Genomic DNA, 72,089 nt, shown 5'->3' on the forward strand with positions numbered 1-72,089 from the left:
GAAGGAGTTAACTACAGGTGATGACTCAAGCAGAATAGGAAGATAGGCAAAAATGAGGACGGCAGAATCACATGGCTAACACTTGGCTAGTGCAAATTGATGCCGTAAACAAAATGGCTTCAGCTCATGCTAACAGTAATTCCTGCAATTTCCACAGACGGTCCTTTTAGCATTAGCTAAAGAAATCGCTATGCAAAAGAGGATACATGAAAATTATCTTCCATATTAATTAGCAACTGGCTAATCTCTTGATCAGTTACTAGTTGGGCATTTATTTTTTGGCACATTACGTTTAACTGATGTACAATGAATGCAAGTAGAAATACATAGGGAACAAAGCATTGGGCCACATTAGATACACAGGCAGCAGGAAAACAGAATCGCAATAAATATACATAAGGCAGATAATAACTTCCAGCCCCAAACAGAGAATAGTGTCCAGATCCATCCAATCCAAGTCAATGTCCCTGAATCCGGGTGGATTTCAGTGGCTATCTTGTGTAATATAGAAATTGCCCAAAAAACTAAAGGGGCGTGGTCAGGCATATACACGCAGCAACTGCTCCCAATGATGCGGCATGCTCCACCACGGTCTGCTAGAACGACATCGAGGACCATTCTGTTTTGGATCGCCACAATTCTCGCAATTTGTAATTCTTCCGTGAGGTTTCAAAAGTGCCATAGCTGTCTGATTGGTTACATCCTCTACTACACGTTTCAAGTGCCTGATTTTTCTGCTGTTTAAGGCCGCACCAACAAAGAAGAATAGCCCTAAATTAAAGTCAACATTCTGCTGCAGTGCAGTATCAGTTTGATCCACCTCAACATGATTTAATGTTTTCTTATATCGGTTCTTAGAAATGTCATTATACAGTTTGTAGTCTTTGTGGTAGGATGCAGGAGCCAAAAACACCGGTGGTAGTAAAAAGGACATGTAGCAGCTACCTGACCACCCAATAGGTAGGTGGTAATACCCTTTACTTCCACAAATAAAATACGTGTTGGGTGATGACAAAAAACAACTATTGTTTATTCCAGTAATGTATAGTGTTTTAGTGCAATCTCTTTTCCCCACAAGAATGCTACCAATTCTGCTCACACATAGGTCTGCTTGAGCTCTAGTAACAGCTATAACAGGAGATCCATTTCCTTTAGTTGTTTGAGTGTTGGAGAAAATATAGCGTGTGGTGGAGTTTCCTTGGCGATACTCCTCCATTTCCCATACAGTTCCTTTAGCATGTGGATCTCCTTCCTCATCAGGGTAACACACCTTATTTAGCTGAATGTTTTTTTTTGATAATCAAGTTTATTGATATCAGAGCATATTAAACAAGTCAGCAAAAGCACAGATAACAATAATTCTGGTACATCTGCAAGAACTAAGCATCCCACGGTTTACACCACAACAGGTACACATCAATGAAGTGATCTAGGCAATCATTCAATATCTCCACAGTGCCCAGCCATTTATCCCACACATTGCGATGTTTCTTCGGGCATCCACGTGCCACGTATAGGGCCCTTTCTTGGGCTGCACACCAGTCCACTCCCTTGAGCCACTTCCCCAGGGTCGGTGAGTCGGGGCATTTCCATGCTGCCGCTATGTCCCGTTTGACTACAATAATGGCAGTGTTAAGAAATATCTTGTTGTGTCTGGACCCGTCCAATCCCTCCGTGATACCTAATAGTGAGTGTTATGGGTTGTGTGGAACCCCCCATCCTAAGACTTCTGTGAGTTCTTCCTCAATGGCCCCCCAAAAACCTTCCAACTTAGGACAGGTCCAGACCAAATGGAAGAAATCTCCCGGGATCAGGCCACATTTTGGACATGAAGCTTCGTGATGCAGGCCCGCACGATGGAGGTGCAGTGGAATGAGGTAGGCAGCATGCAGATAGTATAGTTGGATCAACCTAATTCTGGCGGAGGCAGTGATTGTCTTGGATGACATAAGGGCATCACACCAGTTCGCCTCGTCCAGGGGTTCCACCGATTTTACCCATTGATCCCTTAACTTGTCCAGCAGGTGGGGGTATTGTTGACTAGGGTGCAGTAAATGCGGGAGATTCCCCCCCTTACCCAGATTACCCAACAGCGGCTGCGCCTCAGTAAGGCTGTACTCTGGGAACCGGGTGTCGGCGGAGATGTGTGTCCGGAGAGCGTGCCTTAGTTGTAAATGTAATTGGGAGGGGTGTAGTGAGTAACAGGTTCACATTTCTTGGAAGTAGAGCATGTGGTCACCTGCCCAAATGTCCCCGAGTTGCATAATACTGATAACGTCCCAGGTGCCGAACCCCCACAGACCACTTACCTCCAGAAGCCAGGTCCCATGCCACAGGGGTGTGCATTGCGTCAGTTTACCCGACCAGCCAGTGTGACGTAACAATGCCCGCCAGGCCAACAGCACGGACCATGTCACGTCCGGTAGTTGGGATGAGATGGTTCTCCCATACATCATTGCTTGGATTTTGGACAGTCCCAGTTCGTTTCAATCCAGCTGGTAGGCCGGATCCGACCAGCCCCCATTGAACCAGTTGTGGACCACTAAGAAACGCGTTGCTAGGAAATATAAATACAGATGCATCAATCCCATACCCCCGTCAAAAGAGGAGACCCGGCACGTGGACAGGGCCATGCGAGCCCCTCCTCCGCCCCACAGAACTCTGGTTAACATGCTATCTAGTTCCCTAAACCAGGACCTAGAGACGCAGAAGGGAGTATTCTGGAGGACATAGAGACACCTGGGAAGGATCATCATTTTAAACAGGGCGACCCTGCCCAGGGGGTTAAGGGGTAACGTTTTCCATTTCTGGAGGTCGTCTTTGGCCTTTTTAACCAGTGGGGCAACATTTAGGGACCAGCGCAGCTCCGGAAGCAGGGTAATCCAGCTCCCCAAATATTTAAATTAATTGCGCCGAATCGGTATGTTGGACTTCCAATCATAACAGTCTCTCGATAAGTGGAGTGGGACTAGCACCGATTTTCCTGGGTTCAGTCGAAGACCTGAGGCTTGCCCAAAAACCTGCAGAGTCCGGAGGCATTGCGGTCCAGAGGTGACTGGTTCGGCCAGAGAGAGCAGGACATTGTCTGCATATAACGCAATTTTGTCCGGTTTGGTACGTGGCCATTCCCAACTTTTGATTTGTTCCTCGGCCCGCACCAGGGACCCCAAGGGTTCCATCGCCAAAGCGAATAGTAGGGGGGAAGAGGGCAGCCCTGCCGTGTACCCCTCACCCCAGAAAATACACCGTTAACTAAGGTCCAAACCCCATCTCGTCCAATCCCGCCTGTAGATAAACCCAGTCCACTGAGTAGAAAGCTTTTTTGAAGTCTATAAGGAGAAGGGCTAAGTAAGGGGAAAGCATGTTTCGGTGGGCCAGAGCTAGCTGGACCCTCCGAAGGCAGTGGCGGGTCGCACGGTTTGGCGTAAAGCCGCATTGATCCGGGTGGACCAACAAGAGCAAGTAGGGCTTCAGGCACGGGGCCAGGATGGTAGCGTACAACCTAATTTCCATCTTAACGAGGGATATAGGAGGTAGTCTGCACAATTACGGGAGGGAGGCTGGGATTTCGGGATAACCACAATAGTCGCAATGTCCTTCTCTGCCGGGAAGGAGCCTTATTCCAGGGCTTCTCGGAATAGACCGTCCAGGTGGAGCACAAGCATGTCATGGAACGACGACCCAGTATTCTTGGGGGAGACCGTCTGGCCCTGGAGTCTTGCCCGATAACGTGATGGAAATTGCCTCCTCGATTTCTTTCCGGGATATAGGGCGATCCAGGTCTTTCTAAACAGCCATCCCCAACCACGGAAGACACACGTTAACGCTGTCAAGGAGACTGCGAATCGGTAGGTCGGGGGAATGCCCTGTGTACAAGTGCCGGTAATAAACAACGAATGTGCAGGCCATCGCCTATGGGGCACTGTGCATCAAGCCCTGGTCATCTAGCACCTCTGGAATTATACGGTTCGCCCCGGGGTAAGTGGCCAGCCTGTGCAAAATTGTACCGTTATTGTCTCCCCACCCATATACCTTCGCCACCGACAACCTCCATAGGAGTTTGCCCGTGTCTAGGGATCACTGCCTAATGTCGGCCCGGAGGTGAGCAAGTTACCGGCTGTGGGTGGCATCCGCGGATAGGAATAGTGGCTCTTCCAATCGAAGCACCTGCGCCTCCCTTGAGGTAATTTCAAGCAGCTGCGCCAATCTCTGCTTCTTAAGCTGCCCCTTCACGATGCCTCTTATGGTCGCCTTCCCGGCGTCCCAAAGGGTGCCCGGGGAGGACACTGAACCCACCTTGGTAAGAAAATATTGTTCGAGCTCCTTCCCTTTTACCTTCTTGAAATCTTTGCCTTGGAGGAACCATGCGTTCATTCTCCATGTTTGGCGGGCCGAGGAAGGGGGAGCACCTGTACTCAGGAGTACCGGAGAGTGGTCTGAAATCCCTCTGGGTAGAATGTGAGTGTCAACGATTACCGAGCAGTCAGTGGCCGGGACGAAAATTGTGTCTATGAGGGCCTGTTTGAGGTGGGCTGCGGAGGTGTGAGTGAAGTGGCTTGTGCACGGGTGGCACATGCGCCATGCATCGATAAGACCTAATGACTCAGACCAGGTCCTTAGCTTTTTCCCTTGCGCCGTGCGGGATGCCAAAGTGGGGCCCGTAGTGTCTATGACCGGGAAGGAGACTGTGTTGAAGTTGCCACCAATGACAGTAGTGCCTAGAGGGTAAGTGGTCAAGAGGGCCGCAGTTTGTGTAAGTGTGGGGGTCAGCATCGAAGGAGGGGAATACATGGACAGGAGATTGAGGGGGAAGCCAGCCAAGGAGCCACAAATCGCTACAAAAGAGCCCTGAGGGTTATGTGTCACCTGGGAAAGGACAAAAGGCAGAGTACGTTTCATAAGGATAGTTACCCTGCGGGAGACTCTGTAGAAGCCGGAATGCCATACTCTGTGGTACCCGTAGCGAGCAAAGAAAGGGCAGCAATTACCCATGAGGTATGTTTCTTGGAGCAGGAGGATGTCTATGTGGAGGCGTTGTGCATAGCGCAGGACTGCTGTACGCCTGTGCCGGTCCAGAAGACCATTAACATTCCATGAAAGGACATGAAGAGATGTCCCGAAGGTGGTGTCCTCGGTCATGGCGGGTGTTTTCTGGATTCAGGGACTGGCAAGTCATAGGGGTGTGTGGATGTGCGTGGGAGGCCGTGGGTGTGTGAGTGACTGCCCGTGTTCAGAGAGGGTGCGGTTTGCTGGGAGGATGCAATTGTTTTGGTCCATGGGAGCTGAAACCACAAAACAAGAGGAACAACAACCTAAAAAGAGAACAATCCCGACCCCTCTCACCCCCCTCCCCCACCCCCCCCGTTGAACAAAACCAAAGCTCATGTTGGTTGCGTGGAGGAACCCTCCAGAAGAACGGATCAGTAGTGGAACAGCAGTAGGACAATGTCAATGAACACAGGAGTCTACCAAGTTCAGTGGACCCTGCTGATGAGATGCCCCATCCAGACGGTGGACATGCAGCAATCTTGATCCTGGAGGCAGCTAGAGAGTATGAGTGTGATAAAGGTCCGAGGCCGTCCTGGGCGAGCCCACCTGGGCCAGTGGTGGGGACGATCAGTAGATCGGATCCTGTTGGGGGGTGGAGAGACGGATTGGCTAGAGGAGTCTTGAGGACCCGGAGTTGCCAGGCTTGAGGATCTGAATGGTGTTTCTTGTGACCGGCGCCCTCTATGAGACTTCGTCTGGTGCTGGCATTGTCGTCCCGGCGAACTCAGCCCCTCAGGATGGGAGCCCACCCGCTCCGAGGAAGGGTTGCGGTGGTGGCGGAGGTGCCTGGGGTGAGTCAAAGAAGTGAGTTTTGCCATGGAAGATGACTCTGAGGCGGGCAGGAAATTGGAGCTGGTACTGTTGGCCCAGGGCTCGTAGTTTCTTCTTAACGTCGGTGTATGAGAGCCGGAGGTTCTGTAGTTCCCTGGTGTAGTCCAGGAATATCATGATGACATGGTTTTGGAATTTGAGGGGGCCCGTGCAGCATGGAGAATAGCGTCACGGTCCTTGAAGTTGAGGATTTTTAAGATGATAGGGCGAGGCGGAGCCCCGATAGGAGGCCTGGGCGCCAGGGAACTTTGGGCTCTCTCAACCACAAACCAAGTCGAAAGGGTGTCTTTCAGCATCCATGACGTAAACCAGTCTTCAACAAAGGTGGCGGCCTGATTCGTCTCGACCCCTTCTGGAAACCCCACCAAGCGTAGGTTGTTACGACGTGCGCGGTTTTCCGCATCTTCAGCCCGCTTATGAAGTCCCTGGTGTGCATGCGAAGGTGGGCCACCTGTTCTTTCAGTTGGGAAATATTGTCCTTGGCCGTGGAGATGTGGGATTCAGCGTTTGACAGCCGTGTAGTGGCATTCCAGAGATCCTGTCTGAGGAGGGACACATCCACTTTAATCTCTCCAAATCTTCCCTTCCACTGAGGCCTACGAGGCGCTAATGGCCTGAAGGATGGTGTCATGGTCTCTGTCTTGGGGGGTGGACCCCCTGCCACTTATCCAGGGGGTTCCTGCTCAGAAGTGGTGAACTGGTCCATCTTGGTCTGTGTGTGAGCCGGCGTAGACTTGGGGCCCCTGTCTCTCCCCATGGCTGAGGGTGAAACCCAAGGTCTCCCTGGGGACGAGGGCTCGGAGCATGGTAGACCAATGCCCACAGGGATTCTATACAGTGGTAAGGGATTCACAGGAGCACGTAATGACTGTTCATGGTCCTTGGGTCACACAAAGCATAGGTCGCCGGGAGGCGTCGTCCACTGGGGAAGTGCGGCGCCAGCAGCGCCAACTGTAGGTCCAAGGGGAGGCGGGAGATCAGCCAGGCCCCAGAGTCTGAGTGGGCCCAGTGCCGGCAGACCTAGTCCTAGAACATCAGTCGGCACCCCCGGGGACCCAACGCCACCAGTGCAACATCCAGGGGACAGAATGGCTGTCGACTCAGGGGCCACCGCTAATGGACGGCCCAGAGGATGCCCAGGACAGTGTTCCACACCGCCACCCGATGTGGTGGCCGAGACTGCCCTTAACCGGATCAGTCTCCCCTGGAGCCCCAGCGACATGGGCCCAGGTTCAAGAGCAAGGGCGGCCAAGGGGCCGCAAAGAAGTGTCGGCCCCCGGCCCATAGAGGGACAGAGTGTTAGGGACCTGTGCTGGTCCAGAGTTCTTTGTCACATGGCAAGATGGCCGAGCCTTCTCACCGCAGATTTCGCTCCACCTATACCTCGGGCCACAGTTCAGGGCCCTCAGTCCTCTAAACTACTGATGAAGAGAAAGATCTGGCCAAATAGGGGAAGGGGGGCCCGCGCAACTCGTCACGCATCCTGCTGCACGGCAATGCAGCCGATCCTCCACCCCAGGCTCCGGAGTGAATTGGAGTGTCATGTAACCCATCCAGAGGTGCAGCCAAATGGGGGAAGCGGCCCAGTTCAGCCCCGCTATCACCACAGGCTCGCTGCAGGCCTCACCGGCCCAGACACCTCAGGTCAGGAGGGAGGGAGTCCCTCGAGGTGCCGGATTGCGCCCGCTCCCAGCCCGCCACGCCGCAGGGGGGACCCATGGAGCGTCCCACAAGACCAGGCCCATCAGGGGGAAATGGGGGCCCGGAAAGCATCCCACGCCCCCTCCGATGCCCGAGCCGACAGCCGATCCGCCTTCACTCACTGGTGGAATCAGCAGGGTCACTCAAGCTCCAGGCCAGTCCGCGATGCACAGGCCTCCTTTGCCGCTGTTCCCGCTGCCCATCAGGTACCGGCGGCCATGCTGGCCGATCTCCCGTTCTCACTTGCTGGGCCACGCACAGGGTAGTGGTCGCAGGTGCAGCTCGGGCCGCTCCGGATGCCGCCAGACACTCAACCGCTCTTTTCACTGACACTCTGGAGGCGCCTAGGCCCCGCCGGACAAAGGGGTTGCCCGCGCGGGGACAAGCAGACCACAACGGGCCGCAGGTGCCGGATGACTACAGGGGGGCCCGCACCGGCCGGGACGACACGGCGGGGCAGCGCAAACCGGTTGGAGGAAACACAGCAATCAGGTAGGGGTCCCAAAGGAATGCCGAAGTCTGCTGGATTCGAGGCAGATGACGGAGGGGTCCGGAGCACTCTTAGAGTGTGACCGCCATCTTGACGCCTCAGGCCAGGCCCCTAGCTGAAAATGTAGTCTTCCTGCATCAGCATAAGTAATGTTAGCAACTTCAGATGCCCATAGCAGGTCAAACCAAGCTTGACAAGAACCATTGTGTGAAAACGGCAGAGGAATAAAAGGTGTTCCTCCCTTTTTCTGATGAGCTGGCATCATTCCACACACCCAACATTAAGGGTATGATGCAACATTTGAATAAACGTATTTTTGAGATAGGACTTTCGGTGCTACTGCTCATGATAAGGGAGAGTGTAATAATGGTGCTCAATGGGGACAGGAGTAGTGACAGTCAGTAGATTTCAAGCAGGAATTACTCCCTCTATAACCCATGTTATCATTATTATTATTATTATTATTATTATTAACAATTTTATAACGCGCTCCATTACTGGGGAGTATCCTGGCGCGAAAAGAGGGAAAAAGAAACAGACAGCAGAACACAGAGAAAGAAAAAACACATCAGATTGTACTCTTGAAGAGGTGAGTTTTCAAGTGTTTTTTGAATGCAGCCACTGTTGGCATGGAACGCAGATGGAAAGGGAGAGCGTTCCAGGCCCGGGCCACAATCACAGAAATCGACTGGCCACCAAGTCTGGCACGTTTAAAGCGTGGAAGGGACAATTTAAACAGAGTAGAAGATCTCAGGGTACGTGCAGGGACATAGCTGATAAATCTCTTTCTCAGATAGAGGGGGCCTTGATCATGGGTTGCCCGAAATGCCAGCACCAGAGATTTAAACACAATGCGCTGTCTAACAGGAAGCCAATGGAGCGTGCGCATCTCCGCGCGAACGCTCTTCCATCTAGGTATGTTAAATAATAGACGGACGGCCGCATTCTGAATAATTTGCAGGTGTTGCACCAGATAGGCAGGAATGCCACTAAACAGTGCATTGGCATAATCCAACCTAGCCAATATGAGCGCCCGAGCAACCGACTCCCTCGCATCCCTGGGAAGCAGGGGGAAGAATTTGCGAAGCATTCTCAAGGTGGTGAAGCAGGTGCCTGTAAGCTTCTTAATATGATGCTCAAATTTAAGGTCCTCCGCGAACCAGATGCCAAGATTTTTGGCAGGTCTCCCCATCTCCTTAGGGCCAGGAATGTTAGAAGGCCACAGTGAGCTCCTGAACGAGAGGGGAAAAGAGCCATAAAAGAGCACCTCTGATTTGTCCTCATTACACTTCAGCTGGGCCTGCGTTAACCAGCGAAATACAGAGGACAAACACAAGTGGACCGTAGATGTATCCAGATCGGCATCAGGCCAGGTGAACAGCAGTTGGGTATCGTCAGCATACCCTATGATCTTAGCCCCAAACTGTTCCGCTAGATAAACCAGGGGAGTGATGTAAATATTGAACAGTAAGGGGCTAAGAGTTGACCCCTGCGGGACACCTGTGAGCAGAGGTTTAGGCTCAGAGGCATGGGGAGGCAGCCAGACCTGCTGGGTCCTATCAGATAAAAAAGAGGACAGCCAATCTAGGACTACACCCCCAATGCCTATAGCCGCCAGCCGGCCGAGGAGGAGCTCATGAGGGACAGTATCGAACGCGGCAGAGAGGTCCAATAAAATTAGGACCGCTCTGCCACCTCCGTCTAAACAGTCCCGGATAGCCTCGGTCATCTCCACCAGGGCCGTCTCGGTGCTGTAAGCAGCCCTGAAGCCCGATTGGGCGGGATGGAGGGCGTTAGAGGTTTCAACAAAGCTCTCCAATTGTTGAAGTACTACCTTCTCACAAATTTTAGTAAGTGCCGGTAAAAGGGAAATCTGGCGATAATTCCCAGGAGTCGCCACGTCCAGTCCAGGTTTCTTCAAGAGTGGCAGAAGTTTGGCCCGTTTCCAGACAGGAGGAACCTTGCCCGCAACCAGGGAGAGGTTCACTATCTGCGTGGTCTCAGCACAGACTATATCTGCCACTTCCGAAAGCACCCGGGCCGGACACGGGTCAGATGGAGAGCCAGATTTTAGGGACTGAAGGAGGGGGAGAACAGCATCCTCCGCAATCTGCACAAAATTAGTAAGTTGCTGTCCCGAGCATGGGCAGAAAGAGGGGTGCGGGGCATCTGTGGAGCTGTCACTGGGAAGAGCAGCTAGCAGGTCCTGCTGGATCCTTGCTATTTTGGTAGAAAAAAAATTTGACAGCTCTTCGCACCATTGCGCCGAGGGCAAAAGGGAAACAGCCTCAGCGACAGGTGCGACAAAGCTTTTAACAATGGCAAAGATCTCCCTGCCATTGTTATCTGCCTTGGCAATTCGTCCCGCATAATAGTTCCCCTTAGCCACCTTAATTGCTGCATAATAATCTTTTTGGGCAAGCCGTAGGGCGGATTTAGCCTCAGAGCTATATGCACGTCTCCACGCTCTTTCAAGTTTTTTGCACCCCAGCTTCATTTCCCTCAGTTCAGGGGAGAACCAAGGTTGAGAAGGAGCGCGTCTAGCTCTGGCCAGCGTGGTTTGCTTAGTGGAGGCAGCAGCCGCCTGCCGTATCCACTCATTAAACTCGCCAACCGCATCGTCCAAAATTGTCCTAGAATTTGGACGGGTTTTTGACAGAGCCTGTCTGAACACAGGTAGGTTAATTTTTTGGGAATAACATATAAGAGGTGGAGGGCTAGACTCTTCCATCTCCCACATAAATCTAACCAATTCATGGTCAGACCAGGTTGTTTTTTCAGTGACCACAGACTGAATAGGGAAATTGGAGCACACCAGATCAAGCAGATGACCACCCGAATGCGTCGGAGCGGTCACCCATTGCTTAAGCTGAGCGAGCTCGAAAATTTCACCAAGCCTGCGTGCATCAGGCGAGTCAGGAACATCCATATGAATATTTAGGTCGCCGACCAAAAGAAACTTAGGAAAGCCTAAGGCCCGCGGCACTATATATTCTTCTAGGGAGTCCAGAAAGTGAGTGGCCTGGCCCGGGGGCCTGTAGATCAAGGATCCGCCCAAGGTAAAATGGGGGGAAGTTACAATAGAGAAGTGAAGAACCTCACCCCCTCCACCCACAACCGGAGGCTCAGAGGCAAAACTCCACCCCTCTTTAAAAACAACTGCAAGTCCACCTCCTCTACCTGAGGGATGGTCTACTCTAGCGATCTTAAACCCCCTGGGGACAGCCAATTCCACGCTGGGAGCGGAGGTGCTGGTCATCCACGTCTCCCTGAGGAATAACAACTCCAACTGACCGCCCACCAGAAGTTCAAAGATCTCAGCGGCATGCTTCACCGCAGACCTAGCATTTATCAGACCCGCCCTAATGTTGGTAACCGTGGCGTTACAATTTAAGCGTGGGGGGGGGGAATGGTTGAGGAGAGAAACCGCAGGTAGGGCAAATGGCCAGAGCACAGTCAGGACCCGCACGTATACACGGCGAACCCTTGGCGGGGGGTGCAAGTTTCCAGAGATCATGACGCGAGTACTTGCGTGTCTCTAATAAGACCCTCCCCGGGGGTCGCCGAGCAGAATGGCAGGCCCTAGGCCCGTCCGGAGCACGGACGGGCACAGACGGGCCCTCCTTTGGCGCTCCTTCGGCGCGCAGACGGCGCGTCCGCTGCGCGCGACCGCTGCGCGTCCTAGGAGGCATCTTTATTTGAGACACAAGCCCCTCCCTGAGCTGGAGCGCTAACTCCGGTCCAGTAGGGGTCCGGGACTACCAAAATGGCGCCCGACCTGTCCCTCCACACAATCGGCACAGACAAGCCGCGGTGGACCAGGGAGCAGGGGGATCAAGCAACAGCAGTTAGGTAAGTTTATAAAAAACAAACAGTTAATATCAGCACTCCACAATTAGTTAATCAATTGGGTCAAGATCGTTTTTAAAAAGATTAAAAAACGACGTTTAAAAGCGCCTGCTGCGTTCGTCCAGTACAGAGAAGGAGGGCAGAAGAGATTTAGCTCGCAGTCTGCACGCCTTGTTTTTTTCCCAAGCGCTGTCACAAGGCGCTGCCACCACCTCGCTCAAACGCCCAGAACTGACTGAACTGGTCCTATTTGACACACAAGCCCCTCCCCGAGCTGGAGCGCTAACTCCGGTCCAGTAGGGGTCCGGGACTACCAAGATGGCGCCCGACCTGTCCCTCCACACAATCGGCACAGACAAGCCGCGGTGGACCGGGGAGCAGGGGGATCAAGCAACAGCAGTTAGGTAAGTTTATAAAAAACAAACAGTTAATATCAGCACTCCACAATTAGTTAATCAATTGGGTCAAGATCGTTTTTAAAAAGATTAAAAAACGACGTTTAACAGCGCCTGCTGCGTTCGTCCAGTACAGAGAAGGAGGGCAGAAGAGATTTAGCTCGCAGTCTGCACGCCTTGTTTTTTTCCCAAGCGCTGTCACAAGGCGCTGCAACCACCTCGCTCAAACGCCCAGAACTGACTGAACTGGTCCTATTTGACACACAAGCCCCTCCCCGAGCTGGAGCGCTAACTCCGGTCCAGTAGGGGTCCGGGACTACCAAGATGGCGCCCGACCTGTCCCTCCACACAATCGGCACAGACAAGCCGCGGTGGACCGGGGAGCAGGGGGATCAAGCAACAGCAGTTAGGTAAGTTTATAAAAAACAAACAGTTAATATCAGCACTCCACAATTAGTTAATCAATTGGGTCAAGATCGTTTTTAAAAAGATTAAAAAACGACGTTTAAAAGCGCCTGCTGCGTTCGTCCAGTACAGAGAAGGAGGGCAGAAGAGATTTAGCTCGCAGTCTGCACGCCTTGTTTTTTTCCCACGCGCTGTCACAAGGCGCTGCCACCACCTCGCTCAAACGCCCAGAACTGACTGAACTGGTCCTATTTGACACACAAGCCCCTCCCCGAGCTGGAGCGCTAACTCCGGTCCAGTAGGGGTCCGGGACTACCAAGATGGCGCCCGACCTGTCCCTCCACACAATCGGCACAGACAAGCCGCGGTGGACCGGGGAGCAGGGGGATCAAGCAACAGCAGTTAGGTAAGTTTATAAAAAACAAACAGTTAATATCAGCACTCCACAATTAGTTAATCAATTGGGTCAAGATCGTTTTTAAAAAGATTAAAAAACGACGTTTAAAAGCGCCTGCTGCGTTCGTCCAGTACAGAGAAGGAGGGCAAAAGAGATTTAGCTCGCAGTCTGCACGCCTTGTTTATTTCCCAAGCGCTGTCACAAGGCGCTGCCACCACCTCGCTCAAACGCCCAGAACTGACTGAACTGGTCCTATTTGACACACAAGCCCCTCCCCGAGCTGGAGCGCTAACTCCGGTCCAGTAGGGGTCCGGGACTACCAAGATGGCGCCCGACCTGTCCCTCCACACAATCGGCACAGACAAGCCGCGGTGGACCGGGGAGCAGGGGGATCAAGCAACAGCAGTTAGGTAAGTTTATAAAAAACAAACAGTTAATATCAGCACTCCACAATTAGTTAATCAATTGGGTCAAGATCGTTTTTAAAAAGATTAAAAAACGACGTTTAAAAGCGCCTGCTGCGTTCGTCCAGTACAGAGAAGGAGGGCAGAAGAGATTTAGCTCGCAGTCTGCACGCCTTGTTTTTTTTCCCAAGCGCTGTCACAAGGCGCTGCCACCACCTCGCTCAAACGCCCAGAACTGACTGAACTGGTCCTATTTGACACACAAGCCCCTCCCCGAGCTGGAGCGCTAACTCCGGTCCAGTAGCGGTCCGGGACTACCAAGATGGCGCCCGACCTGTCCCTCCACACAATCGGCACAGACAAGCCGCGGTGGACCGGGGAGCAGGGGGGATCAAGCAACAGCAGTTAGGTAAGTTTATAAAAAACAAACAGTTAATATCAGCACTCCACAATTAGTTAATCAATTGGGTCAAGATCGTTTTTAAAAAGATTAAAAAACGACGTTTAAAAGCGCCTGCTGCGTTCGTCCAGTACAGAGAAGGAGGGCAGAAGAGATTTAGCTCGCAGTCTGCACGCCTTGTTTTTTTCCCAAGCGCTGTCACAAGGCGCTGCCACCACCTCGCATCATAGAAATGTTGATAACAATGGAAGTAAGTCCAACAATAAACATAATCTTTCGATCACAGATTCTCATAGCAGTTGATCTCTTTTCCACAGATATATTCATCTCAAAACAAAACAGATGGAGTCCTAAGGTCCTGGGCAGCCGTTGGTTTCTTCACTGAGGGTTGAGCCGGGTATCACTACCAGGGCCGGACTGGCTACCGGGCAGTTTAGAAAGTTGCCGAGCTGGGGGGTGATTTCGTTCATGGAGACCTGCGTGTGCTAAACGAAATTCGTTTTGCATTAATTATTTCGAAGCACACGCAGGTCTCCATGAACGAAATCAGCTCCCACCGCAGTGAAATCAGCCCCCAGCTCGGCAGCTTTCTAAACTGCCCGGTAGCCTGTCCGGCCCTGATCACTACAAGCCCCCCCCCCCCCCCACCCCCCCTTGTAGCTCAGTCTTTCACTAACCCGGGACGGTGACTCAACCAGTCTTTTTCAACAATGAAGTTTCTACTTTCCGAGGTCGCAGCTGATGTCGAGATACACCAGGGATTGTATGGTACGGGGAGACTGCCTCAGGTTATGCAGGTGATGCAGCTTGGCCTGTCTCTGTGTCTAGGATGTCGCGGTGATCCTTCAGAGCAGCAGGTTTCACCAAGGCAAACAGCACCCTTTTGCAATGGGTGGAGTGGACCCAATTCTTCCGATTGGTTACTCGGACTGCAGTTATAGTAGTCAGAAGAACATGCTCAGGTCCTCACCATCTGGGTTCCAGGCTGCCCGACCTCTAGAACACCGTCACCCTCACCTGGTCACCGGGCCACAGATCATGACCATTACCTTGCGACCTGTCAGGAAGAGCTTCTCGAACCTCTTGATGAAGTTGTCAGTCAACTGAGACAATTAGTCGCTCATTAACACATAAGGGACATCATTTATAGGGCATCTTCATTGGCCTTCTAAATACCACCTCATACGGTGTGAGGCCAGATTGTTTATGTGGTATCGATCTAATGGAGAGCAAAGCTAGAGGCAATGCATCAGGCCATTTCAGAGATGTGGAAGCTAAGATTTTAGTTAGTTTCAATTTCAACGTGAAGTTGTAACACTCCACCAAACCTGCTGACTGCAGGTGAAAAGCATCATGAAACTTCTGCTTAATCCCCAATCCTTTTAAGACATACTCAACAACTTGTCCAATGAAATGATGTCCGTTGTCACTCCTCAAAACGCGACAAACACCGAACCTGGGGAAGTACTCCTTTAGTAAGAGCTGTATTATCCTTCGTAGCGTAGGCCTCAATCCACTTACTAAAGGCACAGACCACCACTAGGCGTTCTAGCTGGATGTAATCCATTTGCAGAACCTCAAAAGGTGCAGTTGGTATTGCAAATTCTCCTATTGGAGTTTGTGTTCCCTTTCCAGGATTATACTGGAGACAAATCAGACAGTACTGGACTATCTTTTTAGCTATGCTGGCAATATCTGGATGATCCCAAACCTACATATGTAGTTTTGCTATTGAGGATGCTCCAACATGTGCTGGCCCATGTGCCATGTGAATCATAGGATGTAAGTAGGCTGTGGGCAATTTCCACTTGCTCATGTCTTTTTTTCCTCCAACAGCCCTCATCATCCAATGTTCCCTCCTTAGACCATTGGTCTAATTCATCAGCAGAGGCAGATCCCTGCATGTCCAGACTCTCGCACCTGGCATCAAGCCATTGTTCAGCCTGGGACTTAACCACATACAAAGATGAAGTGCTTCGCTGCATTGCAGTCTCACAGGCTGTGTAGTCCGCAAAGGCATTGCCCTGTCCTATTTTATCAGTCACTTTCTTATGTGCGCTACACTACTTGACAATTGCTATTTTCTTAGGATATGTCAAAGCAGTAAGGAGATTATGTACTAATTCCCTATGCACTATTTGCATCCCGTGTGATGTAAGGAAGCCTCTTTCCTTCAAAAGAAGCCCAACATTGTGAGCCACTCCAAAAGCATATTGAGTATCGATATAGATGTTAACAAACAGATCAGTGCTAAGCTCACATGCTCTTATGAGCGCTATCAATTCAGCTGCCTGGGCTGACTTCTGTGGAATGCGGGCTGTCTCATAAGCAGCAGGTATTGTGCCATCGGGCAATTTCAAGCAAGACCCATCAACCCACAGTTCCCCGTCAACACTAGAAAGGGGTGTATCTTGTAGGTGAACACAACCCTTTGTTTGCTCTTCAGTAAAGAATATACAGTCATGTGACTCTTGTAACTGAGGCTGAGTAGCTGGAAATGGCAATAGTGTGGCAGGCTTTAGGGTCGAACATCTTTTCAATGTGATCTGAGGGGCAAAAAGTGTAAATTCATAACCTGTCAAGCGAGCACTAGTTAAGTGTTGTGTTTTTGTTTGGTTCACAAGGGCATCAACTGCATGGGGCACTAACACAAGCAATCTGTGTGACAAGACTATTCCCTCACTCTGACGTATGGCCACAGGTGTTGCTGCTGCCGCACGAAAACACCCAGGCAACGCACGAGCGACTGGATCAAGGACAGCTGAAAAATAGACACAACGACGCTGCTTATCACTGGGTGTCTTGGTTAAAACCGAGAGAGCACAACCGTCCCTCTCGTGTACATAGAGTGTGAAGGTCTTAGTGTAATCTAGAGTTCCTAATACTGGTGCAGAGCAAAGAGATTGACGTAACTGGTGAAAAGCATTCTGACATGGAAGAGGCATCAGAGTGTCTTTAGTCAAAAGGGCCAACAAGGGCTTAACAATGTGGGAAGAGCCAGAAATCCACTGCCTATCAGAAAGAAGTAAGGCTAATCAGTGCAAGATCTTCCTTCTGAGTACAGGGCACAGGCGTGTCCAAAATAGTTTGAATGCGATCTGGTGTTAGCGCGCGTCCATCCTTAGACAGGCGGTGACCTAAATAGGTAACCTGCTGTCTACAATACTGCAATTTCTTTTGAGAGATCTTGTGATGATGGGATGCAAGAAATGAAAACAATAACAGTGTTCCTTCTTCACACTGTTCAGGGGTATCAACTACCAACAAGATATCATCGATACACTGAATAGGAGCAACCCCTTTCGGCACAGGGAAAGAATCAAGCTGTCTTTTCAATGCTTGGCTATAAATGCTAGGACTCTCTCTATACCCCTGTGGAGCTCTACAGAATCTGAAGGATTGATTATTCAAAGTGATGCCAAACAAGTAAAGGCTGTCAGGATGAATAGGTATCGAGAAGAAATCATCCTTCAAATCGATCACACTAAATGTAGTTGCAGTAGGAGGAACCATAGTAGGACATTTTGTGTCAGTCAGTCAGTCAAATATCTTTATTTCGGTTAATAAAAACCATAAAGCAATGCAAAATTCATTATTATACATGTTAAAATTATACAGATATACAGATATACGCATGATTGCAGTTCATTTTAGACAATCTAAAACAATTAAAATCTTTGATACAAAGAGGAAATAGGATAAGATCAGTATCATAAATCAATAAGCCCACCCCAATTTCAGACAATCCTCAATACATTACATGCTAAGAAAAAAAATAATTTTTTAGGAGAATATCATCCTGGTAATGAATTTGTCTGGGTGAGTCTAATTTTATTTATACGCACTGCCGCTACCAGAAAACTGGCTACACTGTATGTGACCTGAACAGAGTCAAGCATTTGTAAATGTAGGAGGGCAGGCCTCACTTGGACAAATTTTAGTTCCTTCAGGATTGGGTATAAAAAAAATTTGCGGGCCACCAGGTAGTGCTCACAAAACATCACTAGGTGGAGCGTGTCCTGTGTGGAAAAGCTATCACAGGTGCAGGGTGGGGTATCTTCGGGGGTCCCCCACTTCGGATAGGTGCCAAGAGTAAGGTGAATGAGGTTGAACCTAAATCTAACTAAAAGGAAACGATGGTAAGATTTGGTCACGTACTTCAAATAAGGTTTCATGACTGGGGAGATTGCCAGTTGATAAATTGATCTCACCATAGGTTTCCTGAGTTCAACCTCCTCCCTTTCTAACTCCAGCAATTTGAGGAAATTGCGCTTGATTCACCCTACATCCTCATTCCTGAGGCCCTGTGGTGATAGATACATGTCCGGACACCCGAGCCTCACGCATGCGGCTCTAACATACGCAAGCCAGGGTATTCTATCCGCTCTGTCCAGGGTCATACAGTCCTTGAGTATCAGGTGGTTCAGCATGATCTCCTCATTTAGCCAGGTTTTGACCCATCATAACAAAGGGGCCATTTTTAAGTGATCGGAAATATACCCCAAACCCACTTCACAGTGAATTGAATATGTGGGGGATGATTGTGGGAGTGACAAAAGGGATCGTATGAACTTGTATTCTATAATTTGGATCCCTGGTGTTGGGACATAGCCCCAAATATCGGCCCCATATGAGGCAATTGCTATGCACTTTGATTTATAAATGCGGATCATGGCCTCCATGGGTCTCGCACCCAATCTTTTTGAGAAATTCATGAGGCCTGTGGTAGATCTTACAACCACATTGCCCTTGAGTTTCAGCTGGGGGCCCCAGTTCCCCCTTTCATCGAATACAACGCCTAAGTAACAAAAGAAGGGTACCCTTGAAATTGGTGTTCCATTACATCTAAAAGTTTTAATCTTCATAGTTTTCCTGCATAGACCGGTCACCATTACGTGGGATTTCGAGGTATTGATTTTTAAATCCAGGGCTTCCATAAAGGAGCCAAAGTGATCTAACAGTCTTTGTAGTCCCGTACCTGTACGTGCAAGTAGGACGGCGTCGTCCGCGTACAGGAGGACCGGAATAGCCGACCCTCCCATACGCGGGACATCCAGGGTGGCCAGGTCTAGGGATTTACCCAAGGAGTTATTGTAGAGCGTAAATAGGAGAGGGGCCAGAATGCAACCTTGTCTGACCCCTCTTCCTGATCTAAATTTCTCAGTACACCTGCCATCCCTTGTTACCCTAACAGAAGCAGACAAGTTCTGATGAAGATCATTTAAAAAATTAACCAAAGTGGTGTCCAGACCCATATCCCTCAAAATAAGCCATAATTTAGAACGATTAACGAAATCAAATGCAGAAGATAGATCCATAAAACCCAAATATAGAAGCCCCTCCTTCACCACTGTGTACTTGCTAATAATAAAGTGAAGGTTTAAGCATTGATCCATAGTCCCCCTGTGTGCTCTAGAACCGTACTGGAGATCAAAAAGAACCCCACTCCCCTCAAGCCAATTCCCCAGTCTCTGTAAAATGACTCTGCCTAAGATCTTAACGGCAGAGTCCAGCAGGGAGATTGGCCTGTAGCAAGCGGGGTCCCCTCTGTTCCCCTTCTTGAAAATCGGAACAATAATAGAGGTTGACCAAGAGGATGGGGAGCCTGAGGTGGGTATTGCGTTAAAAACATTGGTTAGGATTTTGGACCAAAATTGTGGGTACAGGATGTAGAGGTCTGCAGGGACCCCATCAGGACCAGGGGCCTTATGTTTACTTCTATCTTTTATCGCCTTTTCCACTTCAGAGGTGTCAAACTTAATGGACATAGTATTTCGAGGTGCAACTGCGTCTGAGGAAGTTAAGACCCCTAACTCGGTGTCATAGATGTTTTTGAAGTGCTTAAGCCAACTCTCATCTTCAATTACACAGTCCATATCTGATTTCCCATCCTCAGTGAAGAACGACTGGTTAATAATGGCCCAAAGTTTTTTGCTGTCCCTCAGCACATCTGCAGATTGCAGATTATCCCATGCTTCTTCCTTAATTTGGTTCTTGCGTTTCGCAAGTGCCAGTTTGTATTCCTTACGTAGGTTCGCCACAAGTAACTTGTCCCTGGGTCTATGTTTTAATGCTTTAAGTAAGGCACTATGGGTGAGTGAGCACTTTTTATCAAACCATTTATACACCTTCTCACAATGTGAGCCATTCCTAGACTCCAAGTTCTTGGAAATCCGTGAGCATATCTCTACATAGGCAGCCACAACATCAGCCCCTGATGAAGTGGGGTCTAAGCAGACGGCATATTATCCTCGGTTTCCTGTGCAAGTGTCTTAAAAAAGGTTTCTGGAATGATCTTCTCCCACTTTACCCTCCTGCCCTGCTCCCTAGTTGACAAATCTCTTGGGGCCACCACACCTGAGTTCCTTCCATGCAAAAAACTCTCAAGGTCCATAGCCAATAAGACCGGATTATGGTCACTAAAAATTTCGGTCACTACCCTATACTCCTGCGTTTTGGCTAGCACCCCAGGAGATACAAAAATATAGTCAATAACGGTGTTTGCATCCCTCCCAATGAATGTGGGTGCTCTGACCTCGTCGTTGCCTAAACCTGGTTCAAATAAATTTGAGTTGGCAAGGAGGCTCTCAAGGGCATCACCCTCCTTGCTATGTTCAAAATGGGGGATCCCCTAGACAGGTGATCCTCCATGTCCATCATTATAACAATCCCCCTCACAAGGGTGAATATTAAAATCTCCCAGGATAACCATCTCTGGGGCAGAAGTGCAATCATGTTTGTAGACTGACAGAAAATCTGCCAGGGCAATCAGGTGCTCGTTCCCAGATGAGCCCTACCTGGAATTATAAAAATTGATAAATACAATTTTTTGATGATCCGAAATGGTCCATTCAGTTATTAATGAGTTCAAAGGAGCAGGTTCTACTTTTTTAAAAGCCCCAACCAGGTTAAGTGAGAACAATGTAAGCAAACCCCCTTTGGCTCTTCCTCTCGATCCCGGTACTGCTAGGGTAGAGAAACTGAGAAAACCGTCCAATGTAAAACTGGGCGATGTATCCCAGGTCTCTTGGAAGGCCAGTATATCATACTGCTTAACAAACCCCTGCCAAATAGGGTCAGAAATGTTTGCACTTAGTCCTGCCACATTCCAAGTAAGAATTTTGCAACATGGTCTCTGTAAACTAGGCAACTCTTTGTCCTCAGCTAAAGCATCAGGGAGTCAATCGTTCATCTCCATTGGAGTCAAGGGGGAGAAACGATTAGTAAGACTAATGGCAGGTGGGCCTAGACTGTCCTGTGATACATAATCAGCTACACTAAGAGAATCACTTCCCGCCCCACCTGATAGCTCTCGGACAGGTCTTTGTTGTACCATGTTAAAATGCTGCTGGTAAGATGGGTATATAGTAGCACGTAAAGGCCCCGCTTGACGAGTCACAGGGAGTTTACCCAGCGGTCTTGTTAACCCACCCGGAGGATAAAAATGACCCAGAGGGAGGGGTCTGATACCATAATTTGACAGAGCTGAGGCATCCCAGAACAGTCTATGTGCGCTATCGTAGCTGTTGAAATTCACAACAAGGCAGTCTCCTGGGATAGTTTTAGGATGGTACCCCACCCAGCTCACCCTTCTTGCCGCAATGACCGTACGTGTAATATCTGTGCCTCCAGAGCTAAACTCTGCACAGTATTCCCTGGCCAGGTCCATCAAGTCTTTATTTGTCTCATCGTTGCCTGACCTTAGTGGTGGAATCCCTGTAAAGACGGCCCGCCTCTGGTGGGAGGTGCAAACATTTCGGTCTGTGAAGGGGTTCACTAGGTGCCTGATTCATAGAATTATCTCCCAATTTTATGTGTTTAGACCCCTCCACAGTACCCCATTTAGCCCGAGTGCTCCCACTTGGAATTTTCGTACACTTAGTTGCGATATTACTGCATGTGTTACTAGGGATAGCAGGTGAGGGATTAACCACCTTCTCATTCTGATTTACAAATTGTTTGAGAAGGATATCAATTTTCTTACACTTAGCCAATAGGCCCGCTCCACATTCATTTAGTGTATCCACTATGTCCTCCTTTGCTACTGCTTCCAAAGCTGGTTCCAGTCTTTTTATGAACAGTTCTTCCACGATGTCACAAACATTGTCCCTTGTGGTGGCAACTTGGTGGATGGATTTCCCATGAGTGAATTTCCTTCTGACGCCCTTTACATGAGATCTTCGTCTTCGCGTAGTCGTGAGCAGTGGCGCTTGCGAGGTTTCAATTGTTTGGGTGGGGTTTAATAGAGGTGGGGGAGATATCAGAGACTACTGGATATTGAGGAACGACTATCTTCTTTCCCTCTCGCAGGTCAATGATAAATATATAAACCTTAGTATCAGTGTCTTTTTTCAAAATGGGAAGAATAGGGCTATTACAGGTATTGTAGGGGACTTCTTCCACAACCCCCACTCCGGTCAAATCCTGAACAATATGGGGCAGATTTATGAAGACCTTGCGCCGCCGGTGCGTCACTTTATTTGACGCAACGGCGGCGCAAACAATGCGCCCTATTTACAACGTGACGCATCTAGGAGATGCGTCACGTTGTAAAGCCCTGCGCCATAAGGAGGCGTTCCTGCGCAGGGGGGGCGTTCCTGCGCAGGAACGCCTCCTAAAAGTGGCTGAGTGAAATCTATGAGATTTCACTCAGTCACTTTCAGGACAATGCTGCGTCAAAACCCTGCGCCTGCTTGAAGCAGGCGTAGGTCTTGACGCAGCATTGTGGAGATGGGGCACCCCCGAGCCTTGCTGGAGCTGCGTCGCGCTTGCGACGCAGCTCCAGCAATGCGCCACCTTTACGGCACAGATGCGTCACGCATCTGTGCCGTTTTTGCCCCATGGTGCGCAGCATTATAAATGCGGCGCACCATGGGTGGCGCAGCAGCGGCGCAGGATGACTGGCGCATCCCTGGGGATGCGCCAGTCATCATAAATCTGCCCCTAAGTATCAACGCTTCTTCACTCTCTCTCTCGCTCTCTCTCTCTCTCTCTCTCTCTCTCTCTCTCTATCTCTGTCTGTTTAACCATTAACCTAGGTAAGTCAAAAATCATGCGGATCAACCGGAAAAGGAACACAACCGGGTTTTACTGGAACCTGGCAGGTGCACCTATGGAAGTCGTGTCAGAATACAAGTACCTAGGGGTGATACTTGATGAGAAGGTACTTTCAAGCCACAAAAAAGAAGCCCTAAAACGGAGAGGAAATTCCATAGCGGTAGCTCTAAAATCTCTGAAACATAAAACTGCCGGGCAAAGCTTTTACCCCTTACTACAAATAATACAAGAAAAGTTAATTCCAGCTATTACATACGGAAGCGAATACCTCAGGGGAAAAGGTGAAGAGACTTTGGAACAAACTGTGCTAAGAGTAGCAAGAATAAACTCTAGCCTACCAAATCAGGGTGGAGCTTGGCCTACAGTCACAAAAAATAGCTCGCAACGCTGCTTATGTGAAATGCTGGTTTAGGATCAGAAGCTTCGATAAGTGCTCTCTGAATTTCCATCTATGGAAAGAGATACACACAAGCAGAGCTTGCACCTCAAAGGATTACCTGACCGCATCCATAAACCGCCTAGGCCTGAAGGAACTCTAGGCAACTATGGGACGCAGAACAGCTTTAAGTCTTTGGTAAATAAGACAGTAAAAAAGCTCTCAGTACTCAAAGACCAAGAAACGCTCAGGAGAAGGTCCCACAGTTGGTGCATGCTGCAGATCTATACAACACGTAGCCTGCAAGATTACCTGCATGCTGGCTTCAGCAGGAGGCTAATAGAGAAATACCTCCGGTTTCGATTGGGAATTCTTCGTGTCCTCCCTTATCTACCACCATGGAAGCAAACCGCAGAAGCAACTCAGTGCCGCCTCTGCGGGGAAGCAGACGAGAGCATCATGCATCTACCATGCATTTGCCACGGTCTAGACCTAGAACGACGCTTGATTCTGAAATCTATCTTTAACACCAAGAGGATAAGAACCTGCAGGCAAGCAGTGAAGGCTTGCTTTGGTGGAGGAGACATACAGCTGGCATGCCGGTTTGTACAATTTATGGTGGCGGCAGAGGAGAAAATGAAGAGATCTGGCGCACCATAAAACAGCTCTAAATTAAGAGCTTACATTGCCTGGTCCCGAGATTGGCCACTTCTTTGTTACACCGGGAAAACGCCTGACACAATCATCGCCTTGAAAACTATTGGGCTTTGTAAAGGTCAAGGACCAGAAAAACCAGTAGTATCTATAGCATAAACATTTAAAAAATCTTGATAAATGCAACTATTCATTCTGTGACTTTTAAATATAAATGCAATTCTTAAATTCTTTTAATCCATGTTTTTATATCACAACCTTTGGACTAAGAATTGACTAAAGCACACTTGTTGATATAGACATTCTGTCAGAGGAAGTCTCAACCAATCTGAAAAGGAAAACTGGGCCATGCCAAATCCTCCCATGCTCCAGACAGGGGAGCCCTAGGAACCAATTGTTTAGACAGAGCACTACGAGTAGCACCTGTATTAATCAGGCAATGATCAGTAGAACCCAAAACATTTACATTGACATAGGGACCCCACTGATCTACTTGGACCTCAACTGGTTCCTTACCCCATCCTTGGCATTCCTATGCATAAGCAGAATTCTTAGGGCTATCAACCAAGTAATCAGACATTTGGTATTGGCTTTGTCTGTCAAAGGTATTAAAAGAAGTACGATCAGTTTCACCTGGCTCATATCTGATACGATTATCCATGCGTTCCCTATTTCCTGTGTTCCCTGGGCGACCTCTCATACTGCCTCTACCCCACTAATACTGCTGACCTCGCAAAAGGGGGCACTCAGAACACCAATGTCCAATCTCCTTACAATATGCATATTGATCAGAGGACAAAGTTGTTAGAGGGAAAGGGGGTACACCAGGGCGATACATCGCACGTCCACCTCTCGCACTACCTCTAAAAGATGGACCATAGACTTGAGCCAACATGACTTTTGTTTTTAGATCCTTGACCTTTTTATCCTCCTTGCCTTTTGCTTCCAATTCCTGATGCTCATAATACTGGGCCATAGTCAAAAGGGAGATGGGGAGGACGTAGTCCATGAACTCTCACTGGCCCTTAGGCGATTAGCAATTCTGGCAACATGTTAGCGACAAATTTGTCAACAAACAGATGCCTAACCGTGTCATCTGTCAATGACTGCCCACTAAAATCATGGAATGTCTCTTCAAATCGCGTAAAGAAATCAGAACTGACTCATTCGCTTTCTGCTTACAAGACGCTAATGTAGTCCAATCTATTTTCTTAAGGGGTGTAAGAGTTTTCAACTTGGCTACAAGGGCTTTGGGAAGATCTAATATCACTTGTTGTGGTTTCTGCGCAGGCGCTCTACCAGCATCTATTCCCACTAACTGCACCCTAGTATCACCGTAAGCTACATTATCATCTACCCTCCAAATCGATCTCCACACATCAGGGGGTAAAATAAGTTCAAAGAACATGTCAATATCAGGCAATGTCATAGTGCAAGAACTAATAGCTCCTTCTACCTCTTCATAAAAAGCGGTTGGATTTTTGCATGGATCAGGCAAAGCAACTTTAAGAGCCATAACGTCTGCTCTACTCCAAGGGGTATACACCCAATTATAAATGAAATATCCTTTTGCGTTATCTGAAGTTTCATCGTCACTGGTTCCCGCGCCCTTTGGAGGAACATACAAAGATACAGCTTCACACTTCGGTTTTACAATGACTACAGGATTTCCAGTGTCTGTATCTGTCCCTGTAGCTCCTTCTTTCTATATTGGGATCTGAAGTATTTGATAAAATAAACAAATGAGAGGAGTACCACCATATAGAATCAAGAGAAAATCCTAATGGGGTATGTGGCTGACAAAAGGAAAAGATTTATCCTTTTGTTAAAAACCCCTCACTCACCAGCCTAGTGGGGACATGCTTCATCATCGGGGTCCACCCTGGTGGCCTAGCGTCACCAGGGTGTGCTACAACACCTGAAGTACAGTGGAGCAGGTTGTGACTGTAAGTGCAGAAAAAAGTGTGTTAAAAATTGTCCTGGTTTAACTTAGTGGGAAGATAAATTTTGTTTACAAGCAACTGGACAATGTTAAAAAAGTGTGGCGAGATACTATGAGGGTAGTTACGGCCAAAAGTATCTCTGTATGTGTACTGGTCTACATGTTTCAACCTTGTGTGGGATATACCAGGTTTTCGTCATGACCATAAACAAGGAAGTGGACGGTTAGTGCCCCCTATAAGGCACACCCAATCCTAGTTCATCGTGACCCAGTTAGCAAAAATCGCTACTGGAAAAAAAGCTCTAACCTTGTTGGGTGAGCATGTGAATTAAAAAATCAAAAGACCTGTAGGGGAGTAAAGAGAGATGAACATTCATCAGACGTGATCTTATTTACATGCCTGTTACGTAGTGCAGTGTCGTATCTCTATCTCATCATGCTTCATGCCATTCTCAGTAGGAAATTGTGCTGGTGACAGCGTGGTATTGTCGTGCTGTTCGCTGGCCCACTGGGGGCGCATTATTTTGCTCACTCTCGCATACTTATCAAGAGGTGCGTGCTCAGTGGCATATAGTACTTTTATTCCAATCTCGCGCTCTCGTAATAATTATGGTGGCGTTATATCATATGCTCGCATCCCTACTATTGTGGTCGCGAGGTTCATTTTAAGTTGTGCATAGTTTACCCGTAAAAAAACAATGGACATACAAGGACTTACTACCACATAACATGAAAACAAACAAACAGAGAATGGCGGCTTACTCCTATTCTAGTCCTTGTTACATCGTAGGGCAGAGGGTGGTATCATCACTGGTACAAACGTATTCTGCAAGTATACAGAGGTAACTGTTATGCAGAGCGGTATCGATCAGGATGTGCCACGAATCGCGGTAAAACCCGGACTCGGTAAAGGCGGTGGGTCTATGGCGGCAATGCTGCTTTACTTACAGTTAGGTCGTGATGGGAAAGGCCAGTAACCCACAACTCTCCTCCACTGCCCCGCTACAAGAGCCAAAGCTCCCGTGTCCGTTAAAGTTGGGAGCCGGCTTCCGGGATGGGCGTGGTTACGTCAGTGTCAAGTGGGTGTAACCAGGGCAACTACTGCCTCAGATTCTACTACGGGTGCCGCCAGTGGCCAAAACAGGTTAAAGGCTGATGGCTTGTAGTTGTGTGATCACGGGCTGACGCTATGTTGTGATAGCGTCAGCGTGAAACGCCCGGAGGTAAACATGAAATAGAACATGCATATATGTGTGGGGAGAATAAACCCCTAGCGTGGAGGGGAATAGAAAATAATTATTGTCTTGACAGTAGTCACAGTGATCTAGCAACCCAATACGCTGGTGAATTGGGGCGTCTGGCAGGATGGAGTGCGCGTTGCGAGCGGCGTGTGTGGGGGTGCACATTAATATGGAACGAATAGACCATCACAGATGGATGTGGTAATTCGTTGTAGTGGTGCACTAGTTAGTCATAGAGTATGCCATAAGGGATCAGATAACGAGATGAGAATATAACCTCATCATAATCGGGAGGAGAGTTTGAATCCTAACTACAGGATGGCAAGTATCAGGGTATGTGGGTATCCCTGGGTACTGGTTATTTTAAAACAGAGGCCAAAGGAATGTTGACGTTTAGGCCCATCTTGTGTATCGAAAGTCTGTAGATCCACCGTTGTTCCTTTTCAAATAAGCGGTTCTGTGTGTTTGGACCTGGTTGTACTTGTTCTATTACCGTCCATTGCATGTCATTGGGGGTATGTTGTGCCGCCAAAAAGTGCTTTGTTAGTCTTGTGTTGTTCTTTTTGCAGCGTATTGTGCTCCGATGTTCACTGATACGTTGCTTTACCTTGCGGGTTGTCATGCCTATATAAGGTTTGCCACATGCGCATTTGATCAAGTACACCACATTGCTACTATTGCAATTAGTGTGTGATCGCTGTTCCCAGGTTTTTCCTTCTTCCAGGTTGAGGGTTTTGGTGTTCTCCGTGAGGTGGCATATACTACAGTCTCCACACCTGGAGTGTCCTGTTACGGGAGGTAGTCCCCATATTTGTGTGATGCTGGGATTCGCATTTGCAGTTGTTGTCTTGGGTCTGGTATGGACCAGGCTATCTTTGAGGCTCTGCGCTTTTCTCAATGAAAATAGAGGGTTGTCCCATTTCAAGTTTCCAGACTTGAGTATTGACCAGTGCTTATTGATGCTTCTGCTTACTTGGTTGGATATTGCGTTGTAGGTGGTAACGCATGTGAGTGGTGTTTCCTCATTTTCCTTAGTTTTTTCTTCAAGTAGGGCGTCCCTGGGCTGGTTTCTTGCCCTTTTCTGGCATTTGTTCACAATTTTGGAGGGGTACCCCCGTTGTTCTAGTTTTTTGGTGAGATCCTCTGCTTGGTTTTTGTAGTCTGTTAGTTTGCTACAATTCCTGCGTAGTCGGAGGTATTGTCCATATGGGAGGTTTTCCCTAAGTGGACGAGGATGGAAACTTTCATACCTCAGAAGGTTGTTTTTGGCTGTAGGCTTGAAGTAGGTTTCGTCATCAGACGTTCTTCTTCTCTGTTGATCTCAATGTCTAAGAAAATCATTTTATCCCTGTCGTAGCAGTGTGTGAACCGCAGATGTGGATCACATGTATTGATCCATGTTATGAATTCCATGAGTGTTTCTTGCGGGCCTTGCCAGATTGCCAGGATATCATCTATGTACCTGCGCCAAAATTTGATGTTGGTAACATAGGGATTATCGTCTGATAGGATGTATTTCCGCTCAAAATCATACACGTAAAGCCCTGCCACGCTTGGGGCAAAAACACTTCCCATGGACGTGCCCCCTGTCTGGAGGTATAGTGATCCCTCATATTCAAAGTAAGTTCTCTTGAGTGCAAGGGTGGCACATTCCACTATGAATGTTTTTGGTGTATGGTGTTCCCAGGTGGCTTCCTCCAGAGTTTTTTTGAGGACAGTTATAGTAGCATCCTGTGGTATGCTTGTGTAGAGGCTTTCAATATCGAAGCTCACAAGGATGGTGTCTTCCTCCATTTTGATGTCATCTAGGAGTACTAGTAGGCTTTTAGTGTCTTTGAGGTATGTGGAGGTACCTTGCACTATGTTTTTAGGAAAAAAGTCAGCTGCTGCTTTCCCAGCTGCCCTTTTCTCCTCAAGTAGTCGGAATACATCAGCGCGCAACTTAACCACTCGCCTGCTTAGATCAGACACCCGTGAAGGGAGAAAGGTGCCATCGTATAACTGTTTACAATCAGAAAGTATATCAGAAGGCTCTAGAATTTTGGAATATTTTCTAAATTTAGCCACTACCTCACAAGTAAATGTCTAAAAAATATATGACTGCTCTAATTCTGACCATCGCTGAATCACAACTAGAATCTCTGAAACAGTTTCATGCCCATAAGCTGCTTTACGGGCAGCGGATCTAAGACTAGCCTTATGGTCAGTGGTTAAAGTAGAGCGAGTTGCCCGCCCGTCTGATTTATCCTTATGTTTCTCATCCGCAGACCATTGCTCTTCATCAGAAACTTCATTCTCAGGGGCACTAGTGAATTTATACGGCAGTGGAGGTCTATCTAACAAAATGGAATCATCTAGTGGTCTTTTAAGCATGGGATAAAGGGGGCGCTGAATAAGGTACTGGCGAGTTGCCTCTAAATGATGCTCCCTGTCTTCTTTTTTTTTTTATAAATCTTTTTATTGTTTTCAGGTTACATGTAAGTACAACTTCAACATTTATCCAATGTGCAGTCAATTCGGGTTCATCATTGCGATGTGTACATTCCAAATACATATTGGTATATAAAAGGTTCAGTCCATCATCATCATAGTCATATCAGTTCATTAAGGGTTCCAGGTCTACCTACTCCCATTACTTTGCTCCGTTATTGTACAGCCGAGCGGTACCTTCAGGCATAACTCTCCTCCTTCCATTCCACATAGCATATTTGACATATCCCAGACAGCCGTGCAGTTAAACAATGAATCTATGCATGTATGACATCACAGTCTCCAATCCACCGACATATCTACTTCCAATCAGCAATATAATAAGTGCCTTCTACTACTTGCCATTCCAAGAAGCTTTAGTTCTCAACACTCGGGTAAGCGATCAGGTAACATGTCAACGGGGCCCCGATATCGTTGGGTCTAGAGGTCACAGGTAACAATTCCGCATATGTACCTATCTTTTCTTGGCACGTTATCAAGTCATCCAGCCACGTCTTGAATTTAGGCACCCGCCCTCTGCCCCACCTACAAGCCACCCTCCTTTTGGCTAGTAAGAGCGCTATGGCAACATATCTACGATGTTCTGCTCATAGGGGTTTAACATACCCTAGCAGGGCCAACAGTGGGTCAGGTTCCAGTGGAGTATCTATCATCAGTTGCAGTGCATGAAAAACTTGGACCCAGTAGTCCTTGACTCCAGAGCAGTCCTATGCCAGATGTAGAAAATCGTCCCCTCAGTGTGGCATCTATCACATGTATCATCTACTCTAAGTTTATACTTGTGCAGCGTAAAAGTTTGTAATGGATAATCCGGAGTCTACTACTCGCGGAAACGCGCTCAGTCTGCAAGCAACAGGTCTCCCATTGTTCATCTGACAGGGCAGTTCCCAACTCCTCTCCCCATCCCGTGCGCGAATTCGTGGCTGGAAGCTCTCTCTGCGTGTGTATTGCCGTGTATATATGGGATACTAATCTTTTGGCTGTGGGTTTTGTCATAATGACCTGCAGGGGGGTCAGAACTTGTGGCTCCTCTGGAAAGGCAGGAGTAAGCAACCGCATTCCCCGCTGTAGCCTAATGTACAAAAAGACGTCCAGAGGTGTCTTCTGCTCTGTTTGAAACACATGATCAATAGTTCGAAACTTGCCTTCAAAGTACAAATCTCCCCAGGTATTGATGTTAGTCTTTTGTTTAAATTTATGAAAGACAACCTCCAGTAGCAGCAGCATACTCGGACTCGGGTGATATGCTAGGGGTAGCAGCGGTGAGTACAACAGGGGCACATCCAGCATGCGTCTAATCCGTTGCCAAGCTGTTATCGTGCAAGCTAATGCGTCGGGCTGCCTATCTCTGTCCCCCACAAGAATGTATAGCGCTCCCTCAATAGGTATGGGGTGTGCCAACCAATGCTGTGCTGCCACTTGTGGCATGTACTTCGGTTGCTTCGCCCAAAACCACACGTAATGGGTTTGTGCAGCAGTAAAATATAATTCAAAATCCGGTATTCTAAGCCCTCCCTTCGAATATGGCTGTGTTATAATTTCCCACTGCAATCAAGGCTGTTTTCCTCCCCACACAAGGCGAATCAACTCTGATTTAAGCGCCTTAAAGAAGTGCACACTCTGGCTGAAGGGAATGTTTAAGAATAAATACAAAAGCTGGGGGAGTATAACCATTTTTATCAATGATGCTCGGCCAGCCATGGATAAAGGCAAAGCCACCCACCGTGTAACACTGTCTGCAATTCGAGTTATGGCTGTACCATAATTCACCCTCATAAGCTCCCCCCTATCCTTGGTGACTCTGATCCCTAAATATTGCAAGTCCTCTTCACACCACTCTAATGGGTAGTCCATCGAGAAGCGTTCTTTTAGTAGCTTCTTTAAGTGGGAAGAAATTAGACTTCCCCCAATTTATCTGGACCCTCGAAAGTCACCCAAACACTATGAACTCTTGCAGTATCGGATTCAAGTTTTGTTGTGGGTCACGGATATACAATGTAATATCTTCAGCGTATAGTGATATGAGTATTTGGCGTTGATAACATCGTAGGGCCTTGTCATTATGACTTTGCCATAATTTTGCTGCCAGTGGCTCTACAGCCCTGGCAAAGAGTAATGGAGACAGTGGGCACCCCTGTCTGTCCCCCCTCGTTGTACTAAATGGTTGCGAGGTATGTCCAATGAACAGAATTTTGGCTACTGGCAAGGTATATAGTAGCCAGATCCATGACAAAAACAATGGCGGGAACCCCATTCGTAGCATCACACCAAATATGTAGTCCCACTCTATGGAGTCGAATGCCTTAGTGGCATCTAAAAATATCGCTGCCAGAGGGAGGTCCAGGGACACATTATTTAAAATCGCAAAGAGCATCCTCAAATTGTGGGAGGTGGCTCTCCCAGGCACAAAGCCCGTTTAGTCTGGCAAGATCAAATTCTCCATTAGCAGGCTCAGTCTCGTTGCAATGAGTTTGGCTAAGATCTTGGCATCACAGTTAAGGAGCGAGAGAGGCCTATATGAGTCGTAGAGCTCGGGCGCCTTTACCGGCTTCAATAACGATAATATGAGTGCTTCCCTCATTGTAGGTGGCAGATGTCCCACGTCCAACGCATCCTCATACACTTCCCTAAGAATGGGTGCCATCAGGTCAATATAAGTTTTATAGAACTCAGCTGGTATCCCATCTGTGCCCGTTGGTTTACCAGATTGCAGACTCATTATTGCGTACCTCACCTCATCCAACTCGAATGGTGCGCAGAGAAAGGCCCTCTGCCCATCGCTAAGCCAGCCCAAGGCCACCCCCCCAAGAAAGCCATCCAAATCAAGGCTGTCTTGTCTTGTTGTGGCATAGAGCTTACTATAATGTTCCAGAAATGTGTTAAGTATATTGGTTGTATCTCGGCATACCACCCCCTCCAAATTCTCCACTTCCATAATGTAAGTGGAACAGCGAGGCTGCCTCACTTTCTGTGCCAAAATCCTGCCAGGCCTGTCCCCCTCTCCATAGTTCCTGGCCACCCAATATTTACCCCTAAACCTCGCCTCTCTCTGTGCCTCTTCCATGTACGCCGTGAGTTTCTCCCTAAAGGTAGCTTGGGTTGAGCCCCTCGGATTCTTAGCAAGTTCTGATTCCAGATTTTTAAGTTCCGTTTCCAACTTTCGCAATGTAGCCTGTATGTCCAGATGGACTCCAGCCCCCTTCGCTATGCAGTACCCCCGTATTGTCACTTTGAATGCCTCCCACACTATCTCCACACTGTCGACTGAGTCTTTATTACACTTGAAAAATTTACTTATCTCCTCCCGCAGTACCTCCTGAAACACCGCGTCAAGGAGAATAGGTGCATAAAGTTTCCAAGGGCTGCGTGGCACATTAAAATCAGTGGAGGACAGGGCCATCAGCACCGGAGCATAATCCGAATAGGTCCTAGCAAGGTGCCTTGTAGCAGCTATCACTGGTGCCATTCCCCTAGTTACTAGGAAGTAGTCCAACCTAGCCCAGGACTGAGCCTGCGCAGTAAAATGTGTACCTTTCAATGTATGTGGGTGCACATGTCGCCAGCCGTCGGTCAGCTGATAGGCTACCATAATCTCCTTCACCACTACCTGTGCTTTCTTGTACTGGTGTGGCGCTGAGTGGGACCTATCCATACTGGGATTTTATGTAACGTTAAAATCTCCCCCCCAGATCACATACGTAGTGTCCGTCTCAAATATCTTAGCCCAAAGCCTCTCAAAGAAGCCAGGGTCATCTGTGTTGGGTCCATAGCAACAGGCCAGTTTCACCGATTGGGACCCCATCCGTCCCCATGCAATACAATATCTACCCTCCAAATCCTAGGAGGCCCCTGACAGCTGAAATGGTGCCTGATTCTTAATCAATATTGCTGTACCCCTAGCGTATGTGGAATAAAAAGAAAAAATTATATTCCCTGCCCATTTGCTAGCAAAAGCGTTCAATGTATTTCATGGAAAGTGAGTCTCTTGCAGCATGGCTATGTGCACATTATGTCTGTCTAAATATGATAGGACCTGCCTCTTCTTTCTGGGATCCCCCAGTCTCCTCACATTCCACGTGATGATGTTCAGTGTGCCTAACGACACCTCAGCCATAGTCTCCTAGTGTTGGTCGTGCGTCGAGTGATAGCCTAGCGGTGTGACCCCTTTCTGGTTCCCGACCCCACATCTGTGCTGTAGCATATCGGTGATGATACACACAAAACTTCAACAGAACCCACTCGCATCTCAAAGTGACCAATGCTAATACAAACATCCTCAAAAAACAAACTTCCCAACCTCCATCCCCCCTCCTGCCTCCCACTGATGTAACCAAACCTTGCCAGTAGCCATTGCCCTCCCCACAACCTACCTCCCCAACAAAATCAAAGAAGTCTTTGATTCCCCTGCACGCTGTGTGCTGTGTTCAATTATAGGGGTACTCTCTTTGGGGGCCATCTCCAGACAGCAACACAGTCACTCCTCCCCCCTTAAGGCCTCCTTTGTTGTTGCGCCCGGGCCCTTTCATGGGGGGAGGGGAGCCTGGATCACATTACTGTTGAACAACTGGTACAGCTGATAGTGTCTCACCTACGTGTTACTTCTGCGTTCACACACACTCGCCATGTCATTTTTCATCGTCTTTCTGAAAGAATTTGCAGCAACTCCACTCCATTGTCATTGTGAGTCTTCTTCGGCCCCCACGGATGAGGACTGCTGAGAACCCCCAGGGCCATCACCGCTACAGTTCACTGTGCGGAGGAAATCTTCCACTTGTTGGGGGTTTGTGAAAAATCGCTGTTTTCCTTGATGGGTCACTCGCAATCTCGCCGGATAGAGTAGTGCGTAGTCGATTTGTGCCACCCGTAGCTTTTTCTTTACGTCGATGAACTTACATCTCTGCTCCTGTACTATGGGCGTAAGGTCTGGATATATCAAAAACGTGTTGCCATCGTAGTTCAGAGACTGCTTGGTTCTTGCTGCTCGAAGGGCCACATCCCGATTTCGATAATTCAGCAGGCGTGCTATGATCGGCCTCGGAGGGTTACCAGGCGTCGGCCGTGGCCTAAGGGATCTGTGGGCCCGTTCAACTATGAACTGTGAGGAGAACGCCTCCGCCCCAATGGCTGATAAGCGTGGCTCACGACTTACCTCACTCATCTATCATTCTCATATAAAAAGCCAGCCAGGCAGTGGAGAAGAATAAACAAGTAATTTTATTAGGCCACAAACTCCCATATGAGAGGGCCCTGTCTGACCTCACTCTCTAAGAGTGTGGTGAGAGGACTGACTCATATCATCACAGTAACACATTATAATACAAAAAGGCAGAGTAAAACACGCCCATACTGGAAAAGTACTGGACCCCGGAGAGGATAAACAATGGCCTCATACAAGAGGCATCTGCACCTGGAATTGCAACATTCTCTCTTCTGACTCCAAGGACACGGAGCCAGGCCTTAGCATCTCCAGCACATGAGAACAGAGTGATAAGGGGTTTCGCTAGTAGTTTCAGTCACAGTGAGCTGAGAGACAAAACTGCTGACATGTGGAATATTCCTATTCCTACGGGAGGGGGATGAGCAAGTGCAACTCGCACAGAAAGAGAAATGCTTCAAAAATGGTGGCACACAGGCCAAGCTAAGAAGACTGAAATAATGTCACACGCATAAATGAATATATCAGTAGTTAGACACATTCTGCTAACTCATAAGCATAATGTATGCAGTGGGCGGGGCATGGAGAAATGAAACCTATCAGACCCTCCTTTTAGCAGACTGTGGCTAACTTTATTAACTAAAAGGAGAGCCTTTACATCAAATTCTAAGGGCCAGGACACTATACTGATCAAAAATATCATCATCAATAAGCATTAGCCAGTGAATTTCATGAAGTTCAACAGCATTGGAAACAGGATGTAGTCTTGTTGGCCTTCTGGAAACTCGTATATTGCTGGCACACATGGAGCAACAAGGGGGAAGGCAATAAACACAGAGGCAGCAAGTCAGTAATACACCTACATTTCCTACAACCCAGTCGGGGAGTCAGGAAATCAGGCTGTTGAAAGAATTTCACCCTACCAATCAAAGTGTACCAGCCCACGCAGCTATTCACAGGTGTCAAGGGAAGTGCCAGTAACCTGTCCTTCTTATATGCAGCGGAAAGGAGTAACCCACAGACCCAGCAATCTGTCACCTTACACAGCATGGTCATGGTCACAGAAGTAGTGCAGCATGCTATAGGGCAGGAAATGCAGAGGCAACAAGTAAAAGAACAACCCCTGCCATACCTACTAGGACAATAATTATTCTCTGGGTGTGAGGCACCCTCCTTTTTGACTAATCTAAATACATCACACTTTAAGTCATGAGCAGGAATTAATGCAAATAAGATCAAACTGTCATCATCAAGGAAAACACCCGATTGAATCCAATACTGAGGGCTCACTTGCATTATCAGCTAGGACCTATATCTAACATCCTTGGAGTAAATATTTTATCAGGCTGAGAAATGTGTTTTACTAAACCACTCAAAGTATACTAACCCTCACAGCTACTTCCATAGGGCAAGAATACAAGCAACAATTTTCCACCTCTGTGTGTGTGTATGAAGGCAATGACCCACACACCCAATAATTGTTTTGCTGTTCTATGAATAACATGTGTCAGGTGCAACATTTGAATACTACATCATATTAATGAACTTCCCAGTGCTCCTCTTCGTGAGGATCTAGAGTACCAATGATATTATCAGGTGGCGTTGAAATACTAATGAAGGTATGTGTCAAGCAACAAGAAACTAATTCTCTAAAGAGAAATATGAAAGCAACAGTTAGGATACAAACAAACACAATATTAAATTTGTAGACCAAGAGAACCAAAATGATCAGGGACATCTGGACAAGGAGCCGCAGGGGCTGCTCCTCCATGGGAATAGGAACATTCAAAACACAAATTTTCCTAGCTAAAATGTCCAAATTAAACTAAAGGAAACAATCTGCAACACAGCCAGCCAGAGGGGAGTCTTCTCCCTGTGTCCATCTGAGCCTCACAGGTAAGCTCGTATTATCCATCAAAAATTCAAAAATCATCTGCGTTGGAGCTGCACTTGCTAGCAACTCAAATGGAAAACAATCTTGGCCAATGATGCAAAGTCTTTCTTGCAGAATTTTAGCAACCACCAATCCAGGTAGTGCCCTCTACAAATTCTGTCCAGTGTCTCGCTCAGTACACCAGATATGAATCTAACAGATACTAAGAACACTGTATCTGTACCCTAAGACTAAAGTCTCTCCCTATCTCCTACTTTTCTTCTCCTGGTGTACCGCTCTTCTGTCGAGGCCATAGATTGTATAAAGTGTGAGCAGGTACCTTAGCAGACAAAACTGTAGATTCCAAAACAGATGGGGAACAGGGAAACCTGAAGCATAACCACTGGAGAACTGGCGGCAGCCTTTTGCACAGACAGAACTGCCCCTCTCAAGTATTTCTGAGAAACGAACCACTGGGGAACTGGCGCAAAAGCGAAGAGTGAGTCCTCCATCTCGGTCAGGCCTGCCCTTTTCTTACCCAGGAATCACACACCTACAGCAGCTTCAGTGGTACCTTGGCTCCAAGCTAAACTTCCATTGGTATCTTCTGACGACGGGACTTGACTTGCACTTGAAGTTGAATCCGATGCTTGGGTCCCCTCTGGCTCGGGCTGTGTGACTCATTTCTATTGATGGACAGAACAAAGGTCTTTAGACAAGGCATATGAATAAAATTCAAATTCAAAGAAACCAAATGAGGTCTATTCTGTGCTTTCATATTTCTTTACCCATGTCAATTTGAAGGTGAACACATTGTACCTATCAATACATTTGTGCACTGACATTAGGTAATACATTACATATCTGACTTTTCGCTGTATTACCTGTAGATGGACGTTTGCATTTATTGAATTCTAAGAGAAGAGAGAAAAAATAAAACAAAACAGACATGTTGTATTCCCCCATTTGCACTTGAGAAACAGCAAAAAGGGAAGTTCAAACCGCTCTTCCTATAGCGAGTACACAGCGTCTACTTTATGAACCTTCACTGTTGTGCAAAACTTCAAACACTTCTAATATTCTTTTTCTTTACTCAAAACAACTATATTTTTGCTCATGACCATGCTCACATATTACTAATTTCTACAAATCTTTCATTTCTAAAAATATTTGTGCTGAGGATCACACATCATCTTTTCACTTTTTTCACTATTTAGACCATGTAACATTTTATTTAGGGGAAAACCTGTTCACCAGCTCTAATAGGGAATATCAGCTGAACTTTACCGGCTAACTGATAAGAGACTTGTACACCTTTACTTAGTGCTGCACAATAATGGTGTTGTTACCTAGGAATGTGACACAAAGGTACCGACCTATTGTTCCCTTCAAAGGTCAAATAAGGAAACACTAGTCAGGAGGCAACTCAAGACCTGGCTGTTCGAGCAGTAGCGGACCCCTTCCCCCCAAGCGCCTTGGGACCCTCCCGGGTGAGTAGCGCGCTAATTCTAAAACTCTCAGTTTACCCAGCACTTGTAGAACAAAACTACCCACGTCTAATTCCCTTTTTTTTTTTTAGATCAAAGCAGGACAGGAGGGAGCAATACACATGTTACCTAGTTCTAATTTATATGAGAGCTAGCGGGGAGCTAGCTTCCTACCCCATTTTTGACAGAAGGAAATCTGAAACATATTTCACTTCGGTCAATACCATCAGCCACTGGGTGTAGCCCTGAGCATAAACAAAATTCTAGGGGATACGTAGCACTTTTGAGAGGGCTAGAACATCTTTTAGCACATGTAGAAATGTCATTGCCATAAAATGATATGTGTGCCTATTAATATCAACGTATCTGAGGAAGAGTAGTAAGGAAATGGAACTGGAACTGGGACACAGCTGAAGTCCCCCATAACTAGGCACTATGCGACATTCATTAGGGAAATGGCGGCAAATGGAAAATCTATAAATGAACAAAAATTACTGAGGTAATGGTCAGGCTTGTGACACAACACCATGAGTACACCGTAGAACTCTCGTATTTTTCCCTCCATACCCCTTTTAACCAAATAGACAAACACTGCTGAAGTGTTGTCTGTGAAATTTAGGGACCAGAACAAATTCCCCATAGAGGAGCTTGTTCTAGTATCAATAATAGAATTATCAAAAAATACAATACAGAGACATACAAAAAAAAGAAAAACAAGCATACCAAGGCAGCAGGTATACTTGCTGTGTTAAGCACAGATAGCATAGAAAATTCACTGTAACGCATGCAAATGAGCTGTGACACACAACACGATGCCATGCATTTCATGTACAGTGAGCCTGTGGCCCAAAACCCAGCGTGATGCCTACTTAATTTATCAAGCTTAAGATCGATCAGCATACCATCCACGCAGAACAGAGCAAGCAATGCACAATAAGCCAAAGAAACCATAAAACACACAATGGCACAAAGGCCACAAAAGGAAAACACAATATTAGTTACTGAAAGGACTATATTTTTTCTCATGCATATCATGCATCATGCGGTGTCAGTGCACACTTAATCTGTCCAGCACAAAGCTGCATCAATACTCACCGTAACACGCAGATAAAAATATTTCCCATTGCACTGAAACGAAACAAATCAAAACACACACAAAAGAAACAACAACACAGAAAATATTGGACAAAAAAAGCAACCACTTAGTAAAAATACCTTCCACAAATACTTACCGTAAAACCTATGCTTGGAGCACATTCACACCAGTTCACTGTTCACTTTCCATTCTGAAAACCCTGTCTGCTGTCTTAGATAAGAACCTGTTCTAACCTCTTCAACCATCAGCCATGAATATAAAACATTTAGCAGCATTGAAAATCACATGACAATCTGGTAATGGCATTTAATGCAGCATCAAAAGGGAAAAATATATATATAAATTTACGTTCACATCATTCACTTGTCATAAGCCAGGAATTTCCATATTTGCGTAAAAATGTTATTCTTGTTACTAAAATACCAAATGTTTCTGCATAGTCATCTGTCGCTGTGTAAATGAGCCCTCTTATAACCAATGCCATTTCTTAACTTTAAACAAAAGGGCGCCATATTCTCACCTCCAGAACATACTAAATACTCCAGTGCACACTAGCAGACGTCTGCACACTCAGCGGGTGGGGCACTGGACCCACTGCAATGGTGCCCCATGGGCAAACTGCATGCAAATACTGTTACACACATATAGACATTACACACATATATACCTTCCCACCAGGCCGCTCCTATGAGCAATACAATCAATATTTTTACTTGCCCTCTCATCATCAGTACTCTCCACTGGTATCCACTAGCAAAGACACTAATCAGTATGCCAATCAGGGACCCCCCAACTCAATTATTATTGAAATAGAAAAAATGTTATACTAGGACATTGTCCAACATTGAAACAAAAATCAACACCAAAAATGGACACAACAGACAACCAATAAATCTCTTTTTACTGTTTGCCATTAAACTGCACACAAATTAATCACTTACTGAATACCATCCAAACAATAGCAGTAACACTCACTAACATATTGAGTAAATTAATTTTTCTCAAAACAATCCTTATTTTCTCAGGCTGGGCCATGTTAAAGTGCAATGTTCTATGTCCAAACGAAATGACCTGTTGAAAGTTATTCACAATTTTGTTCCTCATTCTAAATCACATGTGTTCTGAACAACTGCATTATACTTCAGTCTAAACCCTCATAATTATGCAGACTCGCTGTTGCTGGCTCCAGCTGTGTATCTCTGCTTTCTGTGCCAGGAGCAGAGTCTCCTAGCCCCCGCCATAATCTTCTGCCTGCACTCTTCTCTCGCTCTCGCCCTCGGTGCTCTGCGAACCCATTGGAATGGTGCTGATAACACCAAGGTCACACCTGTCCTGCTCTACGGTGGCAAGCATCTATGTTTCCATCCTCCATAATCTTCCAAAACTGAATAAAAATGCACACACTGTTATTCTAAAGTGTGGGCTGAAACACATTCATTCGACAAGTCATGTTTAAAACTAACTAAATAACTGCATTTCACTTTCACCGTCTGCTAAGAATTCTGGGCTGCTAGCCAGCCTTCCGCCTCCCCTGGCATTCACCACCAAGGTCAAATCTGCCTCGCGCTCGGGTCTGGCGCTGACAAAGCCAATAAGTCCTTCCTAACTCTTTGTAACATTCAATAATTTAACACTATTTCGGCAAATACATTTCTCATTCTATTTTTTTTTTTGTTTTTCACTTTACACTCTTCCCACATGCTATTAATATACATTCTAATTACTGGTAATCAAATCCCTTTTACTCCATCTTCTACTGTTCACAAATTGAGGGAATGGAAGAAACCAAATTCTTTTCCCATAGAGCACAGCCCTGCATGCACTTTTAAACTACACGAAAAACACACTGATAGTCAGGCACACCCATCTCAGATAGCTCACAAGGACCAGACAATCTAACTTATGCAACAAGACGCACTCACTTCATGCAAACAAACATTTACACAAACAAAAGGCGGCTCACAGACTGCTCTCAACCCAAACCAATTATAACAAAATAAAACATGTTACATGAAATACATACCCCATCCTCTTAATCACTGCTCACATTGGCTCACTGAGCCACTAAAAGCAACTTTAAGTGTACACATTTTGTCTTCTTTTAAAACTAAAATTTCCTCTTTCTGCCACAACCTTAGGAATCAAACATGATCTGACAGCAGTGCCTAGCAAACAATCTCTCTTGCAAGTGATCTATCTTAACTGCATCAGAAATATTAAACAAAATCAAGAGTCTTCTACAGGAGCGGGTTGGCTCTTGGCCAATCTGACATCAGTTGAACTGCAGCAACACCTAAAACATTGCAACCTAGTGAAACACGGCATCTTGCACACTCAATCAAACACCACCAAACTCACTCAATCAAATACCGCCAAAGAACCCACACAGATCCTGGCACAAAAGAACCAAACAACTATCTCCACACACAACCACACATGCACACGCACTTCCTATGCATTGAGTCCCTGCCAAACACGTGTTACCATAATGGGACAAGGCCCGTCGACCAAGTCCTGGGGAACCTGGACCCTACCGCAGACCGAACAGTACACTAACTGTTCTGAAGCTGGAGGACACATCCGCCACCCGGGTGGCACTGCAGACCATTGCGCACTTTACCCCGGAAGATCTGGGACTCTTCCATCAAACCACTCACACTAGGGGTTTGGGTCCTTTCCCAGTATTTAACCGTGGTGAGCCACACTCCAGTCTCAGTACTACCCGGTCGGATGCTCTAAAACAGACATCCACCCAATACCCTCATCACCAATAGTCTGTCAGAGCGCCACTTGCACTCTGAGTTCCCCGGAGCACACTAGCCCCAGGAGCACACCGGCTCCTCCAATCACCAGAGACACACCGGTCTCAGAGACACACCGGTCTCATGGAGCATCCCAGCTCCCTCAATCAACAGTCGGACCACTCACCTTCTGCTTGCAGAACCGACCTCCACCGTTCTCCACTGCCGGCTGCTGGGACCAACACGGTCAGCTCCAAGGTTCCGCCTTCTGGACTCCGGCGTAGGATCATGGACCGGGACCTCTCGATCAGCAGGGTGGGGCAGCGCTGCGAGAACCAAGCTCGGCATCAAAGTGGGTACCCAGACCCACCGTGCCGACCAGGGGGTCTCCGGCCTTCTGCTACCCACTTACGGGTGAGAAAGATCCTTATCACGGAGTCCCTATTCGGGCTGCCATCTGATAAGCGTGGCTCAAATCCACCTGAGCGACTTACCTCACTCATCTATCATTCTCATATAAAAAGCCAGCCAGGCAGTGGAGAAGAATAAACAAGTAATTTTATTAGGCCACAAACTCCCATATGAGAGGGCCCTGTCTGACCTCACTCTCTAAGAGTGTGGTGAGAGGACTGACTCATATCATCACAGTAACACATTATAATACAAAAAGGCAGAGTAAAACACGCCCATACTGGAAAAGTACTGGACCCCGGAGAGGATAAACAATGGCCTCATACAAGAGGCATCTGCACCTGGAATTGCAACATTCTCTCTTCTGACTCCAAGGACACGGAGCCAGGCCTTAGCATCTCCAGCACATGAGAACAGAGTGATAAGGGGTTTCGCTAGTAGTTTCAGTCACAGTGAGCTGAGAGACAAAACTGCTGACATGTGGAATATTCCTATTCCTACGGGAGGGGGATGAGCAAGTGCAACTCGCACAGAAAGAGAAATGCTTCAAAAATGGTGGCACACAGGCCAAGCTAAGAAGACTGAAATAATGTCACACGCATAAATGAATATATCAGTAGTTAGACACATTCTGCTAACTCATAAGCATAATGTATGCAGTGGGCGGGGCATGGAGAAATGAAACCTATCATGGCCGTCAATAAAATTTTCTCCACGTAGTCCTCCATCCTGCCAGTGTTGGTTGACTCCGGAATACCTATTACCCGGATGTTATTTCGTCTGCTCCAGGCTTCCAAATCTTCATTTTTAGCCGCTATTACTCTCAGTAATTTATCCATGCGCATAATCTGTGCTATGTGTCCGGCAGTTGTGTCTTCATTATCAGATATTCGTCTTTCAGTCTCCTTGATACGTTCCTCGTGTGCATCCAATTTGTGTGCTATTGCGTCCATTCTAGACGACATGCGATCTACTTTGTCAACCACTGTTGCAAATCCTTGCCTTTTTTCTTGAAGGATATTGTGCATGTCTGCAGTTTGAGATGAAGCACCACCATTGAGCCGACCTCCATCCTCATCATCCCTATCGTCTTGCATGAGCCTGGCCGATTTTTTGGCTGTTTAATTTCGGCTGCCTGGTATCGGGTTTGCCCATTGTGCCCACGGTGCCCCGCTTCTGTGAAGGTATGTCGTTTCAGTTTCCACACAGCTTTACCCCTTTGAGTGCCAAGTCAGACCCAGGGAGAGGGCGCATCCCAACCTTGTAGTTTCCTGCCCCCAATCCAGGTATACATGCAGGGCTCACCGGCTCGATGACCCGCTCTCTGTTCTTTCGGGTCCACCCTTAATCCGTTGTAGTGGCCAATCCTTGAGTCTCCCCTTTGTCGCAGCACTCATGAAATGTCCGGCACACCCAGCCTGTGGTGAGCGTTTGGCCCTCCAGATTACTTCAAGACATCACTGTAGTGCCCGTTATTTCTAACCTCGTCTGTCACTCCTTCCCCGGCTCTCAGCGCCGTCTCCTCCGCAGGTGTTTTTCCAATCCACGCGCCAAAGCTATTAGAGGGGGAGGGTCACCCTGTCTTCCACACTTCTGTTACTGCTGCTTAAGTATTTCCCGCCAGTCCACCTTGATAGGTTTGCCTCACTCCCACCGTCAATTCGGTATTCACTGTGCAGCACAATATTACAGTGGGGGGCGAAGGTGGCTCCGTCCCGTCCCGTCACCACGTCCAGGCCACCCGCTGTCCGCTCTGCTTTCACCAGCACCCGGGTGATTCAGGCCCCCACAGTCCCAATTCTGGCCTCCTCTCGGTCGGATTCCTGCTCCACTCACTTCTCGCTGGTATTTCTGTGCACACTCTCGCGTCTTGAGGCCGCTCTAGCTGGCAGCAGCCTCCGCCCCTCTTCTCATACGTTACAGGGGCCGCCTCACGACTATGCCGAGCCGAGCTGCTCAGATTTCCTCACGGCTCCATTCCCCCATCAGCTTCCACTGTGCTCCAGGCCGCCATACTCCTCAGCGGTGCTGCAATTCCACTGATCTTCCCGCTTTTGGCACCTCCAGTCGTTTGCGTTCCGCGCAGTGCGGCCCAGGCACCGTTATTAAAGCCTCGGTCTCACCCAGTGAGCCACGCCGCTCAGTGCCTCCACTTCCCTGTAGCGCAGTCGTCGGCCAGATCTTTGACTTGTCAGCGCAATGGCACACAGCATCCGCTCGTGCCAAAATTTACACCGAGTGTGCAGTGCCCACTTCCTGGTAAATTGACTTGTGCTGTTCTTTTTCTGCTGTAGCTTCTTCTCTCCTCACTCTCTCATTCACCTCTTTCACCGACATTTGTACACAATCAAACATAGCTTGTCGACTTTTTTTCCTCAATAGACACTGCTCAACATACTGAATCTTTTTAGGATCAAACAACCCATTGACAGGCTATCATAGATCAGGATCCTTTTTAGTGTATTTGCTCCACAGTGTACTATACATTATGGAAGAAATACCGTATTAAATGTACATATTAGTTGTCCCCTGTAGGGGAGCTGGCTGACTACTTTCTAAATCCATATTGGTACCACCAAAACAGCAACACATTCTACGAAATGTGCTAGGAGCAGGCATTCCAAAAATATTATAATACAATATAATATTATAGTCAAATAGTGTTGATCCTGAGTATATAAAAAGCAGATAAAATTCTCCTCATGACCTGCCTTTATATACTCCAGTAAATATACAAATCCAAAACAAGAGTGTCGCTTCAGTGACCTTACCAAACCAGTCTCCAACCACCACCTGCCAAGCTCTGGGTTGGCCTAATGGTCTTCTTAAAAACGTACCCCAAAAGAGATCTCAGTCGGGACCAGCAAACACCTGGAGGGCCCGATCGGGAAAACCAGAAAACACGTCTGTCTACAAAGACAAAGGGTCTCCTCGTGCTGGGTACCTTCTCAGTAGATTCCTGCCCTCTGTTAAGACCGCTCGTTCAGATGGCCGTGTCTCTGATAAGTACCTTTTCGGGCGCCAATTTGTGGAAAATAAGCCTTTATAGGGGCTCACTGCGGAAAATAAGCCTTTTTAGGGACACACAATGGAGGGTTAGGCCTGGCAGATGCCCAGCCATAATATTGGGCAAGATAAATCCTCCGGAACAAGGACTGGCTGTTTGCAGACTGAGAGGACTCAGAAGTTGCTGTGGAACTACTGCACCTTGAGCAGTATAATGTGTTAAGCTTCTTATGTGGCTCCCACACCAGCACTGACCTCATTGCAATGGTAATCTACAAAACTTGCTGGCATCAGGCACTGAGGAGACTAAATGGTACCAGGTGCTGACTGGAGACACAGCATTTTGGTTCGACATATGATTAAAACACAACGCTACCTTGGAGGGGCTCTGGGTCTTCCATTACAAAGCAATCTCCAAGTTAAGCGACATATGGGAGGGCAACTCAATTCTCACATTCCAGTCTCTCAAGTATACATTTGAGATGCATCGGTCATAATTTTACTGCTACCTACAACTCCAACATCCCCTCACACAACACTGTGACAACCTACAGCAGCCCCAGACTTCAGTTCCATAGAGGCCCATTTCGCGATGTCCTCGTTAGGACGGAAAGGTATTTTGAAGATATATAGGGCGCTTTTGAACACCCCCCCTGACCCCATTATAACACTGTAGGAGCATTGGGAGAGGGTATATTTGAACCCTGGAGGAGCATGACTGTGTGAAGGCCAGGATGGCCCCTGAGTCCTGGCAGTCTCAATGAGACTGTGACTGATTCACCTTAAGTATCTCCATCAGGTATGTTACAGATTTTTACGACTGAGCAAAATGAAACGGGGCATTGCCCCTCACTGTCTCGGGTGCATGGGGTCACTTGGGATCTTTTTCCACACTATCGGGGAATGCCTGGTGATACAGAGATATTGATCCAAGTTATGTAATATACTGTCCATGGTGGTGGAAGGCCTGATCAAACCAGAACACAAAATCTTGCTAATGGTGCTCATGGATGAATGGAGGTGCGGGAAATGACTGGCTACTGGTGCCCACTGGTCTCTTACTATTACCTATTGCGCCAAGGCAGAAGAATACATGTATAACTTTAGAGGCTTTCCTCAGAAGCATGATAAGGTTGTGGGGAATAGATAAACTATTCCACGAATGCTGATATGTGAAAACATAACAACAGCCCGTTGTTGTCTACACATACTGTACAGGAGGGAGAGGGATGGGCTGCGCCAAAACCATAATGTGTAGGTTGATGTATATGAACGCGTTCGATGTTAGAAAACTTATAAGATTTAGAAAAAAATTGGGGAAAAAGGACAACTGGTTCGTTATATTACATATGAGAAGCAGTTGAGCCCTGAAGACGTTCTGCGCAGAAGAGATCTGCTCAGATGGAAGGGAATGATTGGATGCTAGCAGAAAGTTGGGGACATTAATGCTAACGTCAGCTAGTCAGAGAAGAGTTCTTCACATCATTGCCTCTATGTGAAGCTATGACATATCAGTCATGCTGATAGATTGATGTCCGACAAACGGAGCCAATGAAGGACAACTCTCCATCCTCGATCTAATACATCAACATGACTATAGTCGCTGATTGGGTGATATCCACCGAATTCGAAGCTGTTGAAGATGCAGAGAGGATGGAATTAGTTGAGTTAAATATGATAGGGAGGCTAGAGCCAGAGTAATATTATAAAATACAGATTAGAAATAAACCATGAAACATCTGTTTGGATGGGCAGGAGACAGAAGGAGAACAGAGAAGGGTTAGGAGAAAAATAAGATAAAAGTGCTATTTTACACTCTTATGGTAGCTGTCTGCTCTAAAAATCATTTTTCATTAATTTATTCTTTCTAAGATAGACAATAAAAGAGTTCCCTTAGTGAGCGAGGAGTGTGACTTTCTAGAGACCCTAGGTTCTTTTGTGAATACTTCAGTCCTACTAGTGGTGATGTGTGAGATAAAAATGAAAGCTCATAGTGTGAGATAAAAGTGAAAGCTCATAGTGATGGCTCTTCTTACAGATGCAATTATATTGGTTAGCAACGAACATTTCAGGATGTTCTTTTATTAGCCTATATTCGGACTTTTTTCAATCTTGGGTTGAAAAATGGATTTGAGAGAGTAGGAATCCCATAAAAGCAGGTACTTTGACATCAGAGTAAATCACAATAAGTGCGGTACTGCAAGAGACAAAGAATAAAAAAGCAAGAATAATTCAGTTCGAGAAGCTGGGAATTAAAGTAGAATTCTGGTCATAAAGACTGCAGAAGATGTCAATATAACGTGCAAGGGTTCAATTATTAACACAAACAATACAAACAGCAATACATTTTACATTATGCATTTCAAAAGTGTTCCTATGTGTTATAACAAAAGCTGCATGCTCGGGCATGATGTCATCCAAAGGGATCACTGCTCATTACATTGAGGTTCATAAAAACAATATGGACTTTGTGAGAGACACCTATCCTATTTGCAAACCCCATCCAAACAAGGAAGTTCCTAATCTCTCACTGATGCCCAGCTAGACTACCACGAGGAATTCATTACTAAAAATGCCAAACTGAACTTACTGTTTACCTTCATTCCTGAATATATTGGAGCCCACAGGAAGCATTAGTGGGTAGAGTTGATTTTTATTTGGCAAGAGGGAAACTACAACATACAAATAAAGAGGAGGGGATTTCTTGGGTGTGGAAAAGAGATATCAACCTAGCCATTCTACTCTGAATTCCATGGTTGGCACACAGCAAGACTCTATCCAAATGTGCCAGGGCGCTCTTCTCTGGAGCCTAACAGTCTGGGTCACACAACATTTGCAAGTTCACTAAACAATGGAGTTATTGTCGAGCATGACCTGTGTTCTTCTTTTCACTTCGTTGATCTTACCTGTTACCCTTTACTGCTCGTAAATGAAATAATATTGTAACCTAAAATATGGGTGTCTCTTGTTTTAAAATTGGATCTTTATTTCTTGTTAAGTGATCTAATAATAAACATGTTATTTCTGAAACTCAAGCTTCACAACTATCGCTCACAGAATCTTTTTGTATGAGATTTTCTTTAATGCATATGTAATGTACCAGGGCCTATGTTCAGAGAAAATAGAAATGGTTAGTGTTTAATTGAGATGGGTGGGATCCGAACTGGGGAGGTGGTTGGAGACTTAACCTTCAAGAATGTCACACATGTCCTCGTAGGAAAGTTTAGAGTTCTTCTGTGTGGTTGGAGATTATAGTTGCTCTTGAAATTGTTGAAAACATTGCATGTTCGAGAAAGGTGAGTGGGATTCCGCTTGAACAGAGAAAATAATTTTTGAAAATGTTATAGAAAACTGATTCATTGTATTAAATCTGTGATTAGCTTTGTGGATAATGTGACCAAAGGTAGAAGACGAGATTGAAAAACCTTATGGAGGGTTATTTATAGACCATCAAAAATCAACGGTACGCCCATCCAATTTACATGTTAGCAGTATGATGGATAAAACTCTATCAAACCTCCTCCGTCTCCATTGCTTTCAGGCCACTCCGCCGATTGAGTATTTGCCAAAAAAGTGGTTGAAGGAGGCATTTCAGCCAGATTACGACTTTGCTTTCTGTTGGCGTATCCATGGAGGTTAAACCTCCATACCTGAACTAGTGGTCTTGTATAGATAAAATGGAATAACACACTCAGCTACATATTTCCAAATCGACCTTTCACCATGAATCTGATGTTGCAAGGCTTTGCTTGCCTGCTGTTTGATATGGATGGTAAGCCACAAGGTTGCTGACCTAATTGAAGGTATGTTATTTTTTATTTCCTTAAACTTCTTTGTTCCAAATGTTGTTTTATTTAAATTATGATTTAAAGGTCACACAACTTAGTAAGTCCTGTAGATGGTCTATGGTCCACCAATAAGTGGGGTTGGTCCAATGTGGAGGCCTCTGATTCAAAAGAAGGTGTGGCTTCCTCTCCAACCCTGTCACCCTCTGAGCTACTAGATCCATTGGTCTATGTGCTGACACCTTCAAACTCTGAGCCAATGTCTTGTTCTCCAACTATTTGGCCTACTCTACGGAGTACAAAGCTCTACGGAACTCAATCCTCCTGACCCTCCCTGCCTGTACCCAAGTGACAAAATTATGTTGGAGGGCGGGGCTGAGTTTCATAGGATAGGACCGCAAACTCACTGCATTGACCCCGCTGTGGGTAAATTGTTGCATCACACTGCTGGACTGAAAGACTTAACCTGCTGCGATAGAATAAGCGATACAAAAGGGGAGGATGGACAGAGCGTTTGAGCAAATCTAACACTCACCCCCAGTCAACTGATCCGGGTTTAATCCATCACCATTCTTTAGCTCACTCCGCCACCCCAGTTCAGACATGGCCATATGCAAATCAGTCTGACCCTGTGCCTCATGAATTCCAGAATCTACAGCTCCCTAGTTATTAATGCCCCAGGTCCCTTTCTTGTGCACAGGAGATGGGAGGCCTGGGTAAGCAAGCTCGAGGATGAGGAATCACATAGGGCTAGACTGGCCCCCAGGGAATTCGCCATCCCCGCACATCTTCACTTGGTCCAACTCGATTATCTCCACATTACAAACTTGACTCAACAGTGCCTTCACCCGATGGGCAGGGTACCTCAGGCTTGCTGTGCCAGACGGCTCTTACAAGAGGCAGACTTATTCCACATGGTATTGTCTTGACCAGGATTTACCCCGTTCTGGGAAGGGGCTGAGGGGGAAGTCTCTCCAATTTTGGGCCGATGGATCCAACTTACTTCAAGGATCACACTACTGGGTCTGCTGGAGGACGAGAGTGGGCAGAGGATAGAAAGTGCTTTGATTGGGGTGATGACACTAGTGGTGAATTGGGACATCACCCGCCACTGGGAATCCCAGACACCCCCCACCCTCAGTGGCGGAGTTGAAGGGAGGATGGACTGATGTGCTCATCAAGAGGGCCCCATAGATGAGGCTGGAGGTTGCCATCACAAATATGAGATGACTTGAGGCATATGGCGAGCCGACTATAGACTGGATGTTGGTATTATTTAAGTGTGATTGTTCTATACTGTGATTGAGAGAAGTAATTGTGCATCGTAAACATCCTGTATGCTTAAGACATCCAACATCACACCCGTAGTAGTATGTTTACTGTCTTTATTAGTCATGGGATTGTTGCTGAAGAACATTATTAATTTCAGACCTCTCACATACTTGAACAGATTAACCTTAAGTTTACAGAAATAGCCTTCCTCAGTAGGGCTGTAGCTCAAGCCTTTTTCTAACAACAAAATTATCAATCAATCAAGGCATTTGTATAGCGCGCTACTCACCCGGAGGGTCTCAAGGCGCTTGGGGGGGTGGTCCGCTACTGCTCGAACAGCCAGGTCTTGAGTTGCTTCCTGAAGGAGAGGTGGTCTTGAGTCAGGCAGAGGTTGATGGGGAGGGAGTTCCACGTCTTGGCCGCCAGATAGGAGAAGGATCTTCCTCCCGCTGTGGCTCTTCGGATGCGGGGAACGGCGGCGAGGGCGTGGCTAGTTGATCGTAGCTGGCGGGTTGGAGTGTAGAAGGTCAGGGGGTCGTTGAGGTATCTGGGGCCTTGGTTGTGGAGAGATTTGTGTGCGTGGGTGAGGAGTCGGAATGTGATTCTCTTGTTGACGGGGAGCCAGTGCAGGTCTCCCAGGTGTCCGGAGATGTGGCTGTGTCGGGGGATGTCCAGGATGAGTCGTGCTGAGGCGTTCTGGATGCACTGGAGTCTTTTCTGAAGTTTGACTGTGGTTCCGGCGTAGAGGGAATTCCCGTAGTCCAGTCGGCTGGTGACGAGCGCCTGGGTGACCGTCTTCCTGGTTTCGGTGGGGATCCACCGGAAGATCTTCCGTAGCATGCGTAGGATGTTGAAGCATGACGAGGAGACGGCATTGACTTGTCGGTCATCGAGAGGGAGGAGTCCAGGATGAAGCCCAGGTTGCGTGCGTGGTCCGTTGGTTTGGGTGCACTGCCCAGGGCGGGGGACCACCAGGAGTCGTCCCAGGCAGAGGGTGATGATCCCAGGATGAGGACTTCCGTGTAGGTTGGTTCTGGCGGTTGCAGGGTCGTTGGTGAGGGAGAGGATCAGCTGGGTGTCGTCGGCGTAGAGATGATGTTGAGGTTGTGTTGGCGTGCGATGGCCGCGAGGGGGCTCATGTAGATGTTGAACAGGGTGGGGCTGAGCGATGATCCCTGTGGTACGCCGCAGATGACCTCGGTGACCTCTGATCTGAACGGGGGGAGGCGGACTCTCTGGGTTCTTCCGGCGAGGAAGGAGAAGATCCATTCCAGTGCCTTTTCCTGTATTCCGATGTTGCTGAGGCGCTGCACTAGGGTGCGGTGGCAGACCTTGTCGAACGCCGCGGAGAGGTCCAGGAGGATGAGTGCCGCTGTTTCCCTGTTGTCGAGCAGGGCTCGGATGTTGTCTGTGGCTGCGATGAGGGCGGTCTTGGTGCTGTGGTTGGCTCTGAAGCTGGATTGCGAGTGGTCGAGGGATCCATTCATCTCGAGGAAGGCGGCCAGCTGTCTGTTGACGGTCTTTTCGATGACTTTGGCAGGACAAGGAAGGAGCGAGATGGGCGGTAGTTTTTGAGGTCGGTGGGGTCCGCTGATGGTTTCTTCAGTAGGGCACTGAGTTCGGCGTGCTTCCAGCTCTCTGGGAAGGTGGCGGTGTCGAAGGAGGTGTTGATGATGTCCCGGAGATGGGGTGCGATGATGGAGTCAGCCTTGTTGAAGACGTGGTGAGGGCAGGGGTCGGTCGGTGATCCGGAATGGATGGAGTTCATTGTGCGGATGGTGTCTTCGGTGTTGATCGGGGTCCAGGCGCGGAGGGTGGTGGTGGGGGGCGTTGGTGTGGTCGTAGGGTGCGTCGGCTGCATGCTGAAACTGTTGTGTATATCTGCGATCTTGCTGTGGAAGAACGAGGCGAGCGAGTTGCAGAGGTCTTGCGATGGGGTGATGTCGTTGTTTCCGGCGCTAGGGTTCGAGAGCTCTTTGACGATGTTGAAGAGTTCCTTGCTGTTGTGGGCGTTGTCGTCTAGTCGTTCCTTGAATGCGGTTTTCTTGGTGGTGTGGATCAGCTGGTGGTGTCTTCGAGTGGCGAGCTTGAGGGTGGCCATGTTGTCTGGTATCGGGTCTCTGCGCCAAGCTTTCTCGAGGGCTCAACAGTTCTTCTTAGAGTTCTTGAGTTCGTTGGTGAACCAGGATGCTTTCTTGTTGCCGGGTCTCACGGGGGGGGTCTTCAGTGGAGCGAGGTCGTCTGCGCAGTTGCTGATCCACCTTGTGAGGTTGTTGGCGGCTTGGTTGGGGTTCGCTGAGCTGGCGGGAGGGTTCTGGCTCAGGGATGTGGCGAGCTGGTCAGCTGTGATCTTGTTCCAGCTTCTGCGGGGAACCTGTTGTGGGCGGTGGTGGAGCGTGGTCCTTCTGTAGCTGAAGTGGGCGCAGCTGTGGTCTGTCCAATGGAGTCCGGTGGCGTGGCTGAAGGAGATGTCCTTGCTGGAGGAGAAGACGGGGTCAAGCGTGTGGCCGGCGTAGTGGGTGGGGGTGTTCACCAGTTGCTTGAGTCCGAGGTTGGCAAGGTTGTCCAGCAGGGTGGTGGTGTTGCGGTCGTTGTTGTTCTCTAGGTGGAAGTTGAGGTCCCCCAGGAGGATGTAGTCGGCGGAGGGGAGGGCGTGCGGGCTGATGAAGTCGGCGATGTCCTCGCTGAATTGTGTGCGTGGTCCCGGGGGTCTGTAGATGAGGGTGCCTCTGAGGGTGGTCTTGGGGTCGGTGTGTATCTGGAAGTGCAGGTGTTCGGCGGCGGTGAAGGTGTCGTCGGGGTTGGTCGTGATACGGATGGTGTTCTTGTGGACGATGGCAGTCCCTCCGAGTGATCTTGTATCCGTCCGGGATGGCGATGGCGATGTCGGGTGCTGAGGAGGCGTTCATGCAGGTTTCTGTGAGGAAGGCGACGTCTGGGGATGTGGAGTCGAGGAGGTTCCAGAGTTCGATGGCGTGTCTGTGGACGGAGCGGGTGTTGAGCAGGATGCACTTGAGGTGGTTGCTGCTGGTGCTCGGCTTGGCGGGTGCGGTGCAGGTCCGGATGCAGGAGAACTTGCAGGATTGGCAGGTGAAGGCTCCATGGGTGCGTCCTGGGGTGGCTCTGTGGCAGCCGGGGGTCCGGCCAGTGTTGAGTGCATTGAGGGTGGCTGCGTCGTAAGTCCGGCGGGTGGGCTGGCATCTGCGGGGGCCAGGGGTTCTGGCACTGGGCCCGGTCCAGGCGCGGACGGGCGCAGACGGGCTTGCCTTTGGTGCGCCTTTGGCGCACAATCGGCGGGCCCGCTGCGCGTACGCATGCACTCTGCCATAAATGGAGAGTTGGGGGGGCGGGGCGAGGGAGGAGCAGCTGGGAGGCGGGAGCGGGGTGGCGAGTGGGGGGAGCGTGCGGAGATGCTAGAGGGAGCGGGGGTGGGGCCGTGGGGGAGCAGCAGCAGGGAGCGGGGTGGGGCAGGGAACAACGACGGACAATGGGATAAAACTTACCCGGCAAACATGAGAAAACGAGAAAAACGAGAAAACGGCAGCATACAATGATAAACAAGCAGGCACAGGGACAGTCAGGGACAGGGGGCCAAACCAAGACAGGGGCAGTCTTGACTCGGCAGCGGCGGCGGCAGCGGGAGGAGAACGGGCACATTCGAGGGGGCCACGCGGCAGGAGGAGCGACCGGACCGACCAGGTCAGGTCCGGTATGTAATCTGCAAGCAATCTGATAGAGAGATTCATTGCCTCCACCCCCTCAATTAGTTCCTCTTGTCTCCTAATCTTAGTTTCATTCTCTCCTCTTCTTTTCCCTGCTCTTTTGCCTATATGTTTTTTATTACTGGATCCCCACGTCTGGGTTGCGTTTTGTCGCTTCCCTGAACCTCTCCTAAAAAAGAGTTTCCTGTCTCATATCCCCCGATGTGCTTGCAGTGCTATCAAGCTTGCTATCACCTGTGAGTGGGGCACTGAAGGAAGTTGAGCTGGAAGAGATAGAAATAGTCTCAGGTATTAGGGACTTGATTCTATCCTGATCTGCCTGTAGAAGTTGATCATATTTCATGGCAAATGTAAACATTCTGCCCTCCCTGTAGTCTATCTCCTCTCTTCTAAGTTTCCTGGACTTCCACTTTTTACTGTCATCTTGGTGGTTTTGTAAGATGTCTTAGTTAAAAGCATAAATAAACACTGTAACATACTGAAAGCAGACAAATCACTCGGAGAGTATATTTCAGGGTGTGCAGCAAACTCCGTTGGATGCCTTTCTGTATTTACGGCTCAAACAGATGGTCCGATCTCTGACCTCGGACTTTCCGGCTGAACCTCCGTCACTTGCCCCACTGCACTTGATCCTTCATTAAGCAACGCCCAAACGGCTAGTCTCACTGATCTATCGTACAGTCCACACACAGCGAGCGGTAACAGCTTCACAGTCCCGCACACAATGGGGAGAGGAACTGGGATTCGCACTGACGGACGACCAATGGGAATACTGTTGCTCACAGACCGAGCGGGTCTCTGCCAGCAGCAGGCTGCGTATTATACATTATAAATATTTACATAGATTGTATTACAGACCAGTTAAGATGCACAGATATCAGTTATGTAACACAGATAGGTGTGATAGATGTCATGCGCCACAAGCTGATTTTTTGCACTTGGCCTTGGACTGCCCAGGAGTGAGGGAGTACTGGGGACATGTATTTGAAGCCCTGACTCTGAAGGCCAATACGCATATTAAGCCCACGCCTCTACTGGCCTTGTTGAGTTACGTTAAAAATGTGCCAGGAACGCATCGCCTGTACATAGCCCTTGCACTGCTAATGGCCAAGAGACGATAGCCTGTAGGTGGGACAGGGGGAGAGCACCCAAATTTAAGAACTGGCTCTATGATATGATTTATTGTCAGGAGCAACTCACCACTTATACCGAATTGTTACCTAGCGCATCCAGACCCAGGGATATCTGGTCACCACTAACATCCTACTTACTCATGCGGCCCCGTGGGTCTCCGGAGAACACGCCGGCAGGTCTGGTGCCACAAAACACTCAGCCGGAAGGGTACAGTGTGAGGGGAGTGTAACCATCTATAGAGACCCACATGTAAGGTGTTCTGTGCTAGCCGTATTAACAGACATACACATGGGTACATGTCACTGAAGGGCCTGTTTAGCCAATACCGTTTAAAGTGCACCGGAATGAGAGATGACTTGATGGGAGACGGTGAACCCTCTAATGGTTCTACAAAAATTAGTATTGTCATACGTAACGCACTACAATGTAATAAGTGTTGGGTGCTTGCTGAAATGAATACATGAGCCGAATATACCAATGTGGTCAATAATAGAGCCTCTCTGGTTGTTTGTATTAATAGTTTAACAAGAAAACAAGTACATTCAGGACCAACTAGTTCACTTGACGAGGCCAGCCCGAAGCGGTTGTAGGCGACTTGCTGTGTATGTATATGTTGCTATTGATGAGCTTTAACTGAATGATCATTACGCTGCCGGCCGGGAAACGGTTGTAGGCACCAAGCTGTGTATAACACTGTATGCTACTAATAACGGTCTTGAAAAACAATATTTAAAAAAAAAGGACTTGTTCTGGTGTATGGAAGAGAGACACGGAGGGCAGTGGCAGATCGGATCGCCTCCTGCCTACCCTCCGTCACTTGGTGTTGAGGCGGAGGACTGGATTCTGTTCTCTGCGTGACGAGTCCCTTCTGCATCTCCGGGGGGCACGTTGTGATTTCAGCTGTGTTGAGTCCAAACGTCTGGCAGGCAGCGTGTCTGGGAAATTTCTGTCCAACCAATCCCACACACTGTCAGGTGTGTCAAAAAATACAGAACGCTGTTTATATATGATTTTCAATTTTGCTGGAAACAGTAATGCAAATGCGAGGCCCGCTGCTCGGACCCGAGCCTTAACTTCCATGATTATAAAACATTTACGCTGTCCAGCTAGTGTGTAGTCGGGGAAGATCGAGATTCTCGATTATCCACATGTAGTGGGCCATTGTCTCTCACTGCCTGCAATAAATGGTCTCGATCTCTATAGTTCAGAACCCTAGCCAATATTGGGCGGGCGTTGGCACCTCAAATAGGCCAATGTGTGGGGACTAGATGAGGACGTTTGACAGTAAAATACAAGGACAGACCAGCAGGGGCCACACTAGTTTGCAATCAGTTCTCTATGAAGGTCGCCAGGCTAGGGCCCCTTGATCCCTCCGGGAATCCAACTATTCTGAGGTTATTAAGTCGGCCCGACCTTCTGCATCATCCGCACGAGCCTGTAGGGATTCAATTTTCTGGCTCATTTGACTTAATTCTTCATCATGATTGTTCACTTGTGGTACTGTTGTTTCCAACATTTGTTCTGTAATTTTAACTTTATAAGCAAACTTTCTATGGCCGTCTTTCAGTAAGTTAAGGTCCACTGAGATTGTGCTCAATTGAGTTTCTAACGCGGACCTCGAGTCTCTTATCTCCTTCAATGTCATATCCAATTTATCCACTGGGGGTTAAGGACCGCTCCGTCCTCTGCTTGCTGTGAACATCTGGATGAGTGCTCAAAGGTCGTTGAGTGAGACTCCGTCCTCCAGGTTCTGGAGGTCTTTCTCGGATTTCCTCTGCCCATGATTACCTGTGAGTTGGGTGACTGAGTGGTATTCGATTATACGATTGGGTAACCCAAACCACACCGCTGTTATTTACTCAGTGTATGTGCAAGGAGGGGTTAGGGCATATATTTAACACTCGTGATAGTAAAGCAGTGTCCCATTTCAAAGCGAGAAGCTGAAATTTAGCTAACGCTGGCGTGGGTCGTCGCTGGGGTTCCGTAATGTACGATGCCGGCTTCATGAAGCAAAGTCTTCCCCAATGGCTGGGGACTCAGCTCAGCTGTGTCGGCCTGCCAGTGGTAGCCGCCGAGGAGGTTGCTACAACCCGTTTAAGATTTCAACGTCTAGTGTTCTTACCCCCGTTGGTTATATGTGTCTCATATGACCATTGTGATGGCTCAACATCATCACATTGAGCCCTCCACAAGCAGATCTTGTTTACACTTGTCTATGACTCGCTGCGCAGAGCCCCCAACCGGTTTTCTCCACAGATAGTATCGTCTTGGGCTTCAGCCAAAAGTTGACTAGGTGCCCGCTCTGCCCCAAACAGTGAATCCAACATGGAGGGAATGTACACACAGTCTCTAGAGAGGTGAGGGTATGTGTGCCGGTGCCCAGCTATAGCCGTGGATCAGTCCCACACAAAGAACTTCAGTACAGGTAGGGAAGGGGGGCTCCAGGTGGTAGGAGTGAAAAGAGCCGATGGCCGTCACGTATGGACTTCATCTGCCCGACCTTCACCTCTATGTACCTACGTGCAAATTACCCAGCTGAGGCAGCGCACTCCTAGCTCCTGACCTGAAGAAACATGTCATGGGGGAAGGGTGACCCCTGTAACACGGGCAGACTTCACCTGATCAGTGGTCACACTGTTCCTCATTAAAACAGCACTGCTGGTAGTATCTCCCTGGGTGTACCGTGATGTCAGGGGGTGCCACAGATCACTCATGGCGACGCAGGTCACAGTAGAGCACAATGGGGTTTTTCCCCAAGTGACGAGTCCAGGTCCTGGATGTTGGGCCAAGGTCTGGGGTCTCGCGTTAGTACGTCAGCCGCCTCCGGGTCACTCCAGCGCAGCCACGTGTCAGGACAGACCACTGTACGGTAGGCTCTGCCCACCACGTAGGCCTCATGCCGCACCGGAGTCTATCGCAGCGGAGAACTCGATCTCCTGGTCATTCCGCCACTGAGAGTTGTCCTGTTAGCATTCCATCTGCGGGCAGCTATTCCCTTGCGTCTTCGCCAGAATTCAGATGTGGCAGGGAGTGTCGGATTTCGTTCGGATTAGCTGCCCAGGCCCGGAGCACATTGCTTAAGCAACCACCATCTTGGGCTGCAAGCCCTGGCCCCCATATACATTCACCTAAAGGAGAACACAGAAGAAAATAATGTAAGGAACTCAAGATAATGACACATACTTTTCATGTACATACAAATCACAATAATATTATGCCAACATCCATTATAATATGTTAATATGGATGTCTATGCCTGTCTTGCACAATATTAACTAGAAAAACAACCTTTTATTTTTAATATTTGCTTCCTTTTATGTAATCTGAAATCCGAGAATTGGCCTACCTAACAATTACAAAGGACTCATTCTGCCTTTCTGGAAAAAATATACATACGTGTAAACCTTACATGATATCCCATATACCTTTGCAGAATTGCCTTAGGCAATAATACCGTTGAGAAAAGGTACATATAATGTTATATATATATATATATATATATATATATATATATATATATATATATATATATATATTACTGATCATACAGGGTCACTCACATTACACTGATTGTTGGATCTGGCCCTCACTGCAGAGTCACTCTCAAACCTTTTGCTTTTACCCTCCACTTTTTTTTAATTCATTGTTGTTGGCCTTAGGACTCTGTGTACTTTAGCACTTCTAATCAGTGCTAAATTGCTTGTGTTCTCTTCCCTAAACATGGTTTAATTGGCTTACACCTGATTGGCATATTTAACTTACTCATAGGTCCCTTGTAGAGTGGTAAGCTATATACCCAGGGTCTGTAAATTTAATTCTACTTGGGGGCCTGCAGCACCTTTGGTGCCACCCACTTTAGCACTTTACAAGAAGTCTCGGACCTGCCTTTTCAGCGTGAATGCAGTTTTAAACTGCAATTTCGACATGAAAGTTTTGCAATATAAACACCATGCCAAGTCTTAAACTCCCCTTTTATTGCAGATAAATCACCCCTAACTTAGGCCCTATGTAGTCTATTGTGCCTTATAATTAAAAGGTTGTAAATGTGCTTTTAGATTTTACATGTCCTGGAAGTGAAAAACTCATACATTTGTTTTTCATTACTGTGAGGCATGCTTGTCCAGTAGGATAACATTGAGTTGCCTTAATACACTTAATTAGTGCTTACATTTGATTGGAACCAGGTAGTCGGTTCATGTTTGGTAGCCATAAAATTGTAATAAAAAATCCTCTTTAATCATAAAATCGGATTCTATATTACAGTTTTGAAAATGCCACTTTTAAAAGCTTGTGCAACAAGAACAGATGATGGGTGGAATACTGAACGGTTCAAACATTTACCTCCAGTCACAAATCTGTGTTGAATCCATTTTTGTTTTTCACACCACGCCACTCTAGTTTGAACCCAACCATATGCAAATCAGTCTTGACCCTGCTCACAATGGGAACAGTCTAGCCCGAATTACCAGACCAGGTTCTCCCTAGACCAGAAACAAGCATCCTGGGACCAATTTCATGGTATCATCCCTCATCAGCCAGGCTAGTTTTATTCTGGTGGTGCAGCGAGCACAGGATCCACGTCTGGGCATACCCTTCCCCCCTGGAGAAGCAAATGAAAAAAGAACAAATGATGACCGGAATGCTGAAAAAATTGAACATTCATCCCAGTTACAGATCTGGATTGAATCCATTGTTTATTTTTCCACGTCAGCCATTCCAGTATAGACCCAGCCATGTGCAAATCATTCTTGACCCTGCTCCCCATAGGAACAGTCCAGCTCGTCGTGAGCAAGATGGCGCTTGAGTGAGATGCTGCTGCTGTTCCCCCGCCTTACCTCTTTGATCACCCGACTAGCTGTCTCCAGTGGACTATGCGAGGTGGAGCAGACTTTGGAAGCTCTGCTGCAAGGATCTCACTCCTCGCAGCCGCCCAGACTGTTCAGGGCCTTATTCAACTTTCCGGGGTCCTTCTACCTTAGTCGGCATTTCTTCCAGGAAGTATGCCATACCATGGAATCAAACAGTCAATATCCACCAACATGGCCGCCCCATCTGCCCTCCCTTCAGCACGTCGGGATAGTGGTAAGGAGTTTTAGGATCGGGGGGGGAACAGGAGTATATAACATAAAAGACAAGGCTGAACCTGGTGCTCAGACCGCAGAAAAGCTATAACAAGATTAGCAAAGGGCTGTATAAGTAGAGATACTGGGGCTTGTGGGCAATGGCTATGCATTCCCCGGGGTGGTTGGGGCGATCCTTACAGGTGAACTGGTCCAGAGGCGGCACTCGTCCAGGTTTCGGTGAGGAAGGCAATGTCTGGGGAGGTGCTGTCGAGGAGGTTACAGATTTCTGTGGCATGTCTTTGGAGGGATCGGATGTAAGGAGGATACAATGCAGGGTTTGAGGTGCAGTGGAGTTATTACTGGAGGAAGGCAGAAGGTCCTGGGTCTCCAGAGAGAAGGAATGGCAGCAGTGACGGCAGGTGAAGGGTCCATGTGTGTTGAGATTTGTACTTGCCGACGTTGAGTTTGTGGAGGGCAAAGGGGCTGTAGCAGTGGCAGGATGGAGGGCCAGGGGTCCTGGCGCTGGTCTCGGTTGGGTCGCGGATGGGCACATACTGGCTTGCCTTTGGCACACCTTCGGTGCGCCAACGGCGCTACCGCACAACCACTACCTTTAAATAAGGGAGGGGGTGCAGGAAGCGCAGCTGGGAGGCAGGAGTGGGTAGTGGCAGGGGGAGGGGCACGGGACAGCAGCACTGGGAAAGGGCATGAAAACGGGCACAGGGGACAGGGGCACAGCAGAAAGGTTACAGTGCAGAAAGTATAAACATATATCAGAACAAGCAAGCAAAAAATATCAGTACAAGCAAGCAGCCAAGCAAGCAACAGAAAGCATCAGAGGCAGCCAGCGAGCAGGCAGAGAGGGGACTCGAACCATGCCCACAATGATCAGCAGCAGCAGTACACCAGTGAGTCACACCAGCGGAGCTGCAGGGGGAGAGAGAGCAGGTCTCTGGCCAGAATCGTTATAAAACGTATTGTTTTCTTCATGCTTTGAGACAAACTTTTTAGAAGGTTCCATTTCCTACGGTTTCCTCTGTATTTTTGTACTCATGTTAAGATTTGTGTATGTCCAACTATTTTTGAATCTGTTATAAATTTGACTTCCCCTCAGTTGGTTGTCAATTGGGTACTTGTGTGAGCGTTTTCTGTTACACTGTATTTCAGTTGATCTAAAACATTTTACTCCTTGTTGCCCTATGGTACTGAATCCATCAGTGATACGGTTCCATATGCCTTGCAAAGCTGCGTGTTTTACATGTTAACAACCTCTGCCTGGCTTTCTTCTCGATCCCACTACATGAGGTGAACCAATGTTTATTTGCTTTCCGGCTGGTAAACAATGTCTTAACATGATGGTGTATCCCACAAGGGTATACTGAAAGTCCATCTATCTCTAATAATATCTTGAAGATGAATCTTGAGTCCCTGGTCTTGCCTCACAACTCTGTCCTGCTCCAATACATTGATGATCTTTTGATTGCATCACACACAAGAGAGGGTTGCAGAGATACCATTGCATTGCTGAACCACCTAGTCAACAATGGACATAAAGTATCCCTTAGTAAGCTCCAGTGCTGTCTGCATGAGGTAAAGTACTTTTGACATTGAATAGATGTTCTTTTTGCAATGTGGCCCTAAGTGGGAAGGGTATGCCCAGGTGAGGGTCCTGTGCTCGCTACACCACCAGATTCAAGCTAACGGGGTGAAACCTTGAAACCGGTCATAGGATTCTTTTTTCTGGTCCAGGGAGGACCTGGCCTGGCAGTTCGAGCTGGACTGTTCCGATGGGGGACCAGGTCAAGACTGATTTGCCTATGGCTGGGTCTAAACTGGAATGGCGTGCATAAAGGATTTAACCCAGTTCTGTGACTGGGCGTGAATGTTCGACTGATTCAGCATTCTGTCCATCATCTGTTCTTTTTACATCGAATAGAGAAAGGCAAAACGAAGGTGCCTCCAGAAAGAGTGTTGGCGATCATGCGAATAAAACCCACAGTACACTCTAAAGGAGGACAGGATGGTCCTGGGAATGGTGGGCTACTGTCGACAACGGGTCCCAGGTTTTTCTCTGATGGCCAAACCCTTGCAGACAATGACACAAGAGGATGTGTCGGAGCCGGTGCCATTGGATAATGATTGCTTGCTTGCTTTCCTGGAGCTGAGAGAGAGAGCCTGTGTCATGCTCCAGCCTTAGGAATGCCTGATTGCAACAAAGCCTTTTTCGCTATTCTGCCATTAACGGGAGGTTGCACATGCTCTGTCCTACTCAGTTGCATGAAAGTGTCCGTAGACCAGTTGCCTAGTTCTCTGCTACCCTGGATCCTATAGCTTCAGTGTTGACCAGATGTCTCAAATCCTTTGCTGCAACCGGTGTCTGTATTGAACGGTGTTAAAGCATCCTGATGGGTCACACCCTAACTGTATGTTCCCCACTCAGTGGAAATGTTAACAACAAAAACACAGAATTTGATAATCGATTGACTAAATTTGAGCAGATAATTCTGGTGGGCGATAATGTCACATTGAAACACTGTTCTGTGTTCAACCCTGCTAGCTTGTTGCCTATTCCATATCCAGAGGCGGAAGTCAGTGATGACTGTCTTGATGTCACTGAGCTATATACCAAACCATGTCCTTACATTGTTGATGAGCCAGTGACCAATTCTGATTATGATCAGTTTGTCGATGGCTCCTGCTTAAGGAACAACAAAAGAAATCAGAGAGCAGCTTTTGGTTGTCTGTATGTTTTCTGGAGTGGTGGAAGCCGCTTGGTTACAAGGAGTACACTCCGCAAGTGGCTCAACTTGTTGCCCGAACCCGTGCATGTTGTATTTCTGAGAACCTTAGAGTGACAATCTACACTGACAGCCAATATGGGTTCTGAATGGTACATGACTCCGGACAGTTGTGATCTCAAGGGGTTTCATGACCTCATCAGGGTCCCCTATCAGAAATGGGGAAATTGTGAGAAAATTGCTGGAGGCATTGCAGTTGCGAAGAGTGTTGCAATAGTATAGTGCTCTGCGCACTGCAGCGGAATGAACTATATTACAGGAGAAACAATCAGGGTGGGTCAGTGCAGGGTGTGTGACGGGAGAAGATATTTGGGTGTCGACCGATGAGAGAACAGCTGTGCCCAACTGTTTATTGTACCCAATGGCCAAGCAAATTCATGAGGCAGCGCATGAATGCAGAGTAGCAATGGTGAGTGTCTTTAGGCAGACATGGTTTAATCAATGGTTTCAGGTGGTTGCAGAGGCCTTGTGTCATCAGTGTGATCTGTCAACAAATGAATGCAGGCAAACTGACTGTCATTACTTTGAGCCATATGGGAGGTCAGGGGCCCTTTTAGCAGGATGCCGATGTGCAATGGATTGAAATGCATTTTGGTTGTAGTGACTCTATTTTACTGTTGGGTTGAAGCCTATCCAACAAGGAGGTGCGACAGACTTACAGTAGCTACGGCTGGTATTAAGGAAACTCATTCAGAGCTTCTGATTTCCAACTACATTGGAGCCCGACTGAGGGACTCATGTCAATAATGAGGTTCCAAAATTGCTGTGTGCCACTTTGCAGGTTGAACAGAGACTACATTGCTGTTACAGACTCAAAGCATCAGGAAGAGTTGAGCTGGTCAACGGTACTCTAAAACAGAGATTGCCAAAGGTATGTGCTTCAACTTCTCTGAAATGCCCAGATGCATTCCCCCTTGTATGGATGAGCCTGCACAATACCCCTGAAAGAAGAACTGGTTTGTTCTCTCATGAGATTATGGGGAGAGCGATGTGATTAACTGCCAATACGCTTAACATTTTGGATGACTTGGTTCACGACTACTGTAAAAGATTGGCTGATGTAGTTCTGTCTCATCGGGTTAAAGCAGCAACTTCACCGACGGTGCGAGATCTGTCACAACTTGACCCCGGTGACTGGGTGCTCATAAAGAGGCATTTGAGGAAGAATTACTTCGAAACTGGCTGTCATGGACCATATCAAGTGATACTTTTGGCTACTACTGCTGTAAAGTGTGGCGGCGTTCCAAATTAGGTTCATGATTCCCAGATGCGATGAGTACCGAACCCCTCTGAAGAACAGCTTCTCTGTCAGAAGGATTGACTAACGCGGCCAGACTGTCACCACAGGGGATAAGCCAAGAGGGATCAGCAGAGGCTGAGCAGGACTTAGAGCAGTCAGAGGTGGGTCCAGTTGACTAGGAACCTGACGCCACCTCTGCAGGAGACAGGACAGCGGTGTCTGACCGAGAATCTGATCATGACGAGGAACAGTCAAGGGAAGATGCAAGTTCAGTCAAAATTGAGAACAGACCTGAATGAGACCTGGCCTGAAAGGGAACAGAGAAACATTTGACAGAGGGATAGCACCAATTGCTGAAACATCTGAATCTGAACATTATGAAACTGAGGGTGAAAGACTGAGTTCAAGGAGGTCCAAGAGAGTTAGATTACCTTGTCAGCGGTACTCTGGCTGCCAATGCCGACGAGGGTGAATTCCGAGACATCAGTACTGTTAATCAAAGTCCTGTTGAAGTTTCCTGCGACTGAAGCCCATACTCTTCTTTCATTGGCTGTTCCATATCCACTCAGGTTGAGTGATATAACATTGATGATTTTGAACCACTCCGTTTTCCCTCCTTTGGGCAAAGAATCAGCAGAGGAAGCAGAGTTGAGTGCTGATCTGTTGCAATTGATTGAACAGCTAGGTTTGGTACTTATTAGAGATGTTGAATTAAGTTTGTGAACTTTACTGAAAGCTCTTAGGCAGAAGGTTACTTAGACCCAAGGGGCACCCCTAGAAGAAGATGGAGTAGGGTAAAGGAAGCCTTACAAACTTGTGTACATAGAGAAAATAAAATAAAAGGCAAGAGGGAGAAGTGTTTGAGAAGTGTTTGAGGCCCGTTTTTAGAGTATTTTGTGCTTTTTTACTTGTTCAAGTGGAGCCTACCAAAGACAAGAGGCTCTGTGACTGCTGTGTTTCCACTCAAATTTGGGTCTGACTCTGCTGTAGAATGGAGTTTGGAAATCCGAACTGTAGGCGCAAATGTATCCTTTTCATACTTATAACGATTGTAGTTTTAGTGATACTAAGTGTCAGTCTGTAAGTGTTCAGGGGAGGAGCATAGGGTTGTTGTCCCTGAGGTGGTTACCCCTACATTGGGGGTTCCAAAAAGAAGTACTCTAGGATCGCTCAAAGATATTGCTGTTCACGGAGAACAACATCTCCATGTAGATTTGCCTAAGGGAGATTACATCCTTAACGTCGATGCTAGGCTGTTGTATGACTAGATAGACACAATGGAAGCTAGAGGTTTTTTTTTCGCGTGCAGTTACCCTCATCAGTGGAGGAAGGCATTACCTATCACCATTTAGCGACCTTTGACCCTGCTTGCAGGCAGGTCACCCCCACGCTGCTGCTCGTCACCTGCTTGCTGCCTCTGTGTTCCTGAGCTTGTTTTCTTGCCTCCCCTGCCCATGCGCCAGTTTCCCCCGCCCCTCACCGCTCCCGTTCAGGCCCTTCCCACCGCTGCTTCCCTGTGGCCCACCCCCCTACACACCCATTGGCCTCCCCGCTCCCGCCTCCCAGCTGCTCCTCCCTCCCAAGCCACCTCATATGCAGACCAAGATGCGGACACGCACAGCAAGTGCGGCGCTGGCGCGCCGAAGGCGCGCCTAATGCAAGCCTGTCTGCGCCCATACACGCCTGGACCACGCCCAGTGCCAGAACCCCTGGAGCCCGCGAACGCCACAACACCAGAATCCACTATGATGCCAGCACCCTTCACGCACTCAACACCGGCAGAAACCACACCTGCTAGCAAGCTGCCCCGAAACAGACCCAAAGACCTTTCTCCTGCCACACCTGCAGCTTCACCTGCGACAGAACCACCAAACCTCCAAAGACTGGATCCAACCACCTCCGCTGCATACTGTAATGTAGAGGTGGTTATGTAGAAATGAGAATAAACAGGTCCGGGTGAAATCCAATTTAAGATTTATTTCAGCATCAACACGGGAGGGCAACTGGCTCTTCAAAATATCAACAGCCCAATGAATTACATAACAGCTGTAGCTTAAACTGTAAGACATCCTCGAGAGACGCATCCTCAAACATAAACATGTTTGAAGATACATTCTCCTCGAGGATGCAAGAAGTAGAATGTATTAACATACAGAATGTCATTACATCAGAATAAGATGATGACACAATGAAATAGAAGAAAGACTATACCTTACATCATCTCTCTTCCTATAGTAACAAAAATTGTTAAATAAAAAGCAAAATAACATAAGATATATAAAAGTCCTAATCTTTATGAGCAAGAACTTTTCAATGGGACCTAAAAGATTCATACGTTTCATTTTATAATAATATGGTAGAGGAGACTATACCTAACACCATCTCCCTTCCTAAAATAATAACAAAATTGAAAAGAGTGAGGTTAACCCATCTCTAAACCTTAAGGAAGTCGGACAATTAAAATGAGACCTTGGATTAAACAGGAAATATTGTAATGAAAATTGTCAGAAAGAGTTCCTAAAGAAAGTGAAATGCATTTGTTCCTAAAGAAGGTGAAATGCATTTATAATCACACAATATTATGTTATTTACAAAGAAAAGTCCTTGTAAAACTTGGGCATTCAATTTAAAGGAAACAGAAACATGTAATAACGTTAACTTGGCCATCCAATAAGACAAAGTGTGCTCCAATTAAAGTTCATAGGTTTCTTAACCGCCACCAAATAAACTAATGTTTCTATAGTTGAACTTTTCCTTCTTGCAGAGATTCATTAGTAACTGAATGTAAATCTAAGGTGTTAATGTTAACATGTTGCATGTCAGATTCTAAAGAAACTACATCAAACCCTGAACAAACATCATGTTGATCAGGATGATCAGCATTCTCGTAAGTTGACACAGACCTAACGTGTAAAGTAGGTCTAGTCCTGCATACCTTATTAAAATGACCAAATTTCTGACAGTTTGTACACTTCTTCCCTAGAGCATAACACATGGGACTGTTACTGAGATGAGTTCTTGATCCGCACCTAAAACAAAATGTGTTATTACCTCTCTGCTGAGGTTTACTAATATTATTGTTAAATGACACTGCATTAACAGAAACATCATTTTGCATAAAGTTAACAGGAGAAACATTTTCAACCATAATACTTTTTGAAGAAACAATGCTCCTCTCGATACTTTTAGCCATATCAACCACCTCAGCCAATGTTGGGTCCCTGCAACTTAAAATTCTTTCTTGAATTTTTTTATGGCAACAACCATAAACAAACTGATCCCTAATGTAGATGTCTAAATCAGCCCCAAAGTTACAATCGGCTGACATGTTCCTCAAAACTGAAATGAAGTCTTCCACGCTTTCCTCCAGGTTTTGCTTTCTCTTTCTAAAATTAAAGCGCTCTAGGATGACGTTCGGAAGTTCCAAAAATTTCCTATTAAGTCTTTGAATTGCATCTCTGTAAACATTCCAGCCTTCGCCTCTTCCTGAAGGTGGAATTGCAACGGGCAAGTTATCGTAGACTTCTCTACCAGCTCTCCCCAAGTGACTATAAAGAATAGCAAGTTTCCTTTTAGGAGCATATTCCTCTGCATCAATTGCTATTAAATAATTCTCGAAACTTCTAAACCAAGTTTTCCACGGTTCCACAGGTTTTCCATTAACAGGTAAGAATTTGTTCAGAATAATCACCTGTTGATTATTAGCCATATTTCTAAAATAAATAAATATGTCTTTAAAATGTTAATTGTCTTTAAAATTGCTAAATGTCTTTAAAATGCTGAATGTCTTTCAAATGCTGAACGTCTTTAAAATGTTAAATGTCTTTAAAAATGCTGAATGTCTTTAAAATGGTAAATGTCTTTAAAATTGCTGAATGTCTTTAAAATGGTAAGCACCTTCAAGAATGTCTAAAAATAAAATGTTTCCAATCTTCTTATCAGTAATGTGCTTCACAACGTTTCTGAAAACTTTAAAATGTCAAATGACTTTTTTTTTTTTTTTTTTTTAAACACAAAGGAGCTATTTACAACCTCCTTCCCATAAATGTACTTGACAAAAGTGCGGTGGGCTCTCAGGTAATGCAAAAGCTTCCAACTTCCTTTTTAAATTTTAAATATTTATCTCCACAGTCTTTAAAAATGCCCAATGTAAAATTTCAAGTCGGCTTAAAATGAATGTATACTAGATGCAATGCCAAAATGTCTTTAAAATTCAAAAATGTGCTGAAGAGAACTGTGAAACATTCGTGAAATATCAATTAAAATTTTGCACATACCATTGTCAGGTTCCTTCAAAGAAATTAAGCTCTCAAAAGATTTTCGTTTAACTCTTTCAAATCTCCACAGTCTTTAAAAAGTGCCAGGAAATATTGTCAAACAGCTTACCATGAATGAACATCACTCGATAAATGTAAATGAAAACTTGCACATGGCATTCAGTTTCTTCTGAAATCTTTAAACGACTCCAATATCAATTCAGCGCAAACACAACGACTTTCAATTGAAATATTTACTTCTCCTTGAATAAGTCGTGTGCATCGCGTTAAACTCATGAAATTTGTATTGGAAAATGACTTCCTCCGTTTTATGATGACGTCACCACGTACTCCTCTCGCGTTATTTGAAGGCTGCTTGGTTCCGTCTGAAATCACAGATTAACTTTTAAATGTGTATCCTGCTGAAAACTCCTCGTATGAGATCCGAAGTAGCAGGAAGGTGAAAAGCTCACGTTTCACTTCAATATCAGCACAGTGCAACAAATATATTCCCAGAAGACGGTGATTACGAAGCAGCGTAGTCTTCTGAGAAATTAGTGAAGATGCCAGAAATGATTGATTTTTACCAAAATCCCGTCGCCAAATGTAATGTAGAGGTGGTTATGTAGAAATGAGAATAAACAGGTCCGGGTGAAATCCAATTTAAGATTTATTTCAGCATCAACACGGGAGTGCAACTGGCTCTTCAAAATATCAACAGCCCAATGAATTACATAACAGCTGTAGCTTAAACTGTAAGGACATCCTCGAGAGACGCATCCTCAAACATAAACATGTTTGAAGATACATTCTCCTCGAGGATGCAAGAAGTAGAATGTATTAACATACAGAATGTCATTACATCAGAATAAGATGATGACACAATGAAATAGAAGAAAGACTATACCTTACACATACTCCCCAACACCCGCTCTGCACGCAAACACGCTGTCGAGCTCTGGGATCTGATCGACACCTCCGCCCCAGACGTGGTCTTCCTGACCGAGACCTGGTGGTGTTTAGCTTACAGCTCTTGAGGCACAGCCGGGAGCAGGGCACAGATAGCTCTTTTTTAAAACTGCACTGAAATACCTTAATTTTAAAATCGCCGTATCTGCACCACCCTCCCTACTCAGCAGATTGCTTGCTGACGTAGGCAAGGATTGCCAGCTGTAACGACGGGATTGGCCGGTCACCAGGACATGCCCACTACCGTAGCCACGCCCCCTTTGACACAAAACGCGCGCTGATCACGAGCGCAGCGTTTGTTTAGCTTACAGCTCTTGAGGCACAGCCGGGAGCAGGGCACAGATAGCTCTTTTTTAAAACTGCACTGAAATACCTTAATTTTAAAATCGCCGTATCTGCACCACCCTCCCTACTCAGCAGATTGCTTGCGGACGTAGGCAAGGATTCCCAGCTGTAACAATGGGATTGGCCGGTCGCCAGGACACGCCCACTACCGTAGCCACGCCCCCTTTGACACAAAACGCGCGCTGATCACGAGCGCAGCGTTTGTTTAGCTTACAGCTCTTGAGGCACAGCCGGGAGCAGGGCACAGATAGCTCTTTTTTAAAACTGCACTGAAATACCTTAATTTTAAAATCGCCGTATCTGCACCACCCTCCCTACTCAGCAGATTGCTTGCTGACGTAGGCAAGGATTCCCAGCTGTAACGACGGGATTGGCCGGTCGCCAGGACACGCCCACTACCATAGCCACGCCCCCTTTGACACAAAACGCGCGCTGATCACGAGCGCAGCGTTTGTTTAGCTTACAGTTCTTGAGGCACAGCCGGGAGCAGGGCACAGATAGCTCTTTTTTAAAACTGCACTGAAATGCCTTAATTTTAAAATCGCCGTATCTGCACCACCCTCCCTACTCAGCAGATTGCTTGCTGACGTAGGCAAGGTTTCCCAGCTGTAACGACGGGATTGGCCGGTCGCCAGGACACGCCCACTACCGTAGCCACGCCCCCTTTGACACAAAACGCACGCTTATCACGAGCGTAGCGTTTGTTTAGCTTACAGCTCTTGAGGCACAGCCGGGAGCAGGGCACAGATAGCTCTTTTTTAAAACTGCACTGAAATACCTTAATTTTAAAATCGCCGTATCTGCACCACCCTCCCTACTCAGCAGATTGCTTGCTGACGTAGGCAAGGATTCCCAGCTGTAACGACGGGATTGGCCGGTCGCCAGGACACGCCCACTACCGTAGCCACGCCCCCATTGGACCCCTCCCTCTTCTGCTACAAAGCATGTGCCCCCACCGGAAGCGCAGCGGACGAGCGCAGCGGGCGCAACGATTGCGCGCCGAAGGCGCGCTTAAGGCAAGCTCGTCTGCGCTCGTCCGCGCCGAGGCCGGGCCCAGGGCACCCCCCCTATCCGTTGTACACCAGCCCATGATGCGCTCAGATACAGCAGGGGAACACTCATGCTACTGAATGCACAGGCAGACAAAATCGAGTGCCCACGCTTAGCCCCTCACGCAGTATATCAGGACGATAAAGCTTGCTCTCACTGCCAAGTTCGGCTTCCATACATTAATCCCCTCCCCCCCAAATCAATCCTGTTGCCTCATCCAAGCCCTGACAACATCACGACCCATTCCCCATCAGCCCAAGCAGGAATTAAGCCCAGCATCAAAGGGAAACTAATCAACGGACTTTTAAATGTCCGATCCCTTCCAAAACAACCCACCGAAATACAGCTTCTGATTGAGGCTAATAACCTCGACATCCTGTTTCTAACCGAGACATGGATGGCTGAAGGAATAGAATCAGAGCTAGGCCTAGCATGCCCAGACGGGTTCAAGATCATTCAGAAACCCAGACATTCAGGTCGAGGAGGAGGCCTGGGGATCATTTTTAGGGAACAACTAAACATCACTACCCTGGACGTTGATACCGTCTCCTGCGTTGAAATCCTCGGGATTTCCATAAAACATGATTCTGAACACTGCCTCATGGCCCTTGTATGTTATAGGTCTCCGGGGCATTTTAATGCCTCACAACAGCAGGAATTAATCACGGTCATAAATAATATGTCAATCTCCCACAACAGGCTGCTGATATTGGGCGATTTTAATATATAGGACAATGACCAACTACGTGCAGCGTTGCACAATATTACTCAATCCTGCCACAATCTAGGGCTGAAACAGTGGATAAACACTCCTACACACATACTAGGAAACACGCCAGATCTTATTTTTGCGGCAGAAGACCTACTGACCCTAGACACTACCCTTCCAGTAGGTTGGTCAGATCACTACCTTCTCAGGTTCAAATCCCACATCCCGTCCCATAGAGGATCCATGAGATCGCACGTCAAAACCTTCTTAGGCCGTAACTGGAAGAACCTGATGAA

This window comes from Lissotriton helveticus, chromosome 3_1 (assembly GCF_964261635.1).
Source record: "Lissotriton helveticus chromosome 3_1, aLisHel1.1, whole genome shotgun sequence".
NCBI classification, from domain to species: domain Eukaryota; kingdom Metazoa; phylum Chordata; class Amphibia; order Caudata; family Salamandridae; genus Lissotriton; species Lissotriton helveticus.